This window comes from Schistocerca gregaria, chromosome 9 (assembly GCF_023897955.1).
Source record: "Schistocerca gregaria isolate iqSchGreg1 chromosome 9, iqSchGreg1.2, whole genome shotgun sequence".
Lineage (NCBI taxonomy): Eukaryota > Metazoa > Arthropoda > Insecta > Orthoptera > Acrididae > Schistocerca > Schistocerca gregaria.
Genome location: NC_064928.1, coordinates 179,009,009 through 179,081,097, shown reverse-complemented (window position 1 = coordinate 179,081,097; position 72,089 = coordinate 179,009,009). Strand labels below are relative to the sequence as shown.

The 72,089-nt window shown below is 44.4% G+C and overlaps 1 protein-coding gene across 1 annotated transcript; it reads right to left on the bottom strand.

The window, feature by feature from the left end:
• Positions 1-17,973: 17,973 nt before the first annotated feature.
• Positions 17,974-70,839, bottom strand: LOC126291893 (1,5-anhydro-D-fructose reductase-like). Its single transcript, XM_049985622.1, has 7 exons — positions 70,707-70,839; positions 57,987-58,154; positions 46,846-47,046; positions 37,999-38,255; positions 23,508-23,667; positions 20,189-20,286; positions 17,974-18,522 (listed from the first exon to the last, which is right to left on the bottom strand). Exons 1-7 carry the CDS (start codon positions 70,779-70,781, stop codon positions 18,480-18,482), a joined length of 1,002 nt encoding a protein of 333 aa, XP_049841579.1. The 5' UTR covers positions 70,782-70,839; the 3' UTR covers positions 17,974-18,479.
• Positions 70,840-72,089: the final 1,250 nt, after the last annotated feature.

Sequence of the window (72,089 nt, the reverse complement as noted above, 5' to 3'; positions counted from 1 at the left end):
CTGGGAAACTACATGGGGAAGAGTTTCGAGACAACTATTTACGGAACACGTACACTGGTGCAAAAGAACTGGCGTAATGTAGTGAGAAATGATGAGACGAGGAGAACCTGAATTTTTTTTTCTTCTAATAATTTCCAATTTTGTGAATGTGGCTCTGCATATATTGGCCAGACGACAAGAACTGTCCATGAACGATGTACAGAACATGAAAGATACACCCGTCTGCGGCAACCGTCAAAATCGGCAGTAGCAGAACACTGTATTTCATTGGGACATTCAATGGAATACAATGGAACAAAAATTTTAGCTCCGGTTTCCGGATTTTGGGATTCCGTAATCAAGGAATCAGTGGAAATACGTCTTGCCGATAATCTTATAAATCGTGACAACGGCTTTAAACTGGATAGAAATTGGAATCCTGTTATTAAAATTATACCATCACAGCGGAATAGACAGCGTCATTCGACACTCAATGACTATATGATCTTTTACTTTCACCACCGAGGGCAGCACGTACAACTCGGCTATGCCGCGCATGTCAACACGTGACGCATGCGCTGTAGGATGCCAGTACATTTCGCATGCGCGAGATTCGGCATAAATACCGCGACTGCACCTGGGCTCTTCAGTAGTTGTGTACTCACCTGATGATTGCCGGACGTCTCTGGGCCGAAATATCGTGGCAGAATGTCGACGTGATGTATACGCAAATAACTTGATCACCTGCTCCCTAAATTTGCGATGGTTCCTACCAGTCAGGTGGAAAGTAAAAACACAATACCTCAAAGACAAAACGGATCAGTTCATTGTTGGCTAGCCGACCTACAGGCACACACAACCACGCACTCAATCGCACCCACATGTTTGGTTCTACGAGTCGGCGACTTCAGCGACACTGCGACATCTAAAACTCAGTTGCTCAGCTTTCACTGTGCAACCTCTTCTGGCGTTGTACTGCTTCTCGTTCCACATTCGTACGTTTTGAACGAAATGGCAGGCCAGGGAATAGGTTCTCTGGCCAAAAAATAAATACCAAACTCGTGCGGTACAAACAGATTATATTTCTGAGTCATTGTGTTTTCCTGTTAAGTTGGTGCACATAGGTATCATAACGTACCTAACGCTAGAATTTAAGGAGACTTTGTACTGGCCGCTGATTCAGAGTAATCGTGTTCTCAATATACACTACTTGCTACACCAAGAAGAAATGCAGATGATAAACAGGTATTCATTAGACAAATATATTATACTAGAACTGACATGTGATTACATTTTCACAGCATATTGTTCCTATCGGTTATATTTCGCATCTGTAGCACATCAGCTTCGTGGTGTAATAATTTTAATGGCCAGTAGTGTATATAGTTTTAAAGTGAGTAATGCTTAGCGAAAACGCCCAACTCTCGGACAATTCTTGTTAATATCTTAAGTAAAAAATAATTACAGAAATTTAAAACCAAGTTGTGTCGCGTATCCGGGGTCAGACATAAACAAAGAATATATCTGGGTAACCCATTTTGCGATAGGTCCATGGCTTAGTTTGTAATCAAAGCCTAAAGTCGATTGTCCAAGTAAGAAATCGGTTAGAAAACGTCTACTTTCTTCTTGCTCGGTCTTTTCTTTTTCAGCTTGCCACGTTCAATACTGTTTACTTTAGTGATTGCCCATTCTCATTTTTGACCCAGGCTTTGGACTGCCTTTGACTGAGCTAAAAACCACTTTTTATTTTTATTTACTTTTTTACGTTTTACTTTTTACTTTCCTTCACTTGAAATGTACAGTTACTAAAACATCCTAATATTCCTTCAGTGTGTGACATTTTTCCAAACATGGCACCATGCAGAGAGCCACATCTCACTTTTTGCATCTTATGCGAGTCAGTTTTCGTTGTGAATGGGCAGTACATACTACACAGCGTCTCTGGAGACTCTCCATCTTCTCCATTGCTACGAGGAATCCTGGGTGATGTCCCTCTTTATTCTGCAGTCGGAAAGGGCTTTCTTCTTTTGGTTGTTAGTGGGATCACACTTTCACATGTTTGACTATGAAATTTATCAAACAATTGACGCATTACTTCCAAGTGGTATTTCGCTAGTGCTATCTTCTGTTGCTTTTGTATTTCAAAAATAATTTTTACATTAAGTCCCTCAAATGCAAAAATACTTTATTGTACAACTTCATTGCCTTTCGGATGCACTGTACAGCAGGTAACAGCATGTCTGTATTATCAACTGCATCCATTTACGGTGGAAAGCATCCATTTTAGTGTCATTAATGTTCCACAGGACCTGAACTCTATTTCCGCATTTTTCAACTTGTCTAGTAACGGTGGCAGATGTTTCCTGTTTTTGCGTCCTGTTCAGACAGCGTTTGTACATTTATCATGGAGCCACAGGAATAATTCGAACTCGAATACCAACTGTCTAAATAAACGGTATGTTGCGGTATGCGATAGCAAAATTCACAACAACATCGCCTAATTTTCCCCAATAGACATTTCCAGATTCTATTTCCGTGGCGGCACCAGTGTAGACAGTATAATCCAAAATATAATTGGTCTGTATGTCACAGAGGACGAAAATTTTAATGCCAAAATGGCTACGTTTTTTTTGGTATGTACTGCTTAAACCAGAGCCTTCCTTTGAAAAGTAGCAGACTTTCGTCGATCACTAGGTTTTCAAAGGTTACTACTCCCTCGTGGAATTTATTTTTTGTGTGATTTACAATAAAACGTATTTCTACAAGAATATCTTGAGATGCTGTGGAATTGTCACTGAAGTGCAATAAACTCAGGATCAACTTCTACCGGTCCCTGGCCATTATGTTAGAAAATACTGGTGTTTGAAATGAAGAATCTCTCGACCAATATTTTAACATTTTACTTCTAGGCATAAGTAAAGAACACGATTGGAAGCAATACAATTCTGCTAGCTCTCTGTGCTTCCAGGGTGCTAATCTCCTGGCTGCTGTCGTCATTTTGTCAGTAATAAATTAATTTAATATATATATATATATATATATATATATATATATATATATATATATATATATTCCTGGAAATTGAAATAAGAACACAGTGAATTCATTGTCCGAGGAAGGGGAAATTTTATTGACACATTCCTGGGGTCAGATAGATCACATGATCACACTGACAGAACCTCAGGCACATAGACACAGGCAACAGAGCATGCACAATGTCGGCACTAGTACAGTGTATATCCACCTTTCGCAGCAATGCAGGCTGCTATTCTCCCATGGAGACGATCGTAGAGATGCTGGATGTAGTCCTGTGGAACGGCTTGCCATGCCATTTCCACCTGGCGCCTCAGTTGGACCAGCGTTAGTGCTGGACGTGCAGACCGCGTGAGACGACGCTTCATCCAGTCCCAAACATCCTCAATGGGGGACAGATCCGGAGATCTTGCTGGCCAGGGTAGTTGACTTACACCTTCTAGAGCTCGTTGGGTGGCACGGGATACATGCGGATGTGCATTGTCCTGTTGGAACAGCAAGTTCCCTTGCCGGTCTAGGAATGGTAGAACGATGGGTTCGATGACGGTTTGGATGTACGGTGCACTATTCAGTGTCCCCTCGACGATCACCAGAGGTGTACGGCCAGTGTAGGAGATCGCTCCCCACACCATGATGCCGGGTGTTGGCCCTGTGTGCCTCGGTCGTATGCAGTCCTGATTGTGGCGCTCACCTGCACGGCGCCAAACACGCATACGACCATCATTGGCACCAAGGCAGAAGCGACTCTCATCGCTGAAGACGACACGTCTCCATTCGTCCCTCCATTCACGCCTGTCGCGACACCACTGGAGGCGGCCTGCACGATGTTGGGGCGTGAGCGGAAGACGGCCTAACGGTGTGCGGGACCGTAGCCCAGCTTCATGGAGACGGTTGCGAATGGTCCTCACCGATACCCCAGGAGCAACAGTGTCCCTAATTTGCTGGGAAGTGGTGGTGCGGTCCCCTACGGCACTGCGTAGGATCCTACGGTCTTGGCGTGCATCCGTGCGCGCTGCGGTCCGGTCCCAGGTCGACGGGCACGTGCACCTTCCGCCGACCACTGGCGACAACATCGATGTACTGTGGAGACCTCACGCCCCACGTGTTGAGCAATTCGGCGGTACGTCCACCCGGCCTCCCGCATGCCCACTATACGCCGTCGCTCAAAGTCCGTCAACTGCACATATGGTTCACGTCCACGCTGTCGCGGCATGCTACCAGTGTTAAAGACTGCGATGGAGCTCCGTATGCCACGGCAAACTGGCTGACACTGACGGCGGCGGTGCACAAATGCTGCGCAGCTAGCGCCATTCGACGGCCAACACCGCGGTTCCTGGTGTGTCCGCTGTGCCGTGCGTGTGATCGTTGCTTGTACAGCCCTCTCGCAGTGTCGGGAGCAAGTATGGTGAGTCTGACACACCGGTGTCAATGTGTTCTTTTTTCCATTTCCAGGATATTACTTGATGACCATTTGATGTCTGCTCTTACCCGCTAAATGTGTTCACAAAACGGTGTCGTTTCGTCACTGGACGATTCTCCGTCCAGTCATACTTTCTTTTTCCTGATGAAGTTTCCCGTCTTCAGAGGCAGAATCTTCTATTCATGATGTCGAGGATTCAACAGTACGTCCAGACGCATCAAGCTCTTCATACGAAGAAAGCTCCAGAGTATCAGTACAATCTTCATCGCCACTATTCATAATAATATCCATGATTTCCTTGTCCTATTAATTGTGTCCCGACATGGCAAAGGCTACACATGCGAACGCTGTCGTCTAACCAGGAGCGAAAAAGAGGACTGGTCGAATGTTAGACTCGGAAGCAGAAAGGGCCCAGAGGAGGTGAAAACCTTCACTACATTACAAAGAAGATCAGATGATGACACTGTTGTCAGAAATGCAGACAATAACGAGTAGGCATCTACCGTATACGTTTTTACCTGTTCCCGAGCTCGGGGGAACATGCATGCCATTAGCTATCTGAACTTTCCGCCTGCCGAGGGTACATGAATGCCCGTAGCAGTCTGGACTTCCCGTCCGCTGAGCGTACATCTACGCCCGTAGCCGTCTGGCCTTTCTACCTGCCGTCCATACATGTACAGCGGTAGCTGCGAAAGGGATAAGGAGTAATTACAGCGGAAAGGGTGCCGATCCTTGGGAAACACCTAATACTAAATTGCACCCAGACTGGTATCTTTTTATGTGTTTCATTTATTTTTGTATTTAACCTGATCTGGTGGGGTCCATCGGACCTTCTCTTACACTGGACCAATGTTTCATTGATACAGTAGCCGTTTTACATGATAGTTGCCTAGGAACTAACAATTTTAGTACGACAAACAGTATTAAAATGGTTTGAGTGTCTGTAGAGACAACGTGAGTACATAATACTATAAGCTAATAAAGTTAATACTGGCACAATCTCTGCTCCCGCTGCTGCCACTAATAATAATAATAATAATAACAAAAATAACAGTGGCAGTTATAAAACGAAATTGGAGATTTGTGGTAAGGTCTTATGGGACCAAACTGCTGACGTCATCGGTCCCCAAACTTATGCTAAAGACTACACACACACACCCAAGCCCGAGGGAGGACTCGAACCTCCTATTGTGGGAGCCGTGCGGACCGTTACAACACGCCACAGACCATGCGGATACACCGCGTGGCTATAAAAAGAATTTATAGGTGTAAGAAAATAGATGTTCTGGGAAAATAAAATTTAAGGGTACGGCACCAGTTAACAACACTGGGAATTAAGGAAGGTATGGTTAGGAAGGAGAATCGACGGGGGGAACGAGTGCATCCGGAGACAATGGTAGCCATTATTGTTGCCTCTGTATATACGTCACTAACTGTCTTCTGAAGCTGAAGATGTTATGTAGTTCTCTAATGTAATGCGGGAAGTTTTTCCAGAATACCTGCCACAGCGAAGGCCTTCGAGAAAGTGGCTGAACGATGGAGTGGGTCAGAAAGGATTTTGCTCTGTTGGCAACGGGTGTTTCTGCTATGTTGTCGAAACATGAGCGTTAAGGTCGAGGAGAGATATGAGGGTAGTGTACGTTGGTAAGATGGTTCAAATGGCTCTGAGCACTATAGGACTAAACATCTGAGGTCATCAGTCCCCTATAAGTTAGAACTACATAATCCCTAACTAATCTAAGGACATCACACACATCCATGCCCAAGGCAGAACTCGAACCTGCGACCGTAGTGGTCGCGCGGTTCCAAACTGACGCGGGTAGAACCACTCGGCCACTGCGGCTGGTCGTTGGTAAGACAGTAGAGAAGACAGAGGTATGGAAATATCTGCGCTTGACTTCACGCACCCAGAATAGCTGTGCATATGATGGTAAATACGATCAAAAAATCGAACGTCACACGTATAGCGAACTGAAAGTATAAGTGTTGGCTCAAGTTTCTTTATCATCTATACCAAAGCTTCTGATGGGGAATCCAATTGCTTAGACCATTACCCTGTTCTTGCAGAGCACAGTTACTGAAAAGAGTCAATGTAGCAACTGATAACGCCATTCAAACTTTTACTAAATTCAACTTTCTTGCTTTTCATCTTATGACGACTTGACATTCAACTACCACACTGTGCATGTGGCCAAACTTCAGAACTCGAAGTCGGCGGCAGCTGTCCACTTCTTAGTCTTCCACCACTTGAGTGAGAAACTTCCCGAAGGGCCGATTTGTGAGATGGCCCGACTGACCAAGGAGAAATTTAACGGTAGACTGTATCTAGTTTTATTTCGTAGCTCCATTGTTCTCGAGATAACTTCTCCCTTGATGTTTGCATGTCTAATTGATAACAGGTTTTCCTAGGTGTGGATCTACTATGCTGTAGTCTTCAGCCCAAACCTCTCTCTGTATGATAGGCTGTCCAGATCAAGCTTCTTCGTAACTACTGTAGCCTACATCCATTCATCCATTTCAACCTCCTTACTTTTACCTTGGTCATTTTTAGCCCAATCACTTCCCTCCATTGGGTAGTTGAAGATTCCCTGACATCCCACTATGTAGGATCCCCTCGCAGAAGTGCCACAACCCGAAATGGCACGGTCTCGACTAATGTCTAGAGTAGTGCTGGAGGTGATTGACACCAGAAGTCCTCCAGGGCAGTGCACAAGTCCGTGAGAGTACGGGGGAGGGTGCAGTGTAGATCTCTTCTGAATAGCGCGTTGCAAGATATCACAGATATGCTCAATAATGTTCATGTCTGGGGAGTTTGGTGGCCAGTGTAAATGTTTAAACTCAGAACAGTATTCCTGGAGCCACTCTGTAGCAATTCTGGAGTGTACCATTGTTCTTATGAGATTGTCCACGGCCTTCGGAATGCACAATGGAGTGGATGCAGGTGACCAGACAGGATGCTTACGTACGTGTCACCTGTGAGAGTTGTATCTAGACGTATCAGGGGTCCCATATCACTCCAACTGGACACGCCCCACGCTATTACAGAGTTTCGACCAGCTTGAATGAATCTCTGCTGACATGCAGGGTCCGTGGGTTTATGAACTTGCCTCCATACCTGTACACATCCATCCAATCGATACAATTTGAAACAAGATTCGTCCGACCAAGCAACATGTTTCCAGTCATCAATAGTCCAATGTCGGTTTTCACGGGCCCAAGTGAGGCATAAAGCTTTGTGTACGAGTACACGAGTGGGCCTTTGACTCCGAAAGCCAATATCGATGATGATTTGTTGAGGGATTGGCAAGCTGACACGTGTTGATGACTGAGCATTGAAATCTGCAGCTGTTTACGGAAGGGTTGCACTTCTGTCACGTTGAACGATTCTCTTCAGTCGTCGTTGGTCCCGTTTTTGCGGAATGTTTTTCCGGCCGTAGCATTGCTCGAGTTTTGATGTTTTACCGGTTCAAATGGTTCAAATGGCTGTGAGCACTAAAGGACTTAACATCAGAGGTCATCAGTCCCCTAGAACGTAGAACTACTTAAACATAACTAAAATATGGACATCACACACACCCATGCCCGAGGCAGGATTCGAACCTGCGGTCGTAGCGGTCGCGCGGTTCCATACTGTAGCGCCTAGAACCGCTCGGCCACCTCGGCCGGCGATGTTTTACCGGATTCCAGTTATTCACAGTACACTCTTGAAATGGTTGTACGGGAAAATCCCCACTACATCGCTACGTCGGATATGCTATGTCCCATCGCTGGTGCACCAACTATAACACCACTTTCAAACTCACTTAAATCTTGATAACCTGCCATTGTAGCAGCAGAAACCGGCCTAACAACTGCGCCAGACACTTGTCTTATATAGGTGTTGCCGACCGCAGCGCTATGTTCTACCTGTTTACATATTACTGCATTTGAATACATACGCCTATACCAGTTTTTTTGGCGTTTCAGTGTACGTTATCAACAGTTCTCTCGTTTTACTCAATTTGCAGTATCTTCTTATTAACAAGCGGATCTGTTATGTATTCAGCACACATCTCTAGCACAACACAAGTTTCTATGCCTCTCTTGTAGAAGAAATACCTACTTTCCTACCATTTTATTTTAACATGTTAACACATTTCTGCTCTTTACAAATATGTTTCTTCTTACAGCGAGTCTGGGTTTTACAGTCAAGTCGAATTAATGTGACACACATTGGCATTGATTTTGCAAACTGCTTATTTGCAGACCGATGTCTATGGGAACATTTTAGCTTCTACACTGTTCAGTAACATGAAGGTGAAGACCTGTGATAAGCCTGAATAACCGCCTATTGCAGAGCAGAACAGTCACAGAGGTACTGTCAGCGCTGTGGGGCCATATAGACTCTAATGCCAAGGTTGGCTGCGCTTGAGGTCTCGGTTGAGGATCTTTGCAGGTCCTGCCACTTCCATTATCAGTTAGCTATTCCTCGATGTGCTATCAACCTATCACTCCTTATGAAACTATACTAAACGCCACCCGAAAAGGCCACGAAGGCCCAACGGTAACCACCGGCCACCGTGTCATCCACAATCCAAAGGCGTCATTGGATGCAGATGTTGATGGGCTCGTGGTCAGCACATGCCTTCCTTGGCCATATGTCAACTTCCGAGACCGGAGCCGCTACTTCTCAGTCAAGTAGCTCCTCAGTTTGCTTCAGAAGGGCTGAGTGCAACCCGTTTGCCAACGGCGCTCGGCAAATCGGACGGTAACCCATCCAAGTGCTAGCGTACTCCTGGAAATGGAAAAAAGAACACATTGACACCGGTGTGTCAGACCCACCATACTTGCTCCGGACACTGCGAGAGGGCTGTACAAGCAATGATCACACGCACGGCACAGCGGACACACCAGGAACCGCGGTGTTGGCCGTCGAATGGCGCTAGCTGCGCAGCATTTGTGCACCGCCGCCGTCAGTGTCAGCCAGTTTGCCGTGGCATACGGAGCTCCATCGCAGTCTTTAACACTGGTAGCATGCCGCGACGGCGTGGACGTGAACCGTATGTGCAGTTGACGGACTTTGAGCGACGGCGTATAGTGGGCATGCGGGAGGCCGGGTGGACGTACCGCCGAATTGCTCAACACGTGGGGCGTGAGGTCTCCACAGTACATCGATGTTGTCGCCAATGGTCGGCGGAAGGTGCACGTGCCCGTCGACCTGGGACCGGACCGCAGCGACGCACGGATGCACGGCAAGACCGTAGGATCCTACGCAGTGCCGTAGGGGACCGCACCGCCACTTCCCAGCAAATTAGGGACACTGTTGCTCCTGGGGTATCGGCGAGGACCATTCGCAACCGTCTCCATGAAGCTGGGCTACGGTCCCGCACACCGTTAGGCCGTCTTCCGCTCACGCCCCAACATCGTGGAGCCCGCCTCCAGTGGTGTCGCGACAGGCGTGAATGGAGGGACGAATGGAGACGTGTCATCTTCAGCGATGAGAGTCGCTTCTGCCTTGGTGCCAATGATGGTCGTATGCGTGTTTGGCGCCGTGCAGGTGAGCGCCACAATCAGGACTGCATACGACCGAGGCATACAGGGCCAACACCCGGTATCATGGTGTGGGGAGCGATCTCCTACACTGGCCGTACACCTCTGGTGATCGTCGAGGGGACACTGAATAGTGCACGGTACATCCAAACCGTCATGGAACCCATCGTTCTACCATTCCTAGACCGGGAAGGGAACTTGCTGTTCCAACAGGACAATGCACGTCCGCATGTATCCCGTGCCACCCAACGTGCTCTAGAAGGTGTAAGTCAACTACCCTGGCCAGCAAGATCTCCGGATCTGTCCCCCATTGAGCATGTTTGGGACTGGATGAAGCGTCGTCTCACGCGGTCTGCACGTCCAGCACGAACGCTAGTCCAACTGAGGCGCCAGGTGGAAATGGCATGGCAAGCCGTTCCACAGGACTACATCCAGCATCTCTACTATCGTCTCCATGGGAGAATAGCAGCCTGCATTGCTGCGAAAGGTGAATATACACTGTACTAGTGCCGACATTGTGCATGCTCTGTTGCCTGTGTCTATGTGCCTGTGGTTCTGTCAGTGTGATCATGTGATGTATCTGACCCCAGGAATGTGTCAATAATGTTTCCCCTTCCTGGGACAATGAATTCACGGTGTTCTTATTTCAATTTCCAGGAGTATGTATATATAATGACATCTCCTAAAGCTCAACGGGACATAGCCTGGGTAAATTTTGAGCATCCAGAAGACATATTCGGAAGACAATGTCACATTATACAGGGTGAGCACAAAGTCTTGCCCTGAAAACAAAAATTTATAACAGAATAACCGTTTGACATAATAATTTACATTTTATGCCGTTACATAGTTGAGTGTTACTAGTTTTTTTTTTTTTTTGTAAGGCCACTTACGTTAGTTATCTTCAACGTCTGCTCCCTTGGTAGCTCGGAGAATGTCGAGGCGATATTCCAGTTCCCGTCAGGTGTTTCGTAACGTGTGTTCTGTCACAGTAGCCACAGCAGCCTGTATCCTAGCCTTCAGTTCGTCGACGTGAGCAACTAGTGTGACGAAGACTCTGTGCTTGATATAGCCCCAGAAAAAAGAAGTCAAGGGGCGTAATGTCCGGAGAACGAATCGGTGGGTTGGAAGGAACTGTCCGACACCCTGGGCACCACGATTTCAGGGGGACTTCATTGTGCGTCTCCAATAGGGTGTGTGTGTGTGTGGGGGGGGGGGGGGGATGTCCGATTAATATAAATATTGCAGGATTAATAATGTATGTATTTACAATAGTCACTATTATTTATGACACTAAATAATAATAAATTATAGTGTGTTATCATCATCAATGTTCTAATAGCACATAAGGATTTCACACACTTCTTGCCCACACTCGTAACTGTCGTTATATAATTTTGTAGCCCTGTAAACCACAAAATCCCATGTGCTCATTGTTTTTGTCCGCATTTAATGCCCTAGATTTAATGAAAAATACTTTGTTGATCTAAAACAAAAGTGTGCATTGCAGCAGCATCTTTGACACTGAAGTGCCTTGTAAACTGTCCATTTTTTTCGTACAATGAGAATCAGAACATGTTGTATATACGAAGACAGTAACTTGTTCTCGAAAGAACCTCTACTGTTGATGACCGTGCAGCATTTCCCTGGAATAAATGATGACTGACTGACAATCTCAGCTGCCGACAGGTGTTGTTGTTATCCGGTTAGTGACGTCACGACTTAGAGATTAAGGGACCAAAGTTAAAGTCCTTATACATTGAGGTATAGGAGAATCATTGTTTACATTACTATAATTCGAAAATAAACATAATTTAACTTGGAAAAAAGTTGTTCACGATAAATAACAGTAATAATAAAGGGTACACGCCGATGTTGGTTTTTCAAAATTATAAAATTGATTTTTCGTCAAAATGGCTAATCCCTGACGCGAATACTAGTAGCTCTAGGTATGCGCGTCGTCCGGCCTTCACAGTTTTAATGACAGAGATGTAATTGTCTATCGTACTCATCATATGTTTGAAATTGGTAGTAAAGATTTTGGTAAATCAGCTTGTGACTCAACATCTCCTCTTATCTTGTATACTCGTAGCAAAAGAAAAATTAATCAAAGTGAATCTGTATTTATTTGGGTAAAAGGTAAAGGTGTATGTGAATATGTAAAATTTGTAGCTGATTGTACTCTATAGTTTCATAAATTAAGATCTGTAGTGTCAGCCACTAACCGGACAAGGTTGACAGAGCGTCGGCCATGTAAGCAGATTCCCTGTCTGGGCTCACATTTTCAGCTGTCCACATCGAGGTATAACAACAACACCTGTCGGCAGCTGAGGTTGTCAGTTAGTCATCAGAACATGTTGTGCCCACTTTTGTGACTGAACGGAAGTGGTTTACGATTTAGTGCTACCTTTGTGACTCCGAAAATACAAACGTGCTAGAAAATGTATTTAATTGCCAGAAAAGTGCGAAAACAAATGTGTCAGATGGTCAGTTCATCTAAGACGCATTCCAATACAAATATGTAGTGCACCCGTATGGTCACAAGTTTGTAATTTTGAACTATTGTTTATCCTAGGGCAACTCACAGGAGACCAATGTATAATTTGTTTTTATGAAAGCATGAAAGAAACAATCTGATGATTAATTGTGAACAATTCGAAACGTATTAAATAAAGTAACCTAAAACAAATTTGTGGCTGGTTGCTGTACACCATCAAAAGCTTATTCCAGTTATAACAGGTGCGGGTCAGCGTGCTTCAGAGGAGAATACAACAGCTTTATGACAACACTGCCGATAGGATCAGTGTATACATCCAATTTACTGTGAACATCTGTCTTTTTTTAATCGATCACGGAGGCTAAGTCAGTGGTACGACACTAATCGTATTCGGTAGGACGCCTGACAGACAACCATTTTGAGGAAAAAAGGGACAGAAATTTTTAAGAATGATTCGTATTGAAACAAAAAAACTTGGTGTTTAACTGTTTCGAAAGCTAATGATACATAATATGATGTTTTTTTTCTCGAAAGGCAAAATGACGGCCTTTTCATGAAAAAACTCATTCATTAGAAAAAATAGGTTCATAAAGGTTTGCAGTTTGCTATATATGTGAATACGTGTAGCTCACCATTACATTAATCATGGTGAATGGAAAGTTTATTCTCTGTACTATTCACTTGAAAAATTATGCATTGCAGTTCGTTGTTCATTGTAAGAGAAAGAAAGAGGCACAACAAGAAATTGGCCGAATAGGACGGAAATCAGTAGATATGATGTGCATGTACAGACAAGCAAATGATTACTATTTCAGAGAAATTGGATCATTTATCCAAGAAAAAGAGCTTCACAAGCAAATAAATAATGCGTTGGTGCACCTCTGAATCTTTTGCAAGCAATGATTTTGCTTGACATTGATTTATAGTGTTGTTGGAGGTACTCCTGAGGAATATTATGCCACATTCTGTCCAACTGGCGCCGGCCGCGGTGGCCGAGCTGTTCTAGGCGCTACCGTCCGGAACCGCGCGACTGCTACGGTCACAGGTTCGAATGATGCCTCGGGCATGTCTGTGTGTGGTGTCCTTAGGTTAGTTAGGTTTAAGTATTTCTAAGTTCTAGCGGAGTGATGACCTCAGATGTTAAGTCCGTTTGCGCTCAGAGCCATTAGAACCATTTTGTCCAACTGGCGCGTTACATAGTCGAAATCCCTAGCTGCGCATGAAGCTTCAAACATTCTCAACTGGGCAGAGATCTAGCGACATTACTGGTCAAGGTTGGGAAGCACGAATACAAGGAACAGAAACTCTCGCCGAATGTGGAAGGGCAATATATTGTTGAAATGTTAGCAACGGATGGCATGCCATGACAGTGGGTTACCTGAAATGGAGACCAGTGTTTGAAGCAGAGTTGGTGTATGACATGGCCTAGCCTCTTATGGGTTAGTATAAGCCTGTGACAGGACTGGAGCTGGAAGTACTGGCTGGCCTGTTTGGACAGGTGTTGCTCCTTGGCCTGCCACAAGGATATGATCCGTGGGGCAAGGCGTTAGGATTGGGTGTAGGGTAGAGATCGACTGGGATGTTGTGTGCGTTGGAATACCACTTTAGGAGGGGTGAAGAAGTCCTGCACTTCAGGGCAGATTGAGAGGTAATCAAAGCTCTGGTGTAGAGTAGTTTCAGTTCACGGTGATGAGGGGACAGGACAGTCATTTTTAGCTGATCCTCGGTGGGGGGGGGGGGGGGGGGGGTGTCAGATGTAGAAATGCAGTGCACTGCTAATGGTTGGTGCACTTACTGTTTAAGAGGTATGGATGGAGACATCAGAAAGCTGGAGGTCAAGGTCCAGGAAGGTACAGGTGGTTACAGATGGACCAGGTGAATTGGATGGTAGAAAAGGTGTTGAAGTTGGGAGGGAATGTGGAAATGGTGTCTTGGCCGTGCACCATATTATGAAGATAGAATCAGTGAACCCAAATGAAAGATTTGGGAGTAATGGGAGTCCAGGATAGGTTCCTCTAGATGGCCCATAAACAGATTGGCATAGGTGGGTGTGATGTAGGTTCCCTTCAAAGGAAAATTAGTTGTGGGTCACGATATAGTTCATAAGTCCTGTAAGGAATTGAGGTGCATTTGGTATTTGAAGGACGTTGCGAGAGGAACAGTTCGATAGCGGCAAGGTCAAGGGCATGACGGATGTTGGAATATAGGGAAGTGGCACCAAGTGTGGATACGTTGCCCATCACGTCCTCCCAGTTCACATATACTACATCGCCTTCAGCATGTGCCACTTCCAACTACCTGTTTCATTTGTGCCCCCCCCCCTCCCACATTCCTAGCTGCCCCTTCCGAGCCACTAGTCACACACAGTCACTCTCCCTGCCTCCTGTATCCGTCTCCGTCTTCCCACCCCACCTGACATTGTTCCCACCACAAAAATTACACATGTCGGAAAATAGTATAGCCGGCACCACATGGGACATGCACCTGACCAAATGAGTATGTATGTGTGTATGTGTATGAGTGTGTGTGTGTGTGTGTGTGTGTGTGTGTGTGTTGTGTGCTTGCACGTGCATGTGTGTGTGTGTGTGTGTGTGTGTGTGTGTGTGTGTACGTGTGTATCAAACATGGTCTCTCATCAATTCATTCAAAACAACCTCTTAAGAAAAATACACAGAAGGTATAGCGCATATGAGAGACATGTGGGAAGGGTCGTTTGACTGTAGAGTGTAGAAGGCATTTTTCGTAAGTTTCGGTTTGCCCCCTCCATCCGCCCCTTACGAAAAAGTTGAATGTTGGAGAAGTCTCTTGTAGGAACTTTAATGTACTTTCACGTGATGTGGCGGGTTTTTGCTAATAATATGTACATTTCTCAAATTGTAGTGAGTTGGAGAGGGAGTTTCTGACGGTTTCGTGGTAGAACGGAAAAATGGTTGCCATTCAGCACGCATCGGCTCCGATACCTTTCATCAGGAGAACAAACGTTGTGAGCGTGGGGTTGATCTGATATCCTTCAGCTCAAGGCATCAGAAATATGGTCTGCCAATCAACATTGCTCTTCTAAAACAGGAGAATGACGTTTCGTTTAAGGCAACCAATCCGGAAATCTGTAGTATCGTGAAAATCTCTGAAACTGCGTGCTATGTGTAAAGAACGCGTAGGTTGGATGCTCCCACATAATGTAGCGGAATTTGCTTTTAAGCTGAACATTGGGTCGTTCCCCCTTTCACTCGGGCACACGCTGTCTGCTCCACGGGCGGCCGAGGTTGACTCGTCCTCTGAAGGGATGGGCCTCCCGGTGTGTGGTCTGCCTCTCTCGAACTAAAATCTCCTGTGACCGTCGTGTCTGGAATGTACTGGGTGATGAAAGAGTCAGTGTAAATTTGAAAACTAAATAAATCACGGAATAATGTAGAGAGAGAGGTACAAATTGACACACATGCTTGGAGTGACATGGGGTTTTATTAGAACAAAAAAATAAATAAATTAATAAATAAATAAATAAAATAAAAAAATACAAAAGTTCAAAAAATGTCCGACAGATGGCGCTTCATCTGATCAGAATAGTAATAATTAGCACAACAAAGTAAGACAAAGCAAAGACGATGTTCTTTACAGGAAACGCTCAATATGTCCATCATCATTCCTCAACAATAGCTGTAGTCGGGGAATAATATTGTGAAGAGCACTGCAAAGCATGTCCGGAGTTATGGTGAGGCATTGGCGTCGGATGTTGTCTTTCAGTATCCCTAGAGATGTCGGTCGATCACGATACACTTGCGACTTCAGGTAACCCCAAAGCCAATAATCGCACGGACTGAGGTCTGGGGAACTGGGAGGCCAAGCATGACGAAAGTGGCGGCTGAGCACACGATCATCACCAAACGACGCGCGCAAGAGATCTTTCACGCGTCTAGCAATATGTGGTGGAGTGCCATCCTGCATAAACATCGTACGTTCCAGCAGGTGTTTATCAGCCAGGCTGGGGATGATGCGATTCTGTAACATGTCGGCGTACCTCTCACCCGTTACGGTAGCAGTTTTGCTGTCCAGCACACTCTGTCGGACATTTTGTGAACTTTGTTTTTTTCGGGTCTAATAAAACCCTATGTCATTCCAAGCATGTGTGTCAATTTTTACCTCTCTATCTACATTATTGCGTGGTTTATTAAGTTTTCAAATTTATACTGACTTTTTGATCACTCGGTATGTGAGTGCGCCAGCCTCGAGTATTTCAACCCCAGTGCGCACTTGTTATTTGCATATCGTTTACATGAATTCATACAACATTTACTTTATCTTATCGAGTTCGGGTTCGAATGAAGCGTCTTGATGTTCGGAATATGATTATGAGGGCGGAATACGTAAGCAATGAAGGTCAGGAGACCACGACGTCTTACAACGCGACTAGTACATCTCGTGCGGAATTTCGTTCACTGTTAATTATGTGTGGTCATCCTCGAAAAACGTATAGTGTTCGAGATATACACGAAAATTTTAAAAAAAGGCGAAAATTTTATGTTTTTGGGTTATTCTTTGTGTTGCTGACTTCTTACAATGCAGCAAACATGACATTCGGATTCAGTATCCCCAAAAACATATCAACCGTTGAGAAAAAAACATACAGCAGTTCTGTTACGAAAAAGAATGTTTTTAACCACCGTAGGAATGAATTACTCGTGGGAACTAATATCTACATCTACATCTACGTGATTACTCTGTTATTTACAGTAAAGTGCCTGGCAGAGGGTTCAATGAACCACATTCAAGGTGTTTACCGTTCCACTCCAGATCGGCGCGCGGGAAAAATGAGCACTTAAATTTTTCTGTGCGAGTCCTGATTTCTCTTATTTTATCGTGATGATCATTTCTCCTTATATAGGTGTGTGCCAAGAGAATGTTTTCGTAACCGGAGGAGGAACTGGTGATTGAAATTTCATGAGATGATCCCGTCGCAAAGAAAAACGCCTTTGTTTTAATAATTGTCACTCCCATTCACGTATCATGCCTGTGACTCCCCTATTTCGTGATAATACAAAACAAGCTGCCCTTCTTTGTACTTTTTCGATGTCATCTGTCAGTCCCACCTGATGTGGGTACCACACCATACAGCATTACTCCAGAATAGGGCGGACAAGCGTGGTGTAATCAGTCTCTTTAGTAGACCTACTGCACCTTCTAAGTGCTCTGCCAATGAAGCGAAGTCTTTGGTATGCCCTACACATATGAGGTCGTTATTTGTAACTGTAATCCTTAAATATTCAGTTGAATTTACAGCCTTCAGATTTGTGTGACTTATCGCGTAATCGAAATTTAGCGGATTTCTGTTAGTACTCAGGTGAATAACTTCACACTTTTCTTTATGCAGGGTCAATTGCCACTTCTCTCATCATACAGAGGATAATGTTTATTATAGTTTATTGTTTCTGCTTTCTGCGTTTTGCAGTAAAGTATATCAAAAGCACTTTAGTGATTACCAGTTCAACAATTAATTTAATTTAATTCTTTTTACCCCAGAATAACAAGAACAAGTTCATATCGCTTAACATAACGAAAGAAGGTTACAATTTGATTACGGGGTCAGCTGAACTATTCAAATTTGGGTCGACCGTCCCACGTGCTACACACTAGGTTAAACTCTATCTATCTCTTTACAATTACGCTAGAGGATGTAGCTGCGAGGGCAGACGTGTACTGGAATTAAATCGTTAATGTGGGAATACATAGTACATAGTACATAGTTACATAGTAATCAGTACTGACATGTTTACAAGGCAAACATTTATGGTAGTAAAAACCAAATTATTTTCAATCTTGGAAACTGAATGGAATTTTTTTTTATTCCAATGTCGATAAATAATTAAAATGGCCTGTCGTGGTTTCGTAGTGATTTCTGTTGTAGTACACGATTTATTGTCACGAATTTAACGTCATTAAAACAAGTTGCAATATAACTGAGCATTTTCTAACACAGGTACGTTTCAGTCGCAGCTAGACTGCTGTTGATAGTAGTCTTCTTCCCTACTAGTAGGGTTCAAACCACGGCCATTCAGGATGCCTCCCGCTCCTGGAACAGAAATGTGACAGTTCCAAAAGGATCAATAAAAGCAGAGGCTATTAATGAGGGAATAATTTTATTACTATTGATTTTTTTTGCAAAAAGACTCAGCAAATGAAATCACTTCGCTAGATTTTGTATGTTATCACTAGCCAGACAACTTGCAAGTCTCAGGCACTGCGTGACGTAATCAGGACTAGTGCTCTTCAAGGACCCACTACGTTCTTCTGGCACTGCTCCAGTGGGACCACCTTCACGTCAGAGTTACTGTAGTTCGATTTTCAAATCATCGTATTTGGTAAGTTTTTAACTAATTTTTTGTCGATTCTGCTATCACCTAAGATAGATGATCTACAGATTCTGTTTCTTCACTGCTGTGATTTCTGGTGAACTGTTTGTCAGCATTCCATCTGTCTGCAGTCGGAAGTCGCACGGTAGTTTGGCACGTTTGTGTTCGACTGTCTCTACCGTTTTGTGGTTCCACCACTTACTTGCCATCAGAAGATGGCAATTTTGGCACAAGTTCCGGTGGATCATTTCTTCCACACCATTGTGCCTCTGCTTGTAATAACCTGAGAGGTGTTACTAGTAACAGCTCAAGATGCGGTCTATTGGTTTCTCGGCTTACGTGCGGAATCTGCACTTCGGTTATTATGCCAATTCCTCCATTCCGGCTTTGATCCCGTTGGTTTTTATGTTCCTGTTTTATAACTATGTTCCTCTGATGTTTTTATCATTATTACCGAATGAGATTTTCACTCTACAGCGGAGTGTGCGGTTATTTTAAACTTCCTGGCAGATCAAAACTGTGTGCCAGATCGAGATTCGAACTCGGTTTCCCAGGAGAGCTTCTGTGAAGTTTGGAATGTAGGAGACGAGGTACTGGCGGAACTGAAGTTCTGGGGAGGGGCCTGAGTCGTGCTTGCGTAGCTCAGATGGAACCCCGGTTCGAGTCCCGGTTGCAGCACAAATTATGCCGGCACGGTAGCTCAGCGTGTTCGGTCAGAGGGCTGTAGTAATAACAACCTGAGTGAAGCAATCAATGATACACGGATGTCTTGTGACGTCCGCCCAGACCAAGCACAACGAAAAAAAAAGAAAGAAAGAAATGGTAGACCACTTGCCCGAGAAGGCAAAGGTCCCGAGTTCTAGTCTAGGTCTGGCACACAGTTTTAATCTGGCAAGAAGTTTCATTATTATAATTATTACGATCAATATTAATCAGACACTTATTAAAAAAAAAGGCTCTGAGCACTATGGGACTTAACTTCTGAGGTCATCAGTCCCCTAGAACTTAGAACTACTTAAACCTAACTAACCTAAGGACATCACACACATCCATGCCCGAGACAGGATTCGAACCTGCGACCGTAGCGGTAGCGCAGTTTCACACTGTAGCGGCTAGAACCGCTCGGCCACTCCGGCCGGCAATTATTACGATTAATATTAATCAGGCACTCATTACTTTTTAATCGAAATGTCTAAGATTTTGTTGCATCTATTTGAGTTAGTGCCTAGTAGTTTTTTTATATAGCGTCTTGTAGTTCTTGTTCCTACAGAATAAGTTTAAAGGGTGTAATAATCAAGTGTGAAAGTAGATGAGTTAAGCGAACAAATACTTTATTGGAAAGACGTAATAAATTATAATGTGAATAAAATACTATGATATAGTTACCCAGGTTGGGAGTGTTCGCTTCCCAGTCTGCCTTTACGTCCCTTGTCCAACGCCTCCAGGGCTTCCATGTCTTCTGGAGAGAGCTCGAAATCAAATACCTGAAAGTTTGTAAAATATTTATTATTTTAATTAGCAAAAGTTTTACAGGCTAAGCAACTCATTTCGGATGTGAGATAAGAATTTACGTGAAATTCGGTGGAACTGGCAGTTGTTTTTCGCTTTCCGATCTGTCTGAAGTTCCACTGCACCGTTGCACTTTCGTTTCCGACGAGTTTTCCTGCATCATGGTCCCACTAGTTTTTTCCACCAGCAGATATTTTACTGTCATTCAAAACTTGAAAGCAACTTTGGAAGCAGGATCAATAGAAATCACAGGAGATTGTGGGGTAGCACTAGTGAATTCAAGAGGTTCAAATGGCTCTGAGCACTATGGGACTTAACATCTGAGGTCATCAGTCTCCTAGAACTTAGAACTACATAAACCTACCTAACCTAAGGACATCACACACATCCATGCCCGAGACAGGATTCGAACCTGCGACCGTAGCGGTCGCGCGTTTCCAGACTGTAGAGTCTAGAACCGCGATTCAAGAGGACAATATACAACAATGAGTAAATACTGGAGCATGTAGATAACAGTGAGACAACATGACTGTTGTAATGTCCTCATGGATGTAATAGACTCTAGAGCTGAGTCCACAGAGTGGACTGAACACACAGCACTGGTGCAGACCAAACTGCACCCATTTATCGAGACTCATTTCCCTGTGTTTCTGCTTTAACACCCCATGTTACCCTTACATATTAGACTCGCTAATCGTCGCTCATTACCTTGCGTTACTGCGTTAACCGTCTGTCACCTCCATGTATCACTGTCTGCCTTACCCACCATTTAACCTCTTGATCCAGGTGCTGTCGTCAATTATACCAATGTTACTCAATTATTCCACCATAATCCCCTTTATATACACTCCTGGAAATTGAGACAAGAACACCGTGAATTCATTGTCCCAGGAAGGGGAAACTTTATTGACACATTCCTGGGGTCAGATACATCACATGAACACACTGACAGCACCACAGGCACATAGACACAGGCAACAGAGCATGCACAATGTCGGCACTAGTACAGTGTATATCCACCTTTCGCAGCAATGCAGGCTGCTATTCTCCCATGGAGACGATCATAGAGATGCTGGATGTAGTCCTGTGGAACGGCTTTCCATGCCATTTCCACCTGGCGCCTCAGTTGGACCAGCGTTCGTGCTGGACGTGCAGACCGCGTGAGACGACGCTTCATCCAGTCCCAAACATGCTCAATGGGGGACAGGTCCGGAGATCTTGCTGGCCAGGGTAGTTGACTTACACCTTCTAGAGCACGTTGGGAGGCACAAGGTACATGCGGACGTGCATTGTCCTGTTGGAACAGCAAGTTCCCTTGCCGGTCTAGGAATGATAGAACGATGGGTTCGATGACGGTTTGGATGTACCGTGCACTATTCAGTGTCCCCTCGACGATCACCAGAGGTGTACGGCCAGTGTAGGAGATCGCTCCCCACACCATGATGCCGGGTGTTGGCCCTGTGTGCCTCGGTCGTATGCAGTCCTGATTGTAGCGCTCACCTGCACGGCGCCAAACACGCATACGACCATCATTGGCACCAAGGAAGAAGCGACTCTCATCGCTGAAGACGACACGTCTCCATTCGTCCCTCCATTCACGCCTGTCGCGACACCACTGGAGGCGGGCTGCACGATGTTGGGGCGTGAGCGGAAGACGGCCTAACGGTGTGCAGGACCGTAGCCCAGCTTCATGGAGACGGTTGCGAATGGTCCTCACCGATACCCCAGGAGCAACAGTGTCCCTAATTTGCTGGGAAGTGGCGGTGCGGTCCCCTACGGCACTGCGTAGGATCCTACGGTCTTGGCGTGCATCCGTGCGTCGCTGCGGTCCGGTCCCAGGTCGATGGGCACGTGCACCTTCCGCCGACCACTGGCGACAACATCGATGTACTGTGGAGACCTCACGCCCCACGTGTTGAGCAATTCGGCGGTACGTCCACCCGGCCTCCCGCATGCCCACTATACGCCCTCGCTCAAAGTCCGTCAACTGCACATACGGTTCACGTCCACGCTGTCGCGGCATGCTACCAGTGTTAAAGACTGCGATGGAGCTCCGTATGCCACGGCAAACTGGCTGACACTGACGGCGGCGGTGCACAAATGCTGCGCAGCTAGCGCCATTCGACGGCCAACACCGCAGTTCCTGGTGTGTCCGCTGTGCCGTGCGTGTGATCATTGCTTGTACAGCCCTCTCGCAATGTCCGGAGCAAGTATGGTGGGTCTGACACACCGGTATCAATGTGTTCTTTTTTCCATTTCCAGGAGTGTATATATGAAGATGGCATCTGTTCTTTCGGACATATTGAATGTGGTGCGGTACTATAAGTTGCGAATGTGGCTCTCCTGGGAGGAGTGCCAGTGATAAATCCCAGCAGTCGCACTATCCTCCTCGGTGGCTCAGATGGATAGAGCGTCTGCCATGAAAACAGGAGATCCCGACTTCGAGTCCCGGTCGGGGCACACATTTTCAGCTGTCCCCGTTGACTTATGTCAACGCCTGTTTGCAGCTAAGGGGATTCGTTTCATTGTAAATTCATAATCCCCTTTGGTTCGTTGCTTCACTCCTATTTTTTTCTATTACTCCTCTTATTACCATCCCATCATTGAACGTAAATGTCACATTACTATATTACCACCTACCTCCTTTCATTGCAGGAACTGTTTGTTGCCCCAGTTACGGCAATATTACTACATTATGCCATCTGTGTTCTCCATTTAGCAACTGTTGCTTTAATACATTTCTGCACACCTCTTTTAACCAGAGGATCTGCTTGTTACTGGCGCAGCTCTACTATAATGACATTATCCCACTATGATCCCCTCCAACTGTTTTCATTTCTTCTATGTCATTCTTTTAACCCGTTTTTTGCCTCCTTATTACCAACAGTTACCCTCGCCCTTTTATGTTATCCATACTTATGCCGTATTTCTACATCAAGTAATAGAAACACTGTCTATTTATTTACAACTGACTTAATGTCGTACAAACTCGGCAACAGATATTTTGCTGCCACCCTTTATAGAAACGCTAAGTATGCTAGGGTTAGGCTTCATATAGACCAAGTAAAATGTGTTACTTCTCTTAATAACTTCCATAGAAGTGTTACTTCTGGAGTTTTCCAAACCAGGGAGATCCTTTTAGAGGAAACGCAGATTACAATAAATTCTGCACAGCATCATACTGGTGCATACTCACCGTGAAGTTCTCTTTAACGCGAGCGGGGTTTGAGCTCTTGGGAATGACAGCGACCTCCAGCTGCATGAGGAAGCGGATCAGTACCTGGGCAGTGGTCTTGCCGTGCTTCTGCGCTATACGCTTCACAACTGCATCTCCCAGCAGGTCATACCTCGGCAGTCTGGAATTTCAAATGTAAACAAAACATTATGACCGCTGGTTACCACGTGGCTAAAGGCCTGCTCGTGGAGCTGCAGTCGCGTTACGTGTCAAACAACATATGTAAACAGAGCAATACGAATGGACAATAATTCTAGTGATGGTGTGGGACACAAATGGTGAAATCCACTGATAAAACGTCATTGTCAAAAGGCTGATTGTTGTGGTTCAGCGGAGGGTTCGGGAAACGGGGAAGCTGGTCGTCTGTTTACGTATAACTGTTGTGAGCCTCTATGGGAAGTGGCTGAAGAACGCTGGAAACGTGAGAAGCTAGCAAGGTGTTGGATATCCGCTCATCATCTCAGAATCTGGAAGTCGGAAGCTGGACCATTCTGCAAAGCAAGACACATGGTGATCTGTGGCAGATTGGTCGATAGAGTCGAATGCTGTTGCAGACACACGTGCTGCACAACACGCCGTGCAGCGCAAATTGTTGAACGTGGGGTTCTGCAGCAGTCTTCCCATGATGACCCAACAACATGAGTAATTGCGAATGCTCCCAGGTAGATGGCGTGTTTCTTGACTTCCACAATGCGTTTGATACAGTTCCGCACACTCGTTTAATGAACGAAACAGGAGCATATGCACAAGGTCACTGAGATAGGCAGTGCATGGACAGGAAGGTTTCACCTCATCTGGCGAGTCACGTAATGTGTTAAACCTGGTTCGCAGGAGAGCTTCTGTGAAGTTTGGAAGGTAGGAGAGAAGGTACTGGCAGGAGTGAAGCTGTGAGGACGGGCGTGAGTCGTGCTTGGATAGCTCAGATGGTAGAGCACTTGCCTGCGAAAGGCAAAGATCCCGAGTTCGAGTCTCGGTCCGGCACACAGTTTTAATCTGCCAGGAAGTTTCATATCAGCGCTCACTCCGGTGCAGAGTGAAAATCTCAAATGGTTCAAATGGCTCTGAGCACTATGGGACTCATCTTCTGAGGTCCTCAGTCACCTAGACTTAGAACTACTTAAACCTAACTAACCTAAGGACATCACACACATCCATGTCCGAGGCAGAACTCGAACCTTCAACCATAGCGGTCGCGCGATTCCAGACTGTAGCGCCTAGAACCGCTCGGTCACCCCGGCCGAATGAAAATCTCATTCTACCCTCAGATTGTTATCAAAAATACATGTTTAAAGTCGGTGGTGTGCATAAATTGTCGTCCAGAATCGTATTGAGTACTTTATCAGGAAATTGCTTTGAATAGGTAGTTCAGGAGCCCACTTCAAGTGTACATGGTTGCGGAAACATACATGGCCTCTTCGCAACAAATAATCCTGAGCAAACAGGGAACATCGTGACGGATAGAGGTATTAGTGACAAGAAGCTTGTCGTAGCGTGACTGAATAACGTATCATCAAGACCAATCGAAAACATACACAAAATACACTCCTGGAAATGGAAAAAAGAACACATTGACACCGGTGTGTCAGACCCACCATACTTGCTCCGGACATTGCGAGAGGGCTGTACAAGCAATGATAACACGCACGGCACAGCGGACACACCAGGAACCGCGGTGTTGGCCGTCGAATGGCGCTAGCTGCGCAGCATTTGTGCACCGCCGCCGTCAGTGTCAGCCAGTTTGCCGTGGCATACGGAGCTCCATCGCAGTCTTTAACACTGGTAGCATGCCGCGACAGCGTGGACGTGAACCGTATGTGCAGTTGACGGACTTTGAGCGACGGCGTATAGTGGGCATGCGGGAAGCCGGGTGGACGTACCGCCGAATTGCTCCACACTTGGGGCGTGAGGTCTCCACAGCACATCGATGTTGTCGCCAGTGGTCGGCGGAAGGTGCACGTGCCCGTCGACCTGGGACCGGACCGCAGCGACGCACGGATGCACGCCAAGACCGTAGGATCCTACGCAGTGCCGTAGGGGACCGCACCGCCACTTCCCAGCAAATTAGGGGCACTGTTGCTCCTGGGGTATCGGTGAGGACCATTCGCAACCGTCTCCATGAAGCTGGGCTACGGTCCCGCACACCGTTAGGCCGTATCCGCTCACGCCCCAACATCGTGCAGCCCGCCTCCAGTGGTGTCGCGACAGGCGTGAATGGAGGGACGAATGGAGACGTGTCGTCTTCAGTAATGAGAGTCGCTTCTGCGTCGTATGCGTGTTTGGCGCCGTACGGGTGAGCGCCACAATCAGGACTGCATACGACCGAGGCACACAGGGCCAACACCCGGCGTCATGGTGTGGGGAGCGATCTCCTACACTGGCCGTACACCTCTGGTGATCGTCGAGGGGACACTGAATAGTGCACGGTACATCCAAACCGTCATCGAACCCATCGTTCTACCATTCCTAGACCGGCAAGGGAACTTGCTGTTCCAACAGGACAATGCACGTCCGCATGTATCCCGTGCCACCCAACGTGCTCTAGAAGGTGTAAGTCAACTACCCTGGCCAGCAAGATCTCCGGATCTGTCCCACATTGAGCATGTTTGGGACTGGATGAAGCGTCGTCTCACGCGGTCTGCACGTCCAGCACGAACGCTGGTCCAACTGAGGCGCCAGGTGGAAATGGCATGGCAAGCCGTCCCACAGGACTACATCCAGCATCTCTACGATCGTCTCCATGGGAGAATAGCAGCCTGCATTGCTGCGAAAGGTGGATATACACTGTACTAGTGCCAACATTGTGCATGCTCTGTTGCCTGTGTCTATGTGCCTGTGGTTCTGTCAGTGTGATCATGTGATGTGTCTGACCCCAGGAATGTGTCAATAAAGTTTCCACTTCCTGGGACAATGAATTCACGGTGTTCTTATTTCAATTTCCAGGAGTGTACATCTGTTTAATAAAGTAGATAAAAATTCACTTGATGGTTTGCGAAGTGATAGTTTTCACTCCTTACAATATGATTGTGAAAGCGTAGCCCACATGTAGTTTGAACTCACAGCAATAACATCGACGGCAAATCATAAGAGACCCTCGCGTTGCACAAAACAGGTCAGGACATTGTTAAAGTAGGATCGGAAAAAGCGTGAAAAATTTTAAAACAATGCCAAGTCCCAAGATTGGTGAAGTTTCACAGAAGCTCGAAATTTATCGAGAACTTCAATGCGAGATGCTTTCAACAGTTTCCACAATGAAACTTTGGCTCGAAATCTGGGATAATACCCTCTAAACATTCATGGTGGTGTCTGTTTGTTCTATATCGTGTCTCCCTACCACTTTCGCGCAACGACGCTCTGAGCGTGTTTTTTAGGGAATTAACTAATTTGAACCTGGGACCTGTTGCTGGTAAGGAGACGCCAGACCGCACATGATATGTAGAATTCAGAAGAGTTCAGTGAGACTAGCGATGATATAACCAAATACTAAATGATCTCAGCGTCAGCTCCACTGCACTCCCTGTAAAAGAATCTTAATACTAACTAAATTTAGTGGAAAGGGTTCAAGGCTTTCCTATTTTTAGTTACCTGGTAAAATAACGTCGAAAAAGCAGTTGAGTTTACCATTGGAAATTTATTCTAATCACAAAACATCGTTTGTAAATTGCACTATTAATAAAAGGAAATGTTTTAATACAGGATGGTAAAAACCAACTGCGTTCAACAAAAATGTGAACGAATATTCCCTGAATGGGTTTCCAAGTTCTACAATCGATCGAAGGATGACCTATGCCATATCACATCTATAATCTAGGTTAAATTTAAGTTTCACAGAAGAAAAAACTATCAAAATGGTCTACAGTGACCCTCAATTATCTTTAATTACTTATCTAACTTGTCGTAAATTACAGTGGCTGATGTGGCTTCTCAATAACTATATAAAAGAAAAATCATCGCGTTTCAGATTTTTACTTCAAGTGGCAAATGTGAACACGATGAGTTTTAATTAACGATCGACACTTGTATTACGCAAAAAGGGGGCGTAACAGATGAGACTTCTGCAGTTCTGAGTGAAGCCTTATGCGCTCAAAAATGCGGCATCGCGTGCGTTCATTACCTTGTCGGTGTTTAGGCAGCGTCAGGGCGACAGCGGCCGGCACTCCAGCCGTCCAGCTCGCCGTCTCGGAACCAACTCTCCTCTAACTTCTCCTTACTACAATTTACCGAAGTTAGTTTAAAAAAAAACTATCTGGCTATGTTTTCATCTGACCAATCAGGGTCTCAACCTTAAGCTCCGCCTACAAAAATTCTGCCTATCCAATGAGAAACGTTATACTTTTCGTGGTGGGGCAATGTTTTTAAACTTTGCAACGTAACAGAGACGCTAAAAAGTCTCACGCTAAAACCTGCAGCTGGTGTGGTCCTTTCAGCGTTATCGTGAGAGCTATACTGCTCTTCTGGAGGGCTCTATCTTTTAACATGGGCTGGGGAGTGATCCAAATGTAACAGACACGCGAAAAAGTCTCACGCTAAAACTTGCTGGTGGTAGTGGCCCTTTTTTGTGTTATCGTAAGATCTATACTGCTTTTCTGGAGGGCTCTAGCTTTTGACATGGGCTGGGGGTGGTCCTTGACATACCTGAGACGCGAAAAAGCCTCACGCTAAAACGTGCGGGTTGTATAGTTGTACAGGTAAGCTCGTGGCGTGGGTGCCCATCCCCTCCCTTATCTAGCTTAACACGGTTCTGCTCTCGGCTTCTGTCCTCGTTTCTCCCCTCGGAACTGCATCTGCCTCACGGTGGGAAGGTACGACATGCATTTAGGCATTCTTGTGTTAGTCTGTGGTATTCCATTTGCTCACTCGTTACTCGTATTACTTTGGTTAATTTAATGTCACGATTTATTCGGAGCTATGTGACATTCTACTGGATTTGCTTATCATGTCAGGGTTTTCATGTAAGGTGTTGGATTTGCCTGACACCTTACAACCCAATTCTGATCATATGTAAAGAACCGAAAGCATCGGTTTATTTCCCGTTACGAACAAAACTATTGTTAATGAGTATAGTCCGTTATTCGTTTTATCGATAGATATTAACAGCGACAGTAAAACGCGAAGAATAAACACTAAACAAACTGTGACTCAGTAGCGCAAGGTGGTTGACGGTAGCAAAAGGCGTGGGCCAGGTTAGTGCTGTCGGTGCTCGAATACTTGTTTATATACGTTTTTTACTGTCCCAGGTCTATACATACCGATGAAACAAGACTCACGCTAGACTAATCTGGAAACGTTGTAAGAAATGGGCACGTGAAATACAGCTTTGAAGATCATTTGTTTATAACAGTAAACAAATCGACGTTTTCTGTCGACACTGGTGTCGTTTGGAAGGCTTGATGAACACTGTTTCATTGGGCTGACTCCTAGTCCCCAATGCAATACGAAATTGCAAACATCTGCTGAGACACAGCTCGCACTAATCGTCCACGAGACTCAGAGGGCCATAGACAGTGGCTCCCAGGTAGATGCCGTGTTTCTTGACTTCCACAATGCGTTTGATACAGTTCCGCACAGTCGTTTAATGAACGAAACAAGAGCATATGCACAATCAGACCAATTGTGTCATTGGATTGAAGAGTTCCTAGATAACAGAACGCAGCATGTCATTCTCAATGGAGAGAAGCCTTCCGAAGCACGAATGATTCCAGGTGTGCCGTAGGGGATGTCGTAGGACCGTTGCTATTTACAATATACATAAATGACCTTGTGGATAACATCGCAAGTTTACTGAGGCTTTCTGCGGATGATGCTGTAGTATATCGAGAGGTTGTAATAATGGAAAATTGTATTGAAATGCAGGAGGATGTGCAACGAATTGACGCATGGTGCAGGCAATGGCAATTGAATCTCAATGTAGACAAGTGTAATGTGCTGCGAATACATAGACAGAAAGATCCTTTATCATTTAGCTACAATGTGGCAGGTCAGCAAATGGAAGCAGTTAATTCCATAAATTATATCGGAGTAGGCATTAGGAATGATTTAAAAACGCCGGCCAGGATGGCCGAGCGGTTCTAGGGGCTACAGTCTGGAACAGCGTGACCGCTACGGTCGTAGGTTCGAATCCTGCCTCGGGCATGGGTGTGTGTGATGTCCTTAGGTTAGTTAGGATGAAGTAGTTCTAAGTTCTAGGGGACTGATGACCTCAGAAGTTAAGTCCCATAGTGCTCAGAGCCATTGAACCATTTTTTATTTAAAATGGAATGACCATATAAAATTAATCGTCGGTAAATCAGATGCCAGACTGAGATCGCTCGTGCGCCAACTATAACACCACGTTCAAACTCACTTAAATCTTGATAACCTGCCTTTGTAGCAGCAATAATCGAACTAACTACTGCACCAGACACTTGTTATTCTCCCGGCCGCGGTGGTCTCGCGGTTCTAGGCGCGCAGTCTGGAACAGTGCGACTACTACGGTCGCAGGTTCGAATCCTGCCTCGGGCATGGATGTGTGTGATGTCCTTACGTTAGTTAGGTTTAAGTAGGTCTAAGTTCTAGGGGACTAATGACCACAGCAGTTGAGCCCCATAGTTCTCAGAGTCATTTGAACCATTTGAACTTGTTATTCTGCCTGTTTACGTAGCTCTGTATTTGAATACGCATGCCAATACGCTTCTATGGCGCATCAGTGTAGTCTAGGCACAGGTCGTAATTAGCGTAGATAAAGGAGCCCTATTTATGTACACGGTGATGGCGCCCGATAGCGACACAGATTGGTTGCGAAGGTTTTACATCAGGTGAATTTGGTCGCCGAAATATCAACGTAAGTTCATGCTATTCAAACCACTGTTGCACGATTCTGGCTCGGAGGTACGGTTAACGGTACTGCTGAAAGATGACATCGCCATGGGGGAAGACATCAAGTATGAAGAGATTCAGGTGGTTAGCAGTTGTCTCCGTGTCCTCGATTACTACCACAGGTCCCTTGCAAGCGCAGGAGAATGTCTCCTACCATAACACTGCTCCAATCAACCTGTATCCTTGGCGAACTGCGTGCTTAAAGTCGCCGTTCACCTCGATGAAGGTGTTCGTGGAGACGACCAGCGACCTAGTGTAGGAAAAATGTGCTGCACCCGGAGAGCCTACACTTTTCCATTGATCGACGGTCGAATTCCGATGGTCCCGTGCACATTGAAAGTAACTGACGATGTCGTTGGGTCAACATGCGGGCGTGTAGGGATGGTCTGCTGCGGAGCTACATGTTCAACAACGCACGGTGTGCTCCGAAACACAAGTGCGTGCACTTTCATTGCGCTCTTTCGTAGAGATGCCATAGATTGCCACCTATCCTACTTTACAGAGCAGACAAGCCTCCGAACCCAACGCTCTGTGAAGAGTTTTGGACGTCCAACCACTTGGCGCCTAGTGGTAGTTTCGATGCCCTCCTACCTATCAGCGAAGATGCTCAAGACAGCAGCACCTGAACATTCGACCAGTTTGGCCGTTTTGCGACAATAATCGTTCACAGGCCCTGCGTAAAAATAATCTGTCGTTTGTCAAAGTCGCTTATCTCAGGGGATTTGCAGTTTGCAGCCCATATCTTCGCTGGGGTGATTCCCCGTCCGTGTCTGGTCCTTTTACGTACTTTTGTTACCGCGCCACGTGCCATAACGCCACCAGGCGCTATCTGTCGCCGCGGTGGGCAATGGTCATAATGTTTTTGCTTACGAATGTATATGTAATTTAGAAAGGAGAAAAGTTGTTGCCAAAAATCTCTAAACTTACTTGACCGATTAACTTCAAATTTTTACGCGCATTTCTGATAAATATTGAGTCAGACATAGACTATATTTTTTGTAACCAACAATGGACAGGTTTGTTTTAAACCTGACTGCGAGACTGTGAATACTGTAATGTGCTGAGCCGTGAAAATGTGGTGTTGTTTTGCACTCAGTTTTAACTATGATGGTAGGATATTTACACCTTTAGGCGAATTGTTTCTCAAACATATATATTATTTTTAGTTTTATACACATGATACATTCAATACGTAACAATGTGCCGTTTTGTTTTCTTCCTCACAGTCAGTTGCCACAGAAAACAGGAAAGTTTTATTCCTGGCTTATTGGTTTATGATTAGAATACTACAATGGAATCTGAATTTTTAGTAACAGCCGGCAGGAATGGCCGAGCGGTTCTGGGCGCTTCAAAATCTGGAAACGCGCGACCACTACGGTCGCAGGTTCGAATCCTGCCTCGGGCATGGATGTGTGTGATGTCCTTAGGTTATTTAGGTTTAAGTAGTTCTCTTCGAGGAGACTGATGATCTCAGATGTTAAGTCCCATAGTGCTCAGAGCCATTTGAACTATTTTTTCAGTAACAATAAATAAGGCTTAAGGTTCAAAATGGTTCAAATGGCTCTGAGCATTATGGAACTTCTGACGTCATCAGTCCCGTAGAACTTAAAACTACTTATACCTAACTAACCTAAGGACAACACACACACTCACATGCTTAAGGCCCGAGAGAGATGGGAAGAGGAACAGAGTGTGGGGAGGAAATGAAGATAACGAAAGGAGAGATGGACAGAGAGAGATGGGAAGAGGAACAGAGTGTGGGGAGGAAATGGAGATAACGAAAGGAGAGATGGACAGAGAGAGATGATGTATGAGGAGATGAAGAGAGAAGGCGACGGCGAAGGAGTTGATGATGGAGGATGAGAAGGAGGTGGTGGACAGGCAGAGGGGGCAGGAGGAAGAGATGGACAAAGAGTAGTGGAAGAGGAGATGGGCATAGAAGGGAGAGAAGGTGATTAGGACGTATATACAATTCCCATACGTTTATGGCAGTAGCGTTAGTCACTTAATAAAGGCAGGGTTACCGATCTAGCATGTATCCCAGTCAGGTTTTTTTTTTTTCAGAGTACGCTGATACAGTACAGTCATACTTAGCAATCAAATACAACAGCTTTCTCGTCGAAAGGTGTGTACCTAGAGACTGGAAAGTTGCTCAAGTCACACCAGTATCCAAGAAAGAAAATGGGAGTAATCTGTTGAATTAGAGACCCATGTCACTAACGTCGATTTGCAGTGGGATTTTGGGACATATACTGTGTTCGAAAATTATGAAGTACCCCAGAAACGATTTATTGACAAATAGCCAACACGGATTCAGAAAATATCGTTCTTCGAAGTAGTGAGTGTTATCTATCGGGGATGTCAACATGATTCCACAGTTTTAAATTTCCAGAAGGCTTTTGACACTGGTCCTTACCAGTGGCTTTTAATCAGTTGCATCCCCATGGAGTGTAGATTAATTTATGAGACTGAATTCGTGATTTCCTATCCGTAGTAACTTATGGAAAATCGTCGAGTGAAACTGAAGTAACATCTGGTGTTCCCCAAGGAAGCGTTATAAGCCTTTTGATATTGCTGATCTACATAAATGATTTAGGAGCAAATCTGAGAAGGCTTCTTAGACAGTTTGCAGATCATACTGTCATTCACCGTCTTGCAGAATCACCAGATGATGAGAACCACCTGCAAAATGATTTAGACAAGATACCTGTATTGTGCAAAAAGTGGCAATTGACTCTAAGTAATGAAAAGTGTGAAATAGGCCATATGAGTGCTAAAAGGAATCACCTAAATTTAGGCTACACGAAAATCACACAAAGCTAAGGGCTGTAAGTTCATTTTAATTTAATCAACTGTAAACTGATAAAAATACTTAAGGGTTGCAGTTACGAATAACTTAAGCTGGAACTATCACATAGACAATGTTGTGGGGAAAGTAAATCAAAGACGGGGATTTGTTGACAAAACACTTCGAGATGCAACAGGTCTATTAAAGAGACTGCTTACACCACTATGGTCCGATCTCTTCTGGAGTACTGCAGTGCGGTGTGATAGCCGCATGAGGATTGGCAGTGGACATCGAAAAAGTTCAAAGTAGTGCAGATAGTTTTGTATCATAGGGAAGTAGAGGAGAGAGCGACTGGGATATGATACTTGAATTGGGAAGGCAATCAATAAAATAAAACTTTTTTATTTTGCAGGATCTTTTAGCGAAATTTAAACTACCATGTTTTTCCTCAGAGTGTGAAAATATTTTTTTGGTGCCCACCTACATGAGGTGCAATGACATTCACAATAAAATAAAAGAAATCTGTGGTAGGAAGGATTTAAGTGTTCGTTTTTCCTGTGCACTATATGAGACCTGAATGGTAGAGATATAGCTTGAAAATCGTTCGATGAACCCTCTGCCAGGCACTTATTGAAATTGCAGAATTAACGTGTAGATTAAGATTCGCCCGTAGATGTCGATAGCTTGTACCAGCTAAAAATTGTATTGTGCCTTCCGTACACCCACAATAATTAAATAATATTGAAAATTTGTTTCGTTTGTGATCGACACTGAGTCATGTCGTACCTACTTTTGCCCGGTGTCGCGCAGTAACTCGACGTGTCATGGACTCAAAAAGTCGTTGGAAGTCCGCTGCTGAAATGTTGAGCCATGCCGCCCTTATAGCCATCCACAACTGCGCAAGTGTCGCCGGTGCAATATTTTCTGTGTGAATTGATCTCTCGATTATGTCCCCCTCATGTTGAGCGATCTTAGTTTCCAAACCAGTCGCTCGAACTGTGTAAATGTTCTCCAGTCCAATTGCGAACATTTGTGGCCTGGTGACATAAGCATCTCCAGTCAACGATCGGTTCTGGTGGACCAGAGGAGTCAGTCCATTCCTTGTAAACACAGGCCAAACCATTATGGAGCCACCACCAGCTTGCACTGTGCTTTGTTGACAACTTGGGTCCATGGCTTCAGATGCCTATGCCACACTAGAGTCCTACCAACAGGTCTTACCAACTGAAATCGGGACTCACCTGACCGGGCCACGAGTTTCCAGTCGCCTAGTGTCCAACTGACATGGACATAGATTCAGGAGAGACACTTCAGGCGATGTCGTACTGTTAGCAAAGACACTCGCGTCGGTTGTCCGTTGCCGTAGCCCATTTACACCAAATTTGGCCGCAATGCTCTAAGGAATATGTTCGTCGTATATCCCACATTTCTGCATTATTTCACGAAGCGTTGCTTGTCTGTTAGCACTGACAACGCAGAGCAAACGTCGCTGCTCTCGGTCGTTAAGTGAAGGCCGTCAGCCACAGTGCTGTCAGTAGTGAGAAATAATATCTGAAATTTGGTATTCTCGGCACACTATTGACACTGTGGATCTCGGAATATTGAATTTACTAAGGATTTCGGAAATGGAATGTCCCATGCGTCTAGCTCCAACTACAATTCCGCTTTCAAGTCTATTAATACCCGTGGTGCGACCATAATCGCGTCGGAAAGCTTTTCACATGAATCACCTGAGTACAAACGGCAGCTCCGCTAATGCACTGCCCTTTTATACCTGTACGCGATACTACCGCCATCTGTTTATGTGCATATCGCTATTCTATGACTTTTATCAAGTCTCTGTATGTTGTTGAGAAATATGAAATCAAGTCGTAAGCAGCGCGACTGCGTCACCGTTTAAATGCAGCACTTCCGTAGTTCCCCAGTTTTCTCCCTCGTCACGCTCTGATAGTATGGCGTGGTATGGTGGTGGGGGAAGAGTGCATCCACGTAGGAGGGCTACTGTACACGAGCAAGAGCACTGTTTACTTGATGAATTCTCGGCTGTCCCTACTCTACAGGGTTGTTTGCAAAATGGATTTTCACTCTGTAGTAGTATGTGCTTATTTACAGCTCCTGGCAGAGTAAAACTGTGTGCTGATCCAGGTCCTGAGACCTCGCCTGCCGCATGGATGTCTCCTGATATGCCCTCATAGGTGTGGCAGTAGCCTCAGGTATGCAGGAGGACGTCTGTCAAGTTTGGAAGGTAGGAGAGCAGTGAGGGCATTAACACAGTTGGTGGAGTTTGCCCCAGTGAAAGGCAAGAGGCCATGTTCAACAACCAGTCCGACACACAGTATTAATCTACCATGAAGTATGAAATGTAGAAGTTGGTTGTAGAAAATTGACTATGGAGAGACAATATGCCAGTTTTTGCGCAAGTCCTCAGATTTCAAGCCGATAACAGATGTGACTCTGTTATTATAGAGATGGGATCTTATTATCTTCGGCGAAACATACATGAAACTATTTATGTAGTGACTTGCATTTCCAGTAGTTCATCTGTAGCGACCAATTTCAATTATTTTGTCAGATCGAATGTAACATCTTCATTTGAAATGGCATGGTCCATATCTTGTTTTCTGTACTAAAATTCACATTTCAGTGAACTAAAGTGTATTTTTGTGCTATTATTCTTATGACGCTTCTTTGATTTGCGAGAAAGCTGTTCATTTATTAGTTCACAGAGCTCTGAACAGTTGATTGGCAGCTGAGATGTTTTTTGCAGAGAAACAGTCCACGAATTCTTACACTAGCCAAGCAGTACACAGTAAAGAATATTTTTCATACAGACACTGGAATATCATGGGCAGTTATCTTTAAGTTGAGCCTATTGGGGATACATAGAGGGCTGTACTAACCCTCCTACCAACGACAGGTCCATCTCATTCCATTCACAGGTGAGTGTTTATGATAGGTGCTGCACACCCAAGAAAAAGGGTGTGTCAATTGAAAGCCTTAAATTTTTTTAAAAATATTACTTACAAAGCTGTATTACTTTTCAACATAATCTCCCCCACACTCAATGCAAGTTCTCCAGCGCTTACAAAGTGCAACAACTCATGCACTGTGTGGCGTACCTCTTCATCAGAACGGAAGTTCTTTCCTCCCATTACGTCTTTGAGTGGCCCAAACCTTTGGAAATCACTTGGGACAAGGTTTGATGAGTATGGTGGATGAGGAAGACACACAAAATGCAAGTCTGTGATTGTTGCAACTGTTGTACGGGCAGTGTGGGGCCTTGCACTGTCATGTTGCAAAAGGACACCTGCTGACAGCAATCCACGTCGCTCTGATTTGATTGTAGGCCGCAGATGATTTTTTAGGAGACCTGTGTATGATGCACTGGTGACAGTGGTCTCTCTAGACATGTAATGCTCCAAAATGACGCTTTTTTTCGACCTAAAAGAGAGCATAACATTCCCTGCTGATGGTTCTGTTCGAAACTTCTTTGGTTTTGGGGATGAGGAATGGCGCCAGTCCTTGATCGCCCTCTTCGTTTCCGGTTGGTGGAAGTGAACCCAGGTTTCATCCCCAGTAACAATTCTTGCAAGGAAGCCATCACCTTCTCGTCCAAAGCGCCGAAGAAGTTCTTCACAAGCATCAAAACGTCATTCACTCATTTCAGGCGTCACCTGCCCTGGCACCCATCTTGCAGACACTTTGTGAAATTGGAGCACATCATACACAATGTAGTGTGCTGACCCATGCCTAATCTGTAAACATGCTGCAGTGTCATTCAGTGTCGCTCGGCGGTTTTCCTTCACTATGGCTTCAGCTGCTGCAATGTTCTGTGGAGTCACAACTCGTTGTGCCCGACCTGGACGAGGAGCATCTTCCACTGAAGTCACACCATTTGCGAATTCCTACTCCATCTGTAGACTTGCTGTTGTGACAAACAAGCCTCACCGTACTGAACCTTCATTCGTCGATGAATTTCAATAGGTTTCACACCTTCACTACACAAAAACCGAATAACGGAATGCTGTTCTTCTCTGGTGCAAGTCGCAAGTGGGGCAGTCATCTTTATACTGATACTGCGACTGTGTGTGTGTATCTGCACTATGCTGCCACCTACAGGCCATTCTGCATGCTGTTTGTAGCACACTTACCAACTTCAAGGGTAACGGCGGGATATTACGATCTGTTATTACAAATTTAAGATTTTTATTTGACTCAGCCTTGTAGAATGATATGGTTTAAGCATGTAATCGGCCTTTATGTATTAATAGCTTCACAATGAGTTCTCATAGCAACGTCGTGACCATTTCACTGAGACGCCAAAAGTCACAGGAAGGGGTCTCCAATTTGAAAGCTGCCATGAAAAGGCTCCAAGTACTACGGTTTGATACAGCATATGTCATTAGCATGGACATGATACCAGAGTTACACACTGAATACTGCAGACGTCACATGATGACGCTCGGGTCATAGTCCAGCCAAGATCACACGAGAATTCGTGTTTCTGAGGTTAATAGCGTCACTGGTGGATGTCCAGTATTGTAGAGACAATGTTTCGAAACATGCAAACTTGCCACACTGGATGGGCACAAGTGTTTGATGAACCTGCATCTCAGAGCCTCCGCTATCGATAGTCTACGTGTGACTCAGGCCACTGCCTGTTTAAATGTTGGACATCTGGGCCTAATTCCGATCAGGTGTTCTGCATAGGGTCTACAAGCCCATGAGCGACTCGTGCCCTTGTACCTTCACATGACGTTTACCTGCTCTCTGTGTAAGTTCACAGTTAACGAGAGATTAGGAAGTACGTACTTGCTAACATCGCCGCCCTGCTTCTCGACGAAGGTGTAGATCCCAGGGGTGCCCAGCGGACCCCAAGCGCAGACGGTGATGTCCAGCGCCCGGCAGAAGGCCCTCAGCTCGCGCTGCTGGAGGTAGGCGTGCATCTCCACCTGCAGGTTGGCGGGTTTGATGCGCGCAGACTGCCACACCCGCTTGATCTGGCGCGCGTTGAAGTTGGACAGCCCTATGGAGCGCGCGCGTCCCGCGTCCACCTGGGCCTCCATCGCCTGCACAAAGCGAACCCACCGGTAAGTCGACCACTCTCTTACACAAACAATACTGCTGCACACTACTGAGACGTCAAGAATGGACTGGAATTCGGTGCCCACAGAGAGGAAATCTATGGTATTAAGTCATTACAACTTCGCCTGCACTACACAGTACTTGGCCACAGCAACAGACAAACGCAGTTCTCTGAAAGGAACTCCTTGTAGGTGAGCTGTGGTAAAAATTGCTGTTTTGAAGAGCGCGTCACAGCGCATAGTGTGAAGCAGTCGCCTGCATCTGAGTCTGCGCGTTAACCCGCCAGTCTGCTCGAGTTTGATCAGGCAATGGTCATTGGTTGTTGGATCGATCGGTTGGTCGGTCGCATGAGACACAAGATGACTTGTCCGTCTTGATCTTCGGCACATGTGAGGTCGCCACGTGAGTCCAGTGGGCCGCGGCGTATAGCGAGAAGTAGTGGCTTCGCGGTCGACACGAGAGCAACAGGAGTCAACCCACGACATCGGTCTGGCCGGTGCGAGCTGCGACGCCGTGAGACGGGAGATCGGCTCTCCTTCCTGCGTCCGTTGAAGCGACTGGCAGCGGACGGTTCGGGAGAGCGATTTGGGGGTGCTGCGCCAGGTCTTCTCGAGAAATCGCAGTTTATTAGAAGTTAAGTGACTGGTGATATCTTGTTTGATTTACTCTTGTTAAATTCTACTTGTTTTATTGGTGAGGTCAAGAGCCGTTTTGCTTTGGGGTCTTCCCACCATTCTTCTCCGTTTGCCCACCTGCGGGAACGTGGTTCTTTATAAATTGGGTGCTCCGTTTTTCCCTTGCAGAGTAGGGGCAGGTTAGAGCAACCTGCGGTTCGGGTTTTTCGGTAATATCCCTATCAACCTCCCGTACGTTAGTAGCTGCCTCTGCCATGTTTGTCGGATTTGGTGTGTTAAAGAATTTATTGCTTGGAGTGTAACGGTCTAATACCTGAAATATGTTTTGACCTTTGGAAACTTTGATATTATTGCCTATGATCTTGAGAGGTGGTATCTGTGTACTAAAGAGCATCTTAACTATTGTTTGGCCAACCTTGTAGAATTTTATATAAGATATTTCGTGGGCTTTTATTTAAATGATCGCCGCGCGTGATTAGGCGAGCGGTGTAAGGCGCTGCACTCATGAACTGTGCGGTTGGTCTCGGCGGAGGTTAGAGACCTCCCTCGGGCATGGGTTTGTGTGCGTTTGTCGTTAGGATAATTTGGGTTAAATAGTGTATCAGCTTAGGGACTGATGACCTTAACAGTTAAGCCCCATAAGATTTCACACAAGCATTTAAACGATTATTGTAGTACATAAAGTTGCCACCCTTTCGCCGTAAGACTTTTCTTAGAAGTTAAAATCAAGGTACACCTTCGGTGGCAAGGTTAATATTTCAATTATTAGTGTTTTGTACCATTTCCATCCATCCTACGGGGGTTGCATATTTTGTGTGCTTGTGTAAATTGTTAAAACTCTTTGTTTAAAGTTATCTGGTGTGTTGCAGATTTGCACCAGTGTAATCTTTCAGGGGCTGTTGCGAGCGGTCTTAACTACCGGCGTGTCAAAAGGGAGCGGCAAGGTTCTCTGACCAAAAGCTCATACAGTCAAAACTTGTTTCTTTCTGCCTCTGAATAAATAGTAACTTTGATATTTAGAAGGTGCTTTCTGATTATAATTTTAAATGTTTCTTTTAAAAAATGCTTTTATACATTACTAAAGTAAATAAAATTCCCATTTGTTGAAAGGAATTTCTTTATGATTTCATCATTTACTTCCTGGCAGCTACTTCCATGCTCAAATAGTGTTACTAAATGTGTTAATGTTCTTGATGAATTGCTAGTAAGTAAAATAAATCCTTAAGAATATTCCTTGAAAATAAATCACTGTTCAGCAGGTAAAACAACACTGCCAATAACATCATTAATCTACACAATGCTCTTCACCCTCTATACACTTGCCATTTCTCGACAAGTATCCTAATTCCGTCCTTCAAGAAGCTCTGTGCCCTCGTCCACAACCACTCCTGCACCGCCTCAACAGTGTTATTCTCTAACAAAAGTTGGACTCATCCTCGTCCTTCTTTGTCAGGGTTAAAAGGTGAACATCACTTGGAGCTGCAAAAGGACTGTACAATGGGTGCTCCAGCAGATCAAAATTAAAATTTAGAGTGCAGTAGATTGTCTTATCATTAATATGAAGGCGGTCACAGCCGTGAAGCAAAATCACACATTTCGAGGCTGCCTTCTACGAGCTCATCACTCGCACTTGCAATTAGAGATTCCACAATAGTTCACAGTTATTGTCACCGTTCATTGCTTCTTCATTAGAGAGTAGTAAATCAACTTCGGGCCTTTCATATTCAAAAATACTGTGATCGTCTGATTTCATGCAAATTTTTTGGCTTTCTATAGACGATGTTCTCACTATTGATGCTGTGGTCTTCAGTCCTGAGACTGGTTTGATGCAGCTCTCCATGCTACTCTATCCTGTGCAAGCTTCTTGATCTCCCAGTACCTAGTGCAACCTACATCTTTCTGAAACTGCTTAGTGTATTCATCTCTTGGTCTCCCTCTACGACTTTTACCCTCCACGCTGCCCTCCAATACTAAACTGGTGATCCCTTGATGCCTCAGAACATGTCCTACCAACCGATCGCTTCTTCTAGTCAAGTAGTGCCACAAACTTCTCTTCTCCCCAATCCTATTCAATACTTCGTCATTACTTATGTGATCTACCCACCTAATCTTCAGCATTCTTCTGTAGCACCACATTTCGAAAGCTTCTATTCTCTTCTTGTCCAAACTATTTATCGTCCATGTTTCACTTCCATACATCGCTACACTCCATACAAATACTTTCAGAAACGACTTCCTGACACTTAAATCTATACTCGATGTTAACAAATTTCTCTTCTTCAGAAATGCTTTCCTTGCCATTGCCAGTCTACATTTTATATCCTCTCTACTTCATCAGTTATTTTGCTCCCCAAATAGCAAAACTCCTTTACTACTAAAGTGTTTCATTTCCTAATCTAATACCCTCAGCGTCACCCGACATAATTCGACTACATTCCATTATCCTCGTTTTGCTTTTGTTGATGTTCATCTTATATCCTCCTTTCAAGACACTATCCATTCCGTTCAACTGCTCTTCCAAGTCCTTCGCTGTCTCTGAAAGAATTACAATGTCATCGGCGAACCTCAAAGTTTTTATTTCTTTTCCATGGATTTTAATACCTACTCCGAATTTTCCTTTTGTTTCCTTTACTTCTTGTTCAATATACAGATTGAATAACATCGAGGATAGGCTACAACCCTGTCTCACTCCCTTCCCAACCACTGCTTCCCTTTCACGTCCCTCGACTCTTATAACCGCCATCTGGTTTCTGTACAAATTGTAAATAGCCTCTCGCTCCGTGTATTTTACCCCTGCCACCTTCAGAATTTGAAAGAGAGTACCCCAGTCAACATTGTCAAAAGCTTTCTCTAAGTCTTACAAATGCTAGAAACGTAGGTTTGCCTTTCCTTAATCTAGCTTCTAAGATAAGTCGTTGGGTCAGTATTGCCTCACGTGTTCCGATATTTCTACGGGATCCAAACTGATCTTCCACGAGGTCGGCTTCTACTAGTTTTTCCATTCGTCTGTAAAGAATTCGCATTAGTATTTTGCAGCTGTGACTTATTAAACTGATGGTTTGCTAATTTTCACGTCTGTCAACACCTGCTTTCTTTGGGATTGGATTTGTTATATTCTTCTTGGAGTCTGAGGGTATTTCGCCTGTCTCATACATCTTGCTAACCAAAAGATAGAGTTTTGTCAGGACTGGCTCTCCCAAGGCTGTCAGTAGTTCTAATGGAATATTGTCTACTCAAGGGGCCTTGTTTCGTCTCAGGTGCTCTGTCAAACTCTTCACGCAGTATCATATCTTCCATTTCATCTTCATCTACATCCTCTTCCACTTCCATAATATTGTCCTCAAGTACATCGCCCTTGTATAGACCCTCTATATACTCCTTCCACCTTTCTGCTTTCCCTTCTTTTCTTAGAACTGGGTTTTCATCTGAGCTCTTGATATTGATACAAGTGGTTCTCTTTTCTCCAAAGGTCTCTTTGATTTTCTTGTAGACAGTATCTATCTTACCCCTAGTGAGTTAAGCATTTACATCCTTACATTTGTCCTCTAGCCATCCCTGCTTAGCCATTTTGCACTTTCTGTCGATCTCATTTTTGAGACGTTTGTATTGCTTTTTGCCTGCTTCATTTACTGCATTTTTGTATTTTCTCCTGTATTAAATTAAATTCAATATTTCCTCTGTTACCCAAGGATTTCTACTAGCCCTCGTCTTTTCACCTATTTGATCCTCTGCTGCCTTCACTATTTAATCCCCCAAAGCTACCCATTCTTCTTCTACTGTATTTTATTTCCCCCCTTCCTGTCAGTTGTTCCCTTATGCTCTCCCTGAAACTTTGTAGAACCTCTGGTTCTTTCAGTTTATCCAGGTCCCATCTCCTTAAATTCCCACCTTTTTGCAGTTTCTTCAGTTTTAATCTACAGTTCATAACCAATAGATTGTGGCCAGACTCCACATCGGCCCCTGCAAATGTCTTACAATTTAAAACCTGGTTCCTAAATCTATGTCTTACCATTATATAATCTACATGAAATCTGTTAGTATCTCCAGGATTCTTCCATGTATCCAGCCTTCTTTTATCATTCTTGAACCAAGTGTTACCTATGATTAATTTATGCCTTGTGCAAAATTCTACCAGACGGCTTCCTCTTTCATTTCTTACCCTCCAATCCATATTCACTTACTATGTTTCCTTCTCTTCCTTTTCCTACTCTAGAATTCCAGTCACCCATGACTATTAAATTTTCGTCTCCGTTCACTACATGAATAATTTCTTTTATCTCATCATACATTTCATCAATTTGTTCATCATTTGCAGAGCTAGTTGGCATATAAACTTGTACTACTGTAGTAGGCGTGGACTTCGTGTCTATCTTGGCCACAATAATGCGTTCACTATGCTGTTTGTAGTAGCTTGCCCGCACTCCTATTTTTTATTCATTATTAAACCTACTCCTGCATTAGCCCTATGTGATTTTGTGTTTATAACCCTGTAGTAACCTGACCAGAAGTCTTGTCACTCCTGCCACCGAACTTCACTAATTCCCGCTATATACTCTGCCAATTTCTCTGTGGTTCGTGTTAATGGATCGCATCTCGTCAACATTTACTATGTGACTGAGAAAGTCTTCTCTTTTATCTTGAAAACACCTCAAATGTGATTTCGATACTTCCAAATGCTCCTGTTTGCGTTTGTCTATCAGCTGAAGTGGTACACAACGACAAAAAACTTTCTGATAGCTTAAGAGTTTGGTGGCTAGTGTGAAACCCGTGCACAGTATTGTCAATTTTGACATGACGAACATCACGAATAATTCTTTCGGCTGTGTCTACGTTGCTGTCCAATCACCAAGTGAATTGCCTATTCTAACACTCTTTTTAACATGTAGACTCTTATCGTTTTTTAAAGCAGATTAACCACTGAAAATCTTTAGGTCACAATGACACAGATTTAGCTTTTTTAGAGTGCAGAAAACTCACTATATGCAGGTTGTCCAACCCAGCCCCCAGATTTCAGCCAATTAGACAAAAAAAATGTTTCAAATGGCTCTGAGCACTGTGGGACTTAACTTCTGAGGTCATCAGTCCCCAAGAACTTAGAACTACTTAAACCTAACTAACCCAAGGACACCACACACATCCATGCCCGAGGCAGTGTTCGAACCTGCGACCGTAGCGGTTGCGCGATTCCAGTCTGTAGCTCCTAGAACCGCTCGGTCACACAGGCCGGCGTCAATTAGAACATCGTTCATTATATATCATTATGGAAACTATGACACTACAAATGAAGTATTAGCTCTGGCGCAGATATGACCAGTATCTGCAGTGGACACCATTGAACCATTCATATCTTTGCAATTCATTACCCAGTTGTTTTAAAATCGGAAAGGGAATATATCTATGGAAAATTTACAGACTCGCCGCGGTACAACAAACACTATTGTCCGAGTTGTCGTCTTCGTTCTCAGTACACTTGGTTAGCCAAGGGGTTAGTTTTCTGATACCTTAGCAAGAAAAGACACCCTTATTCTCATTCGGTCATTTTTTGACAGGATTCTGGATCTTATCGTCGACAGAAAAGCTTTGTCCACTTGTAGACGACTTCAGAGAGGTGCAAAGATGAAACTCTGAAGGACCGAATGAGGCCTGCGATCAGAGTGGTCGATGATATGACTACTGAATAAATGCAAGATGTGTTTTGTGGCTTTGGATGCGTGGAGGCGTGCATTGTCATGCAACAAGTGCCATCGATCCGTTCAGATTCCACTCCTTGTTCTGTATATTGCCATTGGTGGTTTCATACCACTGCACAGCATGAACTGTTTCCCTTGGGGCCAATACTGAGTAAGGAGACTCCATTTACTATCTCAAAGATAGAGGCCATGAGTTTTTGGGCCGAAACGACTGTTCTGAATTTTTCACTGTTGTTGTGGAGAGATGTCGCCACTGTACTGATCGTTTTTCATTGTCCGGGTGCAGCAGCCACCCACGTTTTGTTACAGTCACAGCAGAGTCAATCAGTGGTTCATTCTGCAGTTGAAAATGTTCAGGAAATTCTGGTGAAGAAACTGTTCTTTTGACTTTGTACTTTGTTCTTTTGATACCCACCTCGCAAACAGTTATTGGAAACCAAACGATTCAATAATAATTCCATGAGATGAAATCTGGAAACATTATTTTCATCTAGTCCAATCGATGGTCCCTGAGGATCATTTCTTCAGTCTTGTTCACCGTCTCATCAGTCATGTTTGAATGAAACCCTCTCGTACGTTCATCATGAAGATTCGGTTACCAGGTTTAAACTCACGATGCCATTTTAACGCATTAGTACGACTCCTCACCCACTCCCACTGATTTCGTTCAAAATGTGAAAGGGTGTGTTTCCATTGGAGGAAGAAACGCAGTTTCGAAGAAGAAACCAAGTAATACTCTTTACCTCACAACTGACCGAAGTCGGAGAAGAGACACTCATTTCCAAAAGACACTCAGCTGACTAGGAAGAACCGCGGTTAGAGGCGCCATGTCACTGATTGAGCGGCCTCTCCCGCCGGACGTTCGAGTCCTCCATCGGACATGGGTGTGTGTGTTGTTCGTAGCATAGGTTAGTTTAGGTTAGTTTAAGTAGTGTGTAAGTCTAGGGACCGATGACCTGTGCAGTTTGGTCACTTAAGAACTCACACACATTTGAACATTTGAACTAGGAAGAATGTGCGTGCGTGTAGAATGCACAGCTTGTCCTTGAACTCAGTTCTGCCCGCGTTAGCTGGCCGGACATCCCCGGTATCCGGCCCGCCAAATATTTGAGATGATACCTACACTGCCAACAATTGAGTTTCGAGGTCTATCGCGACCAATAAACCGCGACATTGGCTCTGCTACTCGCTACAAGACTACATAACTAAACTTATTGTTGCGCCGCTTGAAGTACCAATGCGTTGACAAACTCTACCTGTGTTGCGTCTTGCAGTAATATTGTTGCTAACAATGATTTTGAGATTTCGTTAACTTTGCAGGACGCTTTCGTGAAGAATGTGCAGTGGCATACTTTTTTTGTCGGTGAAATTCGCCAGAATGAAATACGCCAGAATTTCGGTCAAGTACGTCAACCAATCAAAATTATGTAATTAAATAAAAATCGTAGTTCGTTTCAGTGGTAGCTATTCCCACAACCTTAGATTTTTGCGATTTCATCTTTCCTTTAGCCTTACATTATGGTGATCGTGGAGTGCTACGGTGCTTTAATCCCACTACGTAGATCTTTGCCCTTATGACTTCGTGGAGGAGTCAATGTGGCTCGCGGACTAAAAAGTTTGGAGACCCCTGGCTTACGCAATAGTCCCGCAGCGACCACAGGGTCGGCTTGGTTACAACGGATTTGGCAGTGTTTGTGTTAGGGATGGCCGGATGCCCTTCCTGCCGCCACCGTGTACCCCCCAGGACGGAGTCAGTGAACCCCAACTCTCTGCATCTAGTGTACAGCGTGAAATAGTGCGGACGTGTTTCAAATGTCTGCGACACATGCAACTGGGGCGGAACGAGGGGACCAGTCCGGTATTCACCTAGCGGCATGTGGAAAACCGCCGAACCACATGTTGTCTTACTTGAAAAGGCACATGTTCTAGCAGCACAGGTAGAGTATCCCGATGGATGGATATGGTGTTATGGGCGCTCGACAGTGTAGTCTTTAGCGCCCGCAGAGTATCCCATATGAAATCATTATAAAGTGCTCCATTGAGCGTAGGTGGAAGAACATGGGGCCCAATCAAGACATCACCAACAATGCCTGCCCAAACGTTCACAGAAAATCTGTGTTGATGACGTGATTGACGTGCCAGGCTGATCGGCACTCCGGCCCTCGTCGTTAATCCACCGGGCGAATTCGATCCGGGGCCGGCGTGTGCGTGACTACATATGGTGCCCTTATTTGCAATAAGCACAGTACCTTCCATATGCTGATGTGGTCTGTGGTCATGTCTAGCAGCACCTGCCCGTCTTTGTCCTTGGGGTAGCCTCCATCATCCACGTCCTGGAAGCCGATGGGGTTGTGCACCAGGTACAAGTCCACGTAGTCCAACTGGAGGCCGGACAGGGACTTCTTGAGGTACTTCTCCACCCCAGAATGCCGCATACCGATCAATGGCAGCTGAAAAAATAAGGATTACCATCTCAGTATCCCCGCTAAACAAGATCAGTTACAAAGGGATTAACTTCTACTCTGAAGCACCAAAGAAACTGATATAGGAATGTGTTTTCAGATGCATAGATATGTAAACAGGCAGAAGACGGCGCGACACTCGGCAACGCCTGCAAAAGACAACAAGTGTCTGCAGCATTTCTTAGATCGGTTACTGTTGCCACAATGACACGTTATCAACATTTAAGTGAGTTTGAACGTGGTGCTATAGACGGCGACCGAGCGATGGCACACAGCATCTCCGAGGCGGTGATGAAGTGGGGATTTCCCCGTATGACCATTTCACGAGTTTAACATAAATATCAGGGATCCGGTAAAACGTCAAATCTCGGACATCGCTGCGTCCGGAAAAAGATCCTGCAAGAACGGGACCGACGACGACTGAAGAAAATCGTTCGACGTGGCAGAAGTGCAACCCTTCCGGAAACTGCTGCACGTTTCAATGCTGGGCCATCAACACCATGTGAACCCTTCAAGAAAACATCATCGATATGGGATTTCGAAGCCGAAGGCCTTGACTGCACGGCACAAAGCTTTACGCTCGTCTGGGCCCGCCAACACCGACATTGGACTGTTGATGACTGGAAGCGTGTTGCTGACTCTGATGAGTCTCGTTTCAAACTGTATCGAGCAGATGGACGTGTATGGGTATGGAGACAACCTCTAAGTCCATGGACATTGCATCTAAATGGGGTACTGTTCAAGCTGCTATATATATATATTGTTCAAATGGCTCTGAGCACTATGCGACTTAACTTCTGAGGTCATCAGTCGCCTAGAAGTTAGAACTAATTAAACCTAACTAACCTAAGGACATCACACACATCCATGCCCGAGGCAGGATTCGAACCTGCGACCGAAGCGCTTGCTCGGTTCCAGACTGTAGCGCCTAGAACCGGACGGCCTCTCCGGCCAGCTAAAGAAGAGATGTCAAACACTGTTTTCTTAAATTTCTTCACCAAAGAAGACTGAGTAAAATTTCCAGAATTGGAGTCAAGGACAACTGCTGACCTGAACAACTTAGAAGCAGACATTCTCGGTGTAGCCAAGTAGCTTAAATCTATAGTTCTATATGAAGACAAGTTGTTGTTTAGCGTTGTTATGAAATGTCTTGATAAGAACTCGAGTTACTCGCTTCAAGTTTTCACACAATGTTTCAATGCACGTTCATGTTGTTAACAAAAATTTTGAAACGTTCTTAACAAATTGAAATAAGAGCTTTTACACTATACTCTAATGAACAGTGCAATAGACACAGGTTGTATATTTTTAATGTAGGTAATATACAATGAAGCGCCAGAAAAACTGGTATAGGCATGCATATTCAAATACATAAATACATAGCTACGTTAACAGGCAGAATACGGCGCTGCGGTCGGCAGCGACTATATGTAACAATAAGTGTCTGGCGCAATTGTTAGATCATTTGCTGCTGCTACAATGGCAGTTAAGTGAGTTTGACAGATGTGTTACATTCGGTGCACGAGCGATGGGACACAGCTTTTGCGAGGCTGCGACGAAGGGGGGATTTTCCCGTACGACGATTTCACGAGTGTACCGTGAACATCAAATCTCCCATATCGGTGCGGCCGAATAAAGATCCTGCAAGAACGGAGCCAACGACGACTGAAGAGAATTGTTCAACTTGACAGAAGTGCAACCCTTCAGCAAATTGCTGCAGATTTCAATGCTTGGCCACGAACAAGTATCAGCGTACAAACCATTCAACAAAACATCATCGATATGGGCTTTCGGAGCCGAAGGCCGAATCGTGTACCTTTGATGATCGCACGACACAAAGCTTGAAGCCTCACCTAGGTCAGTCAACACGGACAAGGGGCTGTTGATGGCTGGAAGCATGTTGCCTGGTCGGACGAGTCGTTTTCAAAATTTTGTAGCAGAGATGGACGTGTACGGGTGTGAAGACAGCCCATGAATCCATGGACCCTTGCATGCCAGCTGGTGGCTGTTCAAGCTGGTATAGGCTCTGTAATGGTGTGGGGGTGTGTGCAGTTGGAGTGATATGGGTCCCTGATACTTCTAGATACGACTCTGACAGGTGACACATATGTAAGCATCCTGTCTGATCTCCTGCATCCATTCATGTCCATTGTTCGTTCCTACGAAGTTGGGCAACTCCAGCAGGGAATTGTGACACCCGCACGTCCAGAATTGCTACAGAGTATCTCCAGGAACACTCTTCTGAGTTCAAACACTTCCGCTGGCTACCAAACTCCCCAACATGAATATTATTGAGCATTTTTTGGATGCTTTCAATCTGCTGTTCAGAAGAGATCTCCACCCCATCGTACTCTTATGGATTTACGGATAGCCCTGCAGGATTCATGGTATCAGTTCCCTCAAGCACTACTTAAGACATTGTCGAATCCATGTCCCGTCGTGCTGTTACACTTATGCGTACTTGTGGGCGTTCTTCACGATATTAGGCAGGTGTACTTGTTTCAATGGCTATGCAGCATGGTATGAAACAGTATGCAAAGCTTGTAAGGATGTTGCGGAATAGGTTGGCTGCGAAATGATTCTTAAGAAAAGATTTCGATACTTTGTGCTGTTTCATTTCAGCTCTGTCCAAGCTAACACTTACTGATCCACTCTTTTAACGGGATAAAATTCTTTTATGCTCTCTGTAAGTTGGCACACACCGAGAGGACAAAAGTCATGGGATTCCTTCTAACAGCGTGTCGGACCTTTTTTTGTCCGGCGTGGTGCAGGAACTCGACGTGGCATGGGCTCAAAAAGTCCTTGGAAGTCCCTTCCAGAAATACTGTGTCACGCACGCTACCTCTGTAACCGTCCATAGAAGCGAAAGTGTTGCCGGTGCAGGATTTTGTGCGCTAGCTGACATTTACATTATGTCCCATAAATGTTCGATGAGGGGGCCAAATTATTCTCTGGAATTGTCCAGAGTTTTCTTCAAACCCCGAACAATTGTGGCCGGGTGACACGGCGCATTATCATCCATAAAAATTCCATCGTAGCTTGGAAACATGAAGTCCATGAATGGCTGCAAGTCGTCTCCGAGTAGCCGAAGACAACCATTTCCAGTCAACGATCGGTTCAGCTGGATCAGAGGGTCCAGTCAATTCCATTGTAAATACAAGCCAGACCGCTGTGGAGTCATCACCAGCTTGCTCAGTGCCTTATGGACAACTCGGCTCCAGGGCTTTGTGGGGTCTCTGCGCCACACTCGAACCCCACCATCAGCTCTTACCAACTGAAATCGAAACTCGTCTGACCAGAGCACGATTTTTCAGCCTTCTAGAGTCTACCCAATATGGTGAGGAGCACAGGAGATGCGCTGCAAGCGATTTCGTGCTGTTAGAGTAGACATTCGCGCTGGTCATCTGCTGCCATAGCCCTTTGACGCCAGATTTCGCCCCGTTATCGTAACGGATTCGTTCGTAAAGCGTCCCACATTCATTTCCGAGGTCATTTCACGCAGTGTTGCTTTACCGTTAACACTGGCAGGTCTACGCAGACGCCGCTGCTCTCGGTCGTTAAGCGAATGCGTCGGACACTACGTTGTCAGTGGTGAGCGGTAATGCCTGAAATTTGGCATTCCCGGCACACTCTGGACACTGTCGATTTCGGAATATTGAATTTCCTAACCATTTACGAAATGAGATGTCTTATGCGTTTAGCTCCTATTACAATTCCGCTTTCAAAGTCTGTTAAATCCTGTCGAGTGGCTATAATCACGTCGGAGACCTTTTGACATGAATCACCTGAGTGAAGATGACAATCCCGCCAACAGTGGGACCTTTTTTAACTTCTGTGTGCGATATTGTCTCCTTGTAGAATTGTGCATATCTATATCCGATGACTTTTGTCACCTCAAGGTGACTTTTAGATTTTATTTTTATTACTATTGGAATACTACATGTCGGTCATCTTACGTCAGTGCTATTTCTGTAGATCACTACAATAGTTCTGATATTTACTTCTACATTATATTTGTGCTTTCAAAAATTTATAAGAAAAGCGCAATATTGTTGAAGGGTAGAAACATGGACAGCTTCGAGTCTTTAACATAGCACACAACAATGTAGTGTCATGGGTGTCACTACAGCCAGACAAGATGCCTGTCAGAACAGAGAAATTTGTGATATTATGTAAACAACTACGCCATTAGATATTTTTGCTAAGTAGCACCATAATTATTTATTTTAGGTAAAGAGGACAACTAATAAATTTTTGTACTGTTTTGAACTTCGCAAGGATTTGACGTATTGACGTAAGAGAAGAAGGTGAACGACGAGGTGCTTACAACAGTTTCCACAACGAAACTTTGTCTCAAAACCTGGCAGAAAATCCAAAGTAATTCTGGTCGTATGTGAAGTACGTTAGCGGCAAGAAGCATAGATGCCGTTTCTGCGCTATACTATCAGTGCTGCCAAAGCTGAGTTATTGAACACAGCCTTTCGAAATGCCTACACGAAAGACGACAAAGCAAATATTTTCGCATGCGGAGGAGAAAGTTGGTGATTCGAATTTCGTCGCGAAGAAAAACGTATTTCCTTTAATGATGTCCAGCCCAAATCGTGTATCATTTCAGTGACACTCTCTCCCATATTTCGCTATAATTCAAAACGTGCTGCCCTTCTTTGAAGTTTTTCGATGTACTCCGTCAGTCCTATCTGGTAAGGATCCCACACCGCGCATCAGTATTCTAAAAGTGGACGGACAAGCGTAATTTAGGCAGTCTCCTTAGTCGATCTGTTGCATTTTCCAAGTGCTCTGGCAATAGAACGCAGTCTTTGTTTAGCCTTCCCCACAACATTTTCTATGTGTTCCTTCCAATTTAAGTTGTTCGTAATTGTAATTCCTGGGTATTTAATTGAATTTACAGCCTTTAGATTTGACTGATTTATCGTGTAACCGAAGTTTAACGAGTTCCTTTTAGCACTAATGTGGTTGACCTCACACATTTCGTTATTTAGGGTCAATTGCCAAACTTTTGTGTCATACATATATCATCTCTAAATCGTTTTGCAGTTTGTTTTGATCTTCTGATAGCTTCATTACTCGAAAAACGACAGCGTCATCAGCAAACAACCTAAGACGGCTGCTCAGATTGTCTCCTAAATCGTTTATAAGGGAGTACCATAATTAATGGCGTAAACGCATACAGTTAAAAGTGTGCGATACTAGAAGCATAAAAGTCTGAGTAAACACAGGGTCGAAAATGCATACCTTTAACAGGTACGAGCAATTTTTCATCTTCAATACTATGAAGCAAATCTCTTCTAATGAAAGCTCTTTGCTAACCATATTTTGGGAAGTTGTAGTATGGACAAAACAAGAAAAACTGTCCAGTAAACATGTGCTCTAAAATGCAGACCTTAAGAGCTATGAACACGTGCTCATCTTCGCTACTTGGATACACGGCTCTTCTAATGAACAACTGCTCATAACTTTTAAAGTGTGCATTTTAGAGCAAATCATTGCTGGACTTTTTTCTTGTTTTTGCCCATACTACTATGTCCCAAAATGTGAAATTCAAAGAGCTTTCATTAGAAGAGATTTGTTTCACAGTATCGAAGATGAAAAATTGCTCCTAGCTCTTAAAGGTATGCATTTTCGCCCCTGTGTTTACTCAGACTTTTATGCTTCTAGTATAGTATACTTTCAACTGTATGCGTTTACGCCATTGATTATGATACACCCTGTACAGATAAGGAACAGCAAAAGGCCTATAACACTACTTTGGGGACCGCCAGAAATCACTTCTGTTTTACTCGATAACTTCGTCAATTAGTACGAACTGTAACCTCTCCGACAGGAAGTCACAAATCCAACCACATAACTAGACGATATCCCATAATCACGCAATTTCACTACGAGCCGCTTGAGTGATACAGTGTCAAAATCCTTCCGGAAATCCAGAAATACGGGATCAATCTGAAATCCCTTGTCAATAACACTCAACACTTCATCCGAATAAAGAGCTAATTGTATTTCACAAGAACGATGTTTTCTAAACCCATGTTGACTGTGCGTCAATAGACCGTTTTCTTCGAAGTAATTTATAATGTTCGAGCACAATATATGTTTCAGAAACCTGCTGCATATCGACGTTAATGATATGGACCTGAAGTAAGTGGATTGCTCCTACTACCTTTCTTGAATATTCGTGTGACGTGTGCAACTATCGAGTCTTTGGGTACGAATCTTTCGTCGAGCGAACGGTTGTATATGATTGTTAAGTATGGAGCTAATGCATTAGCATACTCTTAAAGGAACCTAACTGGTATACAGTCTGGACCAGAATACTTATTTTTATTGAGTGATTTAAGTTGCTTCACTACTTCGAGGATATCTACTTCTACGTTACTCATGTTGCTGATTTGAATTCTGGAATATTTACTTCGTCTTCTTTTCTGAAGACATTTCGGAAGGCTGTTTTTAGTAACTCTGCTTTGGCAGCATTGTTTCGATAGTATCTCCATTGGTATCGCGCAGAGAAGATATCGATGTTTCTTCACATACGACCAGAATACTTTCGATTTTCTGTCAGGTTTCGAGACAAAGTTTCGTTGTGGAAACTGTTGTAAGCATCTCGCATCGACATCCGCGCTAAATTTCGAGCTTCTGTAAAAGATCGCCAATCTTGGGGATTTGGCGTCTGTTTAAATTTGGCATTGTTTCGTTGTTTCTGCATGTGTTCCGACCCGTTTTGTGTACCAAGGAGGATCAGCTTCATCTTTTGTTAATTTGTTTCGAATAAATCTCTCAATTGCTGCCGATACTATCTCTTTGATTTCAACTACATCTCGTCTACAATTGTATTATTAATTTGGAATGAGTTCAGAGTTTCTCTCAGGAAAGCGGCAAGTCAATTTTTATCTGCTGTTTTGAATAGGTGTAATTTTCGTTTATTTTTTGAGAATTTGAGGGTTACAGTATTCAATCTCGCTACGACAACCCTGTGTTCACTAATCCCTGTATCTGTTTTGATGTTCGTTATTAACTCAGGATTATTTGTTGCTAAGATGCCAACTGTGTTTACACAACAGTTTACTATTCATGTGAGCTCATGAACTAACTGCTCGAAATAATTTTCAGAGAATGCGTTTGGCACAATTTCGGATGATGTTTCTTGCGTACCCCCGGAATTAAACATGTATTTTCGCTAACATATCGAGGGTAAATTAAAGTGACAACCAACAATTATCGTGTGAGTCGGGTACGTGTTTGAAATCAAACGCAAGTTTTCTTTGAACCTTTCAGCAGCTGTAGTATGTGAATTGGGAGGTCGGTAATAGGATCCATTTATTATTTTATTCCGGTTGCCACCAGTGACATCTGCTCATGCTAACTCACAGGAACTATCTACTTCAATTTCGCGACAAGATAAACTACTACTAACAGCAACAAACACGTCACCGCCAACAGTGTTTAGCCTATCCTTTCGGAACATCGTTAGGTTCTTCGCAAAAATTTCGGCTGAGCTTGTCCCTGGCTTTAGCCAGCTTTCAGTGCCAATAATGATTTGAGCATCAATGCTTTCTATTAGGTCTTAGAGCTCTGGTACTTTCCCGACACAGCTACGACAATTAGAACTGCTATACCGATGGTTCCTGTGTCTACGTTCTCCCTGTGTTCGACCTGCACCCTTTGTGACTGAATCCCTTCTTGGGATTTCCCGACACCCTCTAACCTAAAAAAACACCCAGTCCACGCCACACAGCCCCTGCTACACGTGTAGCCCCCTCCTGCGTATAGTGGACACCTGACTTATTCAACGGAGCCAGAAACCCAACCACCTTTTGGTGCAAGTTGAGGAATCTGCAGCCTACACAGTCGCAGAACAGTCGGAGCCTCTTATTCAGACCCTCCACTCGGCTCTGCACCAGAGGTCCGCAATCTGTCCTGTAGGCTATGCTGCAAATAGTCAGCTCTGCTTTCATCTTTCAAGCAAGATTGGCAGCCTTTACCACTTCTGTTACCCGCTCTAAACCAGATAGAATCTCTTCTAATCCAAAGTAACACACATCATTGGTACCGACGTGAGCAACCACCTTTAGTTGGCTGCTCCATATGCTCTTCATGGCGTCTTGGAGGACCCATTCCACATCTGGAATGACTCGACCTTTACCACTTCTGTTACCCGCTCTAAACCAGATAGAATCTCTTCTAATCCAAAGTAACACACATCACTGGTACGGACGTGAGCAACCACCTTTAGTTGGCTGCTCCATATGCTCTTCATGGCGTCTTGGAGGACCCATTCCACATCTGGAATGACTCGACCTGGTATGCACACGGAGTGCACATTGGTTTTCTTTCGTCCTAAGGGGCGCCATAACGAGCTTAGCGTTGGAGCTCCTAACTATGAGTAGTCGATTGTCCGGGTCTTGCAGGCAGAGTGGTATCCTCTGAAACAGGACAGGTGACTGCAGGTGGCTTGTGCCTGACACTGTCGCTAGACAGCACCAGGAATCTGTTTGTCAGACAAACCGGTTGGAGGCCTTATGTGCGGCCGCCTAAGAAGTCTTTCTCCATTTGCTACGCCCCAGGGCGACCTCCCACTCGAGAACGGGTCAACCTCAGTGCTAACAGTAACTGGGCTGCCCACCGGTGAGAACCGATCGGAGGACTCTGACACGCTGGACGTCCGTTGGATCCCTACGGCCGGCCCACAACAGTGGTGCCCATCCACTGCAGCCTCAAGCTGTGTAACCGAAGTCATCACAGCCTGAAGCTGAGAGCGAAGTGTCGCCAACTCAGCTCGCATCCGCACACAACAGTTGCAGTTCCTGTCCGTACCGAAGACCGTGGAATACTAAACTACGCACATAAACGGACTATCGGCACGTGCTCCGCAGCTCTACTGTAGACCCTGACGAAAACGCAGGAACTGTGTCTAATGAGTTAGACTAATACGCAGAGATTCAAAAACCTAACTACCGAAGCACTCAGGGGTAACTAAATAATTCGCCTCTGATTATAAACTTGTATTATATCACCAAATTTGTTTATTTTTCGACGTAAACGAAAACGCGAGTACTGTGGCTGTTAAATATTAAATAAACATGCAGAAACTCAAGAAACTAAACTATCAAAGCACACTCAGATGACATTATAAAATTCGCTCCGGGTTAGGAAGTCGTAAAAGTGACAAAATCGGTTACTTCCCTGTTGATGCTTGTGACTCAGCTGGCTACTGCTGCATTTTGTTTATTATGCGACTATACTCAACTATGTGGAAGACTATCGAGATGCCAAGGAGTACAGCGTATGCAGGAGAAATCTTTCATACAATAACAAGCATTATAATGATAATGAGAGTACTGGTAGTAGTCAAAAAGAAATACCTCCAGTAAGACATCTGTACCTAGTCTGAACTATACCAGCGAAGTAAACTACATACAATATTTTACGTTAGTGGAAAGTAATTGATTTTTAGTCTTAAAGAAAACTTGTAGGTTTGCTAATAACATTGTAATTCTATCATAGATGTCGAAGAACTTCGAAGAGCAGTTAAATGGGACAGACAGTGTTTTAGTTAGAGGTTATGGGATGACTATCAACAATGGTAACGGAAAGATAATGGAGTGTATTTCAGTTACATTAGGTGATGTTGAGGACGTTAAACTAGAAAAGAGACACAAGAATTATTAGATGAATTCTGTTGTTTGTACAGCAAAATAAGTGACAAAGGCGGACGTGGGAGGGACATTAGGACAGCTACAGCACAGAAAGTACTACAGTAAAATCATAATCTGAGAAGTTAAATGTAGTTGATTAACAGCTCAGACAAGATGAGGAACGAAGATTTTGAGATGTTGAGATCTGCTGCGACCTAATAGTGAGCGTTATTCGATCGGTATATCGGAAGGAAAGATAGTTACAGATAAACCGGAGTAGAAAAAAGGTTCGGTTGACAGGACATATCCTGAGGCATCAAGTAATCATCCGAGCGATAATGGAGGGCAGAGAGGATCGTATAATGAGACTGACGCTTGACCCCCAGTAAGAAGGATCAAATGGATAGTGATGCAGAGATGAAGAGGCTTGCAGAGGATAGTCCAATATGGAGAACTCGATCAAATGGGTCTTCAAACCAAACAGTAAGCAACAAAAAAGTTAAAGGTAAAAATGTGTGGGGATGAATAAATACGGAATCACTGATTTGGACAGTTGTTCCAGGTGGAACATGATACGCATTAGTTGCTGGAGAACTCATCATGCCAGCTCGACATACAGAAGCATTCTGCCTTTAAGTCCCTGATACACATACACTCTCTTGATTTAGATGAGAACAGCCTTAGGAATGAGCTAGATGCCATAAAAAGCATCGCCATAAACAATGACTACACAGACAAACCAAATGGCAATTTAGACAGACAAATAAACCTAAAAGAAAAGCAGAATGTGTTTTAAATGAGCAGACAGATTTTACAAGTCACAGTTATTTCAATAATTTTAAAGATCTACTCTAAAATTATTCACTGCACTTGTCAATTGTGTAATAATTCGATCTCTAAGAAATTCATCTTCGATCACATCACGTACATTATCAACTCAGAAGTGCTTACAAAGATGTGTATGCAGATATGCCTCTTGAGTGAAGTGATATATATTAACAGAATGGAGAAACCATTGCATGATAGTGTCAAAAAGTTGAAAACACTTTTCGTGGATTATGTGCTCGTTTACACTGCTCATTTTTTCCGCATTTGACTTACTGAATTTATAACCTAGCATGAAACCTTTTCATGACTGGAACAGGCATTTCATTCCAGAGCAAAATTAAATCATGTGTTAAGACAACTTACAATGTATGGTGTATTTAATAAAGTATGAAAATTTGTGACTGAAGGCGTTTTTCAATTCATACTTCCAAACGTTAGTTAGCTTCCTACCTTGGTGACGATGAACACGTCTTCTCTCTTCAGCCTCCCAGAGTCGAACCACTTCTTGAGGGTGTCTCCAATCTCCTTCTCGTTGCGGTAGGAATAGGCGGTATCGATGTGCCTGTAGCCTGCTGCTAGGGCGGCGTCCACGGCTTCACCCACTTCGCCCACCTTGGCCTGAAATTGTGACGAGGTTGATGAGGCACACCATCGTTGGTCTTTGGGAAAGGTAGTTCTGCAGCTAACGTAATAATTTCCTCACTGAGTGTTCAGGAATGAGAACACTACTGTTGGAGCAAGTTGCCAGCCCCCTCCATAACAGTAATAAAGTTTTCTGCTCTGCGATGGTGTTCTTATGGAGGCTTCGTTTGGAAGTTGCACATGCGCGATCAAGCTGCTTCCTCTGCAGTGGTAGTGTGAAATATACGAAACGTTGTACGGCGACAGACTGGAGAGTTATAATATTGTATAAAATTGTCTCTGAAGCTGGCACCGTCCACTAATTCTGCTCTATTTCTCTGTCTCTTTATTTTAGTAGTATATACAAAGTCTTACTTCTCTAATCAAATAAAAAGTAAGGATAAGAAATCATTTTTAACTTTTAAAATAAAATATAGTCCACCTGGAGCAACTACGATTTCAAATCGGCCTGTAATTATTTCGGTACTGTTCTGAAAAATTTCTTTTTGTTAACATCCTTCATTGCAGTGTCAGAACTAAATTGTAATCAACAGACAGCTAGTACGAATTGTAGGAAATGCTTGAAGTTTTTGCCCTATTTTTTCATGTATAAAGCAAAGGGTTTTATGCTTGAATAATTAAAACTGTGTTATGTGAAGATCTTTACGCATTTTATGTGTTATCACCATGTGTTAAGCTAAAATAAACCTTATTAGCTATTAATTAATGCTGGTTTTTGAATGAAATTTTCCTTTAATCAACACGCTGTAATCGAGTGTAAGAGCGATGTTGACCCACAGGACATGTTTGACGACACGTTCAGTTACCTCAATGGTCAGCTGTGTTTCTTACAGCCTATACTCTCCATACCCAGCAGCGTGTTTTTTGAAATGGCAGCTGTCTTGTGGTCTGCGTATTTTGAGGGAATAAAGAATTAGTCAGACGTTGACACAAACTGTTTTCGTGTGTGAGACTCCTTTCATTTTTTAAATTAATACTTTATTTCTTGTCATTGGCATTGGCATAAGCACTTCACGGCCCCTTGGGAATTATCAAGGGGCCTTATGATAAGAAAACAACAAAACCAATATTTAAAAATTTTCTGACGAACTTCATTGTACATGTTTGTTGAAATTAGTTCATCTATATCTACATTTATAGTCCGCAATCCACCCAACGGCGTGTGGCAGAGGGCACTTTACGTGCCACTGTCATTACCTCCCTTTCCTGTTCCAGTCGCATATCGTTCGCGGCAAGAACGACTGCCGAAAAGCTTCCGTGTGCGCACGAATCTCTCTAATTTTACATTCGTGATCTCCTCGGGAGGTGTAAGTAGGGGGAAGCAATATATTCGATACCTCATCCAGAAACGCACCCTCTCGAAACCTGGACAGCAAGCTACACCGCGATGCAGAGCGCCTCTATTGCAGAGTATGCCACTTGAGTTTCCTAAACATATCCGTAACGCTATCACACTTACCAAATAACCCTGTGACGAAACGTGCCGCTCTCCTTTGGATCGTTTCTTTCTCCTCTGTCAACCCGATCTGGTACGGATCCCACACTGATGAGCAATATTCAAGTATAGGTCGAACGAGTGTTTTGTAAGCCACCTCCTTTGTTGATGGACTACATTTTCTAAGGACTCTCCCAATGAATCTCAACCTGGCACCCGCCATTTTATATGATCATTCCATTTCAAATCGTTCCATACGCATACTCCCAGACATTTTACAGAAGTAACTGCTACAAGTGTTTGTTCCGCTATCATATAACCATACAATAAAGTATCCTAGTTAATTACTTAGTTGGTTTCATGCTCCATGGGTGATTTTGTCCAACAGATAGCAATGATGCCGAAAGACTCATTTTACATTCAGATCGCAAAGTAATTTAACATATGATTATATACTGAACTTTTCTAGTTACTTTTTTCCAAAACGAAAAACGATATAAAGATGTTGTGAGTTAGTAAGTCCTATCTACCACTTTTTACACATTACAGCAATAGAAATTCTTCTACAGGAATGAAGGAGAAACTTTCTTCATTATTTGTACCGAAATTTTACTTCGCTGCCTGTCCGGTATTTTATATCATTGGTAAGTGATCAAAAAGTTTTGTTGCAGCATTCGGCAGGCCCTTCTGTGCTAAAGACAACCTTAATGCAAAGTAATGAATGTCATTTTTCCTTGTGGTATTCTAATTATGTACATCGTTGTTCCTTTAGAAATGTTGTGGATTATTTGCAGCAAACATCATTGGATGAAGCAGTAATCAGAATGTTCAACTTCTTAAACAGATGTCTATAAGATGATCGTGGGTGAGCACCACATATTATTCTTGTAGAACGTTTTTGCGCAATGAAAAGTGTCTTTCGTAAAGGTTAGTTACCCCAGAACATTATTCCATTTGAGATTTTTGTATAAAATACGCAAAATAAGTCAACTTCCAGATTTATCTCTAGCCAAGATTTTCAATGATTCTAAATGCAAATGTGGCTGAACTGAGTTGTTTTAGGAGTTCCAAAATTTGCATTTTCCAGTTTAAATTATATTCAATATGGACATCTCTGAATTTTTAAGTTCCCACCTAATCTCTTATTATTTTCTCAGCATGTGTTACACTTATCACTGATGTTGTATCTCTAGATGTTCAGAACTGAATACGTTGTATCTTTTTAAAGCTGAGGGTAAGGCCACTCGCAGAATATCAGTCAGTTATACTTCATGGACATTGTTCACCAATTCCTCTTTTTCCAGATGAATGCTTGGATGGATAACAGTTCTAGTGGTCATCTGCAAAAGGAACTAAAACTGCTTGTGTATTTGACGGAATATCGTTTACACAGATGACCAACGATAGTAGACTTGAGCATTGCGAAACCCCATATGTGATTTCTTCCCAGTAAGAACGATGTCCCCTGTCTAGGTTGAATTACTAAGTGCAACTTCCTGCATACATTTTGTTGGATGAATATGACGTTATCCATTCGTTGGCTGTACCATTAGTCCCATAGAACTTCAATTTATCTTGGATAGTACTGTGATTCACATAGTCAAATGCTTTAGATCGGTCGCAGAAAATACCAACCGGCGCTATTTTATTATTTAATCTGGGGTGTGAACATGTAAATGACATTCTTAGTAGAGCGACCTTTCTCAAACCCAAACGGTGTTTTGATGAGTATATTATTGTTAGTAAGGTGGGATACTATTCTAGAATACATCACCACCTCAAAATTTAAAAAAGAATTGTCAGCAGTAAAACATGTCGGCAGTTATTGACATGTCAAATGTCCAAATGTGTGTGAAATCTTATGGAACTTTACTGCTGAGGTAATCAGTCCCTAAGCTTGCACACTACTTGACCTAAATTAATCTTAAGGACAGACACACAACCCATGCCCGAGGGAGGACACGAACCTCCGCCCGGACCTGCTGCACAGTCCCCGACTGTAGTTCCCTAGACCGCTCGGCTAATCCCGCGCGGCTATTGACATGTCTCTTACCATCTTTCTTAAAGATGGATTTTGACAATGGCATATTTCAGTCTCTCTGGAGAAATGCCTTGAGTTAGTGAAGCATTACGAACTTCAGATAAGACCAGACTTTTCATATGGGAACAAATTTTTAGTACCCCATTGGACATACCGTCAAAACCAGATAAGCTTTCATTTTTGAGAGAATGTATAATATTATTCTTTTCAGAAGACAAAGTTGGTGACACATTTATATAACTGAACTGTATGAGAGCTACATTTTCAACATTCTGCTGTGCTTTTTCTGTTGAACTGTTTGTTCTTATGCTTTCTACTATGTTTAAGAAATGATTATTAAATACATTTGTTAGCTCTGGGTTTTCATTTACAGCCAATCCATTTAATTCAATTGTGACGTTATACTGTTCTGTGGCTAGTTTCCCTGTCTTTCATTTCGTTACATTCTATGTAGCCTTAAGTCTGTTGTCGAAATTACCGATTTCTGTCAGTATCTACATATTCTTTGACTTTTAAAACATTTCTCAGTAACTTTGAATAGTTTTTGAAGTGTGTAACTACTGCAGGATACCTATTTGTTCTTGCCAAGAGATACATTTCCGCTTTCCTTGCACGAGATATTCTAATTCCTATAGTGATTCATGGCTTTTTACATGACAGTTTAGTGTCCTTTCTGATTAACTCATCAGAAAGCTATTTTCAAATAATGATATGAATTTATCTTGGAAGAGATGAAATTTTATGTTTGTAATTGGTTTATTAAAAATTTCATCCCAGGTCATGTCATGTAAAGTTCTCTTAAAAACATTTGTCCTGGTGTCATTAATTATTCTAACTGATTTCCACTGAAGAGTGTCCATACTGAAATGCACTACGATTTTTATCCTAATTAACTGTACATCGTGATCAAAGAGCGCATTTGTTACAGAATCAACAGTTATTCTCTTACTTTGAGCTTCACTAAAGCAAACATTATCCATTAGGGCCCGTACTGTCTCCTTTTATCCATCAGTTCAAAATTTCCCAGTGAAGATCTATATACTGTTACAACTAAAAGTGAACTATTTTTGAGTACTAATTCATAAGCACATATTTCTATGTGATGATCATTATAGAATCTACGTGTCCCATGTTTTTGAACTTGTGTTCTGTCTTAATACACTCCTGGAAATGGAAAAAAGAACACATTGACACCGGTGTGTCAGACCCACCATACTTGCTCCGGACACTGCGAGAGGGCTGTACAAGCAATGATCACACGCACGGCACAGTGGACACACCAGGAACCGCGGTGTTGGCCGTCGAATGGCGCTAGCTGCGCAGCATTTGTGCACCGCCGCCGTCAGTGTCAGCCAGTTTGCCGTGGCATACGGAGCTCCATCGCAGTCTTTAACACTGGTAGCATGCCGCGACAGCGTGGACGTGAACCGTATGTGCAGTTGACGGACTTTGAGCGAGGGCGTATAGTGGGCATGCGGGAGGCCGGGTGGACGTACCGCAGAATTGCTCAACACGTGGGGCGTGAGGTCTCCACAGTACATCGATGTTGTCGCCAGTGGTCGGCGGAAGGTGCACGTGCCCGTCGACCTGGGACCGGACCGCAGCGACGCACGGATGCACGCCAAGACCGTAGGATCCTACGCAGTGCCGTAGGGGACCGCACCGCCACTTCCCAGCAAATTAGGGACACTGTTGCTCCTGGGGTATCGGCGAGGACCATTCGCAACCGTCTTCATGAAGCTGGGCTACGGTCCTGCACACCGTTAGGCCGTCTTCCGCTCACGCCCCATCATCGTGCAGCCCGCCTCCAGTGGTGTCGCGACAGGCGTGAATGGAGGGACGAATGGAGACGTGTCGTCTTCAGCGATGAGAGTCGCTTCTGCCTTGGTGCCAATGATGGTCGTATGCGTGTTTGGCGCCGTGCAGATGAGCGCCACAATCAGGACTGCATACGACCGAGGCACACAGGGCCAACACCCGGCATCATGGTGTGGGGAGCGATCTCCTACACTGGCCGTACACCTCTGGTGATCGTCGAGGGGACACTGAATAGTGCACGGTACGTCCAAACCGTCATCGAACCCATCGTTCTACCATTCCTAGACCGGCAAGGGAACTTGCTGTTCCAACAGGACATTGCACGTCCGCATGTATCCCGTGCCACCCAACGTGCTCTAGAAGGTGTAAGTCAACTACCCTGGCCAGCAGGATCTCCGGATCTGGCCCCCATTGAGCATGTTTGGGACTGGATGAAGCGTCGTCTCATGCGGTCTGCACGTCCAGCACGAACGCTGGTCCAACTGAGGCGCCAGGTGGAAATGGCATGGCAAGCCGTTCCACAGGACTACATCCAGCATCTCTACGATCGTCTCCATGGGAGAATAGCAGCCTGCATTGGTGCGAAAGGTGGATATACACTGTACTAGTGCCGACATTGTGCATGCTCTGTTGCCTGTGTCTATGTGCCTGTGGTTCTGTCAGTGTGATCATGTGATGTATCTGACCCCAGGAATGTGTCAATAAAGTTTCCCCTTCCTGGGATAATGAATTCACAGTGTTCTTATTTCAATTTCCAGGAGTGTACATGTAGGAACTTTTCCTTTTCTCATGTCAGATCTGCATCAGTCAGCTGCTACAGTGTAATCATTTATATGCAACTTATCTAACCTCTGGCTATGTGGTGCATACACAGGAAGAGCAAGTCTATCTTTTCAGAGCACTCTACAATTCCCGAAAAGACAAAAGTTTCTTCTGTCTCATTACTCAGTCTTTCAATATTTTGATGAAATAAATTAACCTTAAGTTTCTGTGCAATTTTAATCGTTTTGTGGGGCTCTTCTGTTATATTAATTTCATTCGAAAATGAGGTGGCCCAGTCCTGTTTCCCCTCATTAAACAAAGGCGCCCCTCTGACACCAGGAACCACAGTGCTCTTGCTCGCCGTTGGTGGCCCCCATATATCACCTGCAATAAGCTCAGTCTGCCTTTCTCTCTCCTATGCAGATGTAGACTGAGTCTAGTATACCCCATCTCCCATTTAAAGCACACTCCCTTTACAGTCAGCACCAACCTGCATTGTTAATCCAGGGCTGGCCACGGTACTGCAGAACCTCCGCAAAACTCACATCTGTGTGTGTGGTTGCTGCTCCTGTTTCATCCAGGTCACCCCTAATGGCGTAATTGCTATTCTTAGTCAGGCTGTTCCCTCCTCTAACTACTGTAATAACCTGATGCTCTTTCCAAAAACCACTGCGCAATTTTCCGATTTCCTCTGTCACCTGGCTGACAATAAGGCAAGTACAGGGTGTTTCAAAAATGGCCGGTATATTTGAAACGGCAATACAAACTAAACGAGCAGCGATAGAAATACACCGTTTGTTGCAATATGCTTGGGACAACAGTACATTTTCAGGCAGACAAACTTTCGAAATTACAGTAGTTACAATTGTCAACAACAGATGGCGCTGCGGTCTGGGAAACTCTATAGTACGATATTTTCCACATATCCACCATGCGTAGCAATAATATGGCGTAGTCTCTGAATTAAATTACCCGAAACCTTTGACAACGAGTCTGGCGGAATGGCTTCACATGCAGGTGAGATGTACTGCTTCAGCTGTTCAATTGTTTCTGGATTCTGGCGGTACACCTGGTCTTTCAAGTGTCCCCACAGAAAGAAGTGACAGGGGTTCATGTCTGGCGAATAGGGAGGCCAATCCACGCTACCTCCTGTATGTTTCGGATAGCCCAAAGCAATCACACGATCATCGAAATATTCTTTCAGGAAATTAAAGACGTCGGCCGTGCGATGTGGCCGGGCACCATTTTGCATAAACCACGAGGTGTTCGCAGTGTCGTCTAAGGCAGTTTGTACCGCCACAAATTCACGAAGAATGTCCAGATAGCGTGATGCAGTAATCGTTTCTTCCTTTGGAAGAAATGGCGGCCCAGACCAGTACTTTTTGAGGATGCAGGGACGATGGGACTGCAACATGGGGCTTTTCATTTCCCCGTATGCGCCAGTTCTGTTTATTGACGAAGCCGTCCAGGTAAAAATAAGCTTCGTCAGTTAACCAAATGCTGCCCACATGCATATCGCCGTCATCAATCCTGTGCACTATATCGTTAGCGAATGTCTCTCGTGCAGCTGAGGGGCGCTGAGGGGTTGCTGCGTTTGAATTTTGTATGGATAGAGCTGTAAACTCTGGCGCATGAGACGATACGTGGACGTTGACGTCATTTGGACCGCAGCTGCAACACGGCGAACGGAAACCCGAGGCCGCTGTTGGATCACCTGCTGCACTAGCTGCGCGTTGCCCTCTGCGGTTGCCGTACGCGGTCGCCCTACCTTTCCAGCACGTTCATCCGTCATGTTCCCAGTCCGTTGAAATGTTTCAAACAGACGCTCTATTGTATCGCTTTTCGGTCCTTTGGTTACATTAAAGCTCCGTTGAAAACTTCGTCTTGTTGCAACAACACTGTGTTCTAGGCGGTGGAATTCCAACACCAGAAAAATCCTCTGTTCTAAGGAATAAACCATGTTGTCCACAGCACACTTGCACGTTGTGAACAGCACACGCTTACAGCAGAAAGACGGCGTACAGAATGGCGCACCCACAGACTGCGTTGTCTTCTATATCTTTCACATCACTTGCAGCGCCATCTGTTGTTGAAAATTGTAACTAATATAATTTCGAAAGTTTGTCCGCCTGAAAATGTACTGTTGTCCCAAGCATATTGCAACAAATGGTGTATATCTATCGCTGTTCATTTAGTTTTTATTGCCGTTTCAAATATACCGGTCATTCTTGAAACACCCTGTACTTGGCTTCACAGTACTTGTGACCTGGTACCCTGTTCCTGATTTGTCCTGTACCATGTGGGCTACGCCCCCCCCCCCCCCCTCCACTTTGGCCCCTCCTCCGCATTGTTACTACCTAGCAGCATTTTTCTTCCCACTCATTTTTTGAACCAACCTAGTCTCTTTCCTAGAAGTCTGCTGCACCCTACTATGACCGGCGGCTGGATGAAGCTCTTTCCCTCCTACTTCGGGTAACAAATTTATTCGACACTCTTAGCTAAAATGTAGATGAAGTTGAAGAATTATCCCCCTTTCGCCCATTGCTTCTTACCTTTACCCACTTTCCAAGATCTTTTTCCTCCTTCAGCCTATCTAGTTCAAATTCCGCGCCGAGCGGGATTAGCCGAACGGTCTTGGGCGCTTAAGTCATGGACTGTGCGGCTGGTCCAGGCGGAGGTTCGAGTCCTCCCTCGGGCATGGGTGTGTGTGTTTGTCCTTAGGATAGTTTATGTTAAGTAGTGTGTAAGCTTAGGGAGTGAGGACCTTAGCAGTTAAGTCCCATAAGAATTCACACACATTTGAACATTTTTTTTTTTTTTTCAAATTCCGCGTGGGCTTCTTCAGCCTGGAAGGCTCACATCTTTTCCGCCTGCCCAGCGATTCTCTTCTCTTTTTTGCAAAGCCTGCAGTTCCGTGGGAGAGCTTCGCTGAGTTACAAATTCAGTTAACCACGACAGTCACTCCAGTGAAATTTCAACCCATAGTCTGCATTGTCTAGTCTTTCACTATCCTGCAGCAAGCACGCACACATATTGCGCATTACAACACTGGTTATATTCTTAAAAATAGAATTAAACCACTGAATAGACTTTACGCTACCCGAATTATCGTTGTTATCTGTATCAAAAATTAGGTCTAGGTTAGTGCTTCACATGTATAATATAACGTAACGTTATTCATTTCCGCTTACATCAAGATCTGAGCAGTCACTTTACTGCAGTACCCGTTAATTAGTACCATATTCTCCCGAGCATGGCGAGATAATCTACACTCATGCTCATAAATAAGAATAATTGCAGAATGTGGTGCCACACAACGTGGCCCTACACGCAACTGGCGCTAATAGCATAGGCACATAGGGAACATACACGACACAGATCTGTAAGTCCACGGTATTGGTGATATATTGAGAAAACCGTCCCGAAACACATGTGCCACAAAATGCCACTGTTTCCTGCGCATGTGCCCCGACATCAATATGGGATATGATCGCCATGCACACACAGGGCGCACAACGGGTTGTCATACTCTGGATCAGGTGGTCGAGCAGCTGCTGGGGTATAGCCTCCCATTCTTGCACCAGGGCCTGTCGGAGCTCCTGAACTGTCCTAGGGGTGTCAAGACGTGCAGCGATACTTCGACCGAGAGCATCCCAGACATACTATATGGGTTTAGGTCTGGAGAACAGGCAGGCCACTCCATTTGCCTGATATATTCTGTTTCAAAGTACTCCTCCACGATGGCTGCTCGGTGGGGCTGTGCGTTATCATCCATCAAGAGGAAGGTGGGACCCCTGAAAAGGCGGACACACTGGTGCAAAATGACGTCCCGATACACCTGTCCTATTACAGTTCCTCTATCAAAGACGTCCAGGGCTGTACGTGCACCAATCGTAATCCAACCCCACACCATCAAACACGACCTCAGTACAGGTCCCTTTCAAGGATATTAAGGGGTTGGTATCTGGTTACTGGTTCACGCCAGATGAAAACCCGGAAGGAATCACTGTTCAGACTAAACCTGGACTTGTCAGTGAACATAACCTGGGACCACTGTTCCAATGACCATGTACTGTGTTCTTGACACCAGGCTTTACGGGCTCTCCTGTGACCCAGGGTTTCAGTGGAATGCACCTTGCAGGACTCCGGGCGAATAAACCATGTCTGTTCAGTCGTCTGTAGACTGAATGTCTGGATACAACTGTTCCAGTGGCTTCGGTAAGGTCTCAAGCAAGGCTACCTGCAGTACTCCGTGGCCGTCTGCGGGCACTATGACGAGATATCGGTCTTCTTGTGGTGTTGACATTGTGGAAGTCCCGTACTGTAGCGCCTAGACACGTTTCCTGTCTGCTGGAATCGGTGCCATAATCTTGAGATCACACTTTGAGGCACACTGATGGTCCGTGCTACGACCTGCTGTGTTTAACCAGCCTCCAGTCGCCCTAGTATTCTACCCCTCATAACGTCATCAAAATGTGTTCTTTGAGCCTGTTTCAACATACAGTCACCATTAGCACGTCTGCAAACGTCTGTACACTTACTTTCTGCACCGTACTCTGACATGCACCAACACACCTCTGTGTATTGGACTGCTGCCAGCGCCACCGTGCGACGACCGCAGGTCAGTGCACCTCATGGTCATACCCCGAGGTGATTTAACCCCGCAAACAGCCCACAGAGCATTGTTTCACCATGTATCAGCATTATCCTTATTTTATGAGCATGAGTGTAGTTATCCTTATAACAACTATAGTAATGTAGAACTTCAAGCACACAAGAAATAATAAAAACGTAAAAAAATGCATACCTCAGTTTCCACCACATAAAAATGTTTCATCAAATGCCCGTTAATTTAAAATTTTACTCTTTGTATTCAACGTTTCTAAGAAGTTTTTGGTTATTTCGCCTCGAGCCCTTGGTGAAACAGTCATTTTGGTACATCTTTCGCCAGTCTTTTTTTTTTTTTTTTTTTTTTTTTTTTTTTTTTTTTTTTTTTTACGTAGGGTTCGGCCTGTTAGCCACTGTCTAGCATAACTCAGAAGAACAATAATAACATCATCCTCGTCAGTTATGCATAAATATATAGACACAAGTAGCAAAAAATGTGTGTTTTATTTTTTGTTATTCTAGCCACCATCTGGCGCAAGACCGAGTAATTTGCTAATACGCAGCGAAATGAAATAAAGTCCGTACTACAAATAAGATAATTTTCGAAGTGGCTGTGGACCCAAACAAAACGACTGATGAGAGGGACACCAACAGCTTCGAAGGGAATGTTTGCTAGTCACCGTGTATGAGTAGGCTTGCCATACTCTACAACAATACGGTAAGGGACACCAATGAGAACTTCCAATTTTTACGCCAATCAGCTAAAATTTTACTAAGGGAACGACTTGCACACTGTAGTAACCAGAAAACTTACGTTAATCAGTCTTAAAGCAACATGCTGTTCAGTTACCCAACCTTTCTGAGTAACTACACAACCATTCACCTCGATTATGAGTTAAACAAATGGTGGTCCCTGCATCTCGCTATTGGGACTGTGTTTTAAAAGAATCCATAGAGATTCGTTTATCTGACAATTTTATTAATAGAGACAAGGGTTATCTTTTAAGTAAGACTTGGGACCCGGTGTTATCAGACAAAAAACAACGGTCTGTGGTTCGATCGTAGGAATATTTTTTTTTTATTTTTCACAGCGATATCTCGATTTCGCCTGTTTCCACCACTGGCGGCGGGGTATGTCTACTGCGCTAGAGGGCAGTTACGGCACCTTCTCGCGCACGCGTTGTGGGTCTTAGGGGCCTATATAAGGGCCGCCGCTTGCGCTGGGAAGTCAGTTTCCGGTGAGATCGTGCACCAGTACTCTCACCTGAAGTTGGCGGCCAGTTGGACCGCGCCAATATTGTGTCATGAAGACTTTATGATCCGGCTGCATACCCGAGAAGAATATTAGACTGTCTTATTTCGATGTTAAACTTATTCGTACGTCAGTCGAGTACTGACAGTTGATCACAAAAGCCTATTGTCTTCGCGCCGGAGCCGTGGTGATTGTTGCCTCGGTTAAATAATGGAATTTCTAAATCTTCCAAATATTTTTACGAATACATTAACTGTACTATTCAAGTTACTCTGACAACTGGCTTAGGCTAAAATTTAAATAAGGCAAATGCACTGTGCAATAACAAATATGTAATGTCGTGCACCTAATTGTTACTCAGACGAACGTATCGTAAGTCAGATTCACATTCCAGTTTATTGATCAGCGACGTATAGGCTTGACTTTAATGCAATTTTGATAAACGAGTTACAACAAGAAAGCAAATTAGCGGAAAAATGTTAAATAAGGATTTTAGCCTCCCGTTCAAAAGGTCCATGCGATACTTTTGTTTTTACCATGAATTAGGGAGATTCTTTACAATACGGGACGGTTGGTAATCCTGTGTATGTGACACTTGAAGGTGGAACGTACCTGCCAAGTACCCAAGCCTATAATGGGCATCTTCTGGCCATTGTAGAAAGTGATGTGCTGCAATGTGCCGACCATGTTGTCCTAGCCTTGAGCCGCTGCGAGGCAAGTGCTGGAGGGAAAGTGTCTGCGTACACTCTCGTCCCCACATAGATTGCAGTGTTTTGTATCTGCTGCAGCACTTGAAACTGTAATGCTCTTATCTCGGGAGTCGTATTCAACGCAATTAAAAGGCAAGTTGAGTGAGATTAGATATGAAGCGAAATATGAGATCATATAACTGGGACTCCAAAGGAAACATTTGAAGCCTAGTGCGATACCGCCATGCTAGACTTATCAAGGAATGCCCATGTTGCCCCTACAGCGGTTGCACAATTATGTACAACAATATGTAACACACATGTCTGTGAAATACTGTGCAACATATCATTTCCAAACCTGTAAGGATTTATTTTCTCAACAGTAAATTATAAGAAACGCTGTAATCATTTTAAGAAGGATTTTCAGTAGATTAGTGTGTGAGTCTGCCACATCTGGGGTGGAATAACCTTGTCATTTATGTGCCTCACCATCATAAACGTATGTGTACGTTGGCAAATGTAAAACTGAATGCATTTAATATACTTGCTATTGGCCAGCCTGGTGCGACCCCAGCAGATCAAAGACACGAACAGCAACGGCTAAATAACACCACTTGACAGGACATAGATTCTTCGCCAAAAGATGAAGAGTAGGAAAATACTCTAAAAGTCTCTCAGGAACTAGTACAAACAAATGATTTATAGAGAGGAATTCACCAATGGAATTCGTCGGGACGACAATGATACTCATATACATTCCTGGAAATGCAAAAAAGAACACATTGACACCGGTGTGTCAGACCCACCATACTTGCTCCGGACACTGCGAGAGGGCTGTACAAGCAATGATCACACGCACGGCACAGCGGACACACCAGGAACCGCGGTGTTGACCGTCGAATGGCGCTAGCTGCGCAGCATTTGTGCACCGCCGCCGTCAGTGTCAGCCAGTTTGCCGTGGCATACGGAGCTCCATCGCAGTCTTTAACACTGGTAGCATGCCGCGGCAGCGTGGACGTGAACCGTTATGTGCAGTTGACGGACTTTGAGCGAGGGCGTATAGTGGGCATGCGGGAGGCCGGGTGGACGTACCGCCGAATTGCTCAACACGTGGGGCGTGAGGTCTCCACAGTACATCGATGTTGTCGCCAGTGGTCGGCGGAAGGTGCACGTGCCCGTCGACCTGGGACCGGACCGCAGCGACGCACGGATGCACGCCAAGACCGTAGGATCCTACGCAGTGCCGTAGGGGACCACTTCCCAGCAAATTAGGGACACGGTTGCTACTGGGGTATCGGTGAGGACC

What these genes read in the sequence shown, in the direction of transcription:
- LOC126291893 (XM_049985622.1), bottom strand. Translation starts at nt 70,781, where the DNA reads ATGGTCGGCACATTGCAGCACATCACTTTCTACAATGGCCAGAAGATG. An exon ending in ACGTGTTCATCGTCACCAAG is followed by an intron (nt 47,047 to 57,986) that starts GTAGGAAGCTAA and finishes TTATTTTTTCAG; the next exon opens with CTGCCATTGATCGGTATGCG. An exon ending in GCGTTAAAGAGAACTTCACG is followed by an intron (nt 20,287 to 23,507) that starts GTGAGTATGCAC and finishes ACAAACTTTCAG; the next exon opens with GTATTTGATTTCGAGCTCTC.